This window comes from Pseudonaja textilis, chromosome 1, assembly GCF_049901715.1.
Source record: "Pseudonaja textilis isolate UNSWEBS1 chromosome 1, rPseTex1.2, whole genome shotgun sequence".
Lineage (NCBI taxonomy): Eukaryota > Metazoa > Chordata > Lepidosauria > Squamata > Elapidae > Pseudonaja > Pseudonaja textilis.
Window position 1 is genome coordinate 295,488,213 of NC_141990.1, and position 72,089 is coordinate 295,560,301.

The window sequence follows — 72,089 nt, forward strand, 5'->3', positions numbered from 1 at the left end:
AATGAAACATAGGGTAATTACTTTAGTTACTGATAACGGGGCTGAGTTTATTAACAATAGATTCCAAACTATGTTAAAATTGGCTGGTGTCGAGCATAGACATTCTGCACCTTACAGGCCACAACATAACTCATTTGTAGAATGAAGAGGGCAAACACAAGCCCTGGCTCGCACTATGTTATCTGATTCAGGTTTGCCTGAAACACTATGGGGTGAGGACATAATGTGTAGCAAACAATGTTGTGAACACAACAACTGGTGAATTGCCATTCACTTGTTGGCATGGCAGAAAACCAAATTTAAGTTATCTACGCACTTTTTTAAAAAATAAAGTTTTATTTGGGTTTTTACACATACAAAATACAAGTAAAACATCTTCTTTGAAAATAGCATGGTCCCAGGTTGAACTTCTTTATACAGACACAAAACTCAATTTCATGCTCCTTTTTGTAATCTATTCCATATCTTATACTATTTTACATTTTCTATATAGTTTTTCCCCTCTTTTAATTTTCTCAATTTATTTTGATTATCTCATCTCAATTCAAATCATTATATTTATACTTTTGTCTGTTCTGTTTCAATTTCATATTATCTTTTCTCATTAAACAATTTTTTTCCTGTAGTTACTAATTGGAGTATGACACCTTTATATCTTTAAATTACATCCATTCAACTCTTATTTAAACTTCAATATATACCTTAAGTTTATGACCATCAATATAATACATAATATATAACTTCCAATCGAATTCTGCTTGGTACATTCTTATAATACACACTATATTCTTTTTTAAAAAAAGATTGTAAATATATGTAATTATAAACCCTCATTCCATTCCAGTTCAGTTCTATCATTAATAATCATTAAAATCTTAACATCTTTAACACTTCTTTTCAATTAAATATCATACTTCCTTAAAACACATATAATCTCCATAATTAATTTTTCCCTTATTTCTCTTCACATATGTTTTGTAAATCATTAAATATTCATTTTTTTACATTTATTTATTGACAAGCATTCCACTGAATTACAATAGCTATTTTATCAAACATTTTAATCATAAATTGTTTCATACGTTCTAAAATTATTTCTGTTTCTAATATAACAATACTATCTTATGTACCTTTGCAGAATCCCTTTTTCCATTAAATTTTCACCCATTATCTCTAAATAGACCCTGTTTCTCTATATTTTGTTTCTGTCCCTTATAACTTCTTTTCCTTTCTTTCTTCCCTCTCATCTTCTCCCTCCCCTTTTTACCCCCTTGTCTCTCTACTTCTAATTCTCTCTTCTGCATTTCCCTCTTCTGTTGCTTTCTGATTTTATACTTATTTTTCACTCTATTGTTTTGAGTTTTTTTCCCAATCTTAAATTTTCCATTCTCTTTCCCCCCTTTCCTTTTTTCCCCACCCACCAAAGATTACTTGTTCATTAAAGATGGCTTCTTCTTTGTTGCAATCTTCCTGTTCTGCAGGCATTTCTTGTTGTTTCTCATAATTCCAAATCTCCATTTCTAAAACCTGAAATATGAAGCCAAAAGAACCTCTCCCTTCTTGTGTATCTTCTTTGAACTTTTTAAGTTCCATTTTTAGTTCCTCTAAAAGTGGAGCCATTTTAAACAGTTTTAAACAACCACCCGATTGATTTTAGTCATTCAAAACAATAACCAAGAATCCAGAAATCATCAAGTAATCCAGATAGTCCCGAGATATATCTTCTTATTTCTTTTTTTGACTTTCTCTTCCTGGGGTTTTTGTTGTGATATTTCAGTTAGAATGTATCTTTTGGAAGTCTTGTTGAGATTTCGCTGTAAGTTCTTTTTTAATTCCAGGCAGTCTCCTCCCTTCCAGATCCTGCCCTTTTATTCCTTTTCTCTCCTTTCCTGTTTTCAAAAGCTTTTAATTATCCAGAAATCTTTATTATCCCTTTGACTTTTTATTTTCAGCATTAAATGCCTATTGATGTCAAAGTGAATTTTTTTCCAAATTTCTTGCTTAAGTCTCTTAGCTGTCAGTATAGGAAAAGGAGGGGTAAAAACCCAAATCTTTTCCCTTTTCTCTCTCCTTCGCAGCTTAAAAATCTTCTTAGGGAACAATGTTATTGTTTTTTAACAGTTTCAATTCCAGGGTACCTTATTTATTGCTTTTACTGTTTGACCGGTCAACCAAAACTTTCTCTTCTTATCTTCCTCCTGCACATTCTTTTCCAGTCGAGTGCTTCTTTGTGGTGGCCATTTCTGACCACCGCTGCAACTGCCTTCAGGAAAGGGAGTAATGGCCAGCTGGGGAGGAGAGATGCGGCTCTCCTCAACCCTGCTGACAGTCTGCCCCCTTTGCACCACCTCTAAGGGGTGGCTTAGCCCCAAAACCAGCCGGTTTGGGGTGCTCCAGCGGCGAGCACGGATCGAAGCCTTGCAAAGATGAGGTTTCGGTCTGTTGCTGGAGAAGCTCAAACCGGAAGTCCATTTATCTACACACTTTTGGAGCTCCAGCATGGGTGCATATTCCCTCACAAGTAAAACTGAAAGGGCAACATAGAGCTAGGAAATTATTTTCCGTAGGTTACGAAGCCAACCATAGATGGTTTAGATTTTGGGATCCAGGCACAGCTCATGTTTACTGTAGCGCTAGTGCAAAATTTCTTGAGCATGCTGGGTGGCATAAACTGGAACAGGAATACAACAATGATGTTGTAATTGACACCCAAGTAGTCCCTAAAGATGAAATAATTAAACCATCAATAGCCATTAAAGAGGAAGAACAGGCACAGGAGGAGGTAGAAGAACAGGACCAGGTGGAACAGGAGAATCCACCAGTTAGCCTAGACATTCAACCCGAGTAACACAACCACCTGATAGATATCAGGCTAGTGTTGTATGCCAAGTGAATACAGTTCCAAATAACTATAATGAAACTGTATCCTGCTAAGGATCAGGCTGCTTGGCAGGAAGCAATGCATAAGGAACTGAAATCCTTACAAAGGTTGGAGGTATATGAAAATGTCAGGTTACTACCAGGTGAACATACCATAAGGTGTAAATGGATTTATAAACTTAAGACATGTATGGATGGGACTGTTATCCATAAAGCCAGGTTAGTAGCACAACGGTTCAATCAGACAGCAAACAACTACGAGGAGGTGTTTGCGCCTAGTCTGACAGCTACTACATTATGAGCAGCATTAGCGTGGGCAGCTAAAGAAAAATACATTATAAATCATTTAGATGTAGAGACAGTATATCTGCATGCACCATTGCAACACACTATATATTTAAAGAAACCTTTAGATATCAAAAATGATAATACAACTGATTGTTGGAGATTAAAAAGGAGTCTTTATGGCTTGAAGCAATCAGGATATGAGTGGAAGCAGTGTATAGTTAAGGAATGAACTAAAATAGGGTTTGTAGCTGGCATAGTTGATCCATGTTTATTTAAAAAGGAAAATGATGTTGTAGCTTCATTGTTGCTATTGTTTACTGATGACATAGCATTAATCACCAAAACTGAACAAGAAGCTACTGAGATTATTTCACTGTTAGAAAAGAAATTTAAAATAAAACAGTTAGGTGAAATTAAAAAATACCTTGGTTTAAAGATAGATAAAACTAGGGGAGGATGCAAAATCTCGCAGGCAGATAAAATTAACCAGTTACTAAAGTCTTTTAAAATGGAACTTCGTAAACCGGCTAAAACACCAATGAGCCAGGAGTTTAGTCATGGTGACGTACAAAGTCCAGTTTTTGATAAAGATATTTATCAGTCCTTGATTGGTAGCTTATCTTATCTCAGTAATTGGTCGAGGCCAGATATAGCATACTCTGTTAACCAATTAGCTAGGTTTAATGCTGAATCAACTGAAAGACACTGGCAAGCTTCTAAGCGTGTGTTAAGATATCTGAAACAAACTATGCATTATGCATTATATTTGGAGCCTAAGGCTGAACTAAGTTTAACTGCATATGCTGATGCAAGTTTTGCTACAGATGTAAATACATGTAAATCAACGTCAGGTTATGTAGTGTTATTAGGAAAAGTGTTGATTGGATGGAGGTCTATTTGACAGAAACATCTAAGTTTATCAACAATGGGGGCTGAATTCTCATGTTTGTCTCTATTATGTACATATTTGGTTTATTATAAACAATTATTGATTGATATGGGAATTGATGTAACAGATTCTATTGTTGTTTATGAAGACAACCAATCAGCAATACAATTGGCTTCCAATCTTGCTGTAAAGACAAGATCAAAACACACAGATCTAAGATATCTTTTTTTTTTTTTTTGGCTTTTCTATTTTATTCATTTAATCTCAATTTAAATCATTATACTTATATCTTTTGTCTGTTTATCTTTCTCTTTAACACAAACTTTTTCCTGTAATCACTGGTTGAAGTATGACACCTTTCTATTTTCCCCCCGAATTTAACACATAAAATAATACATAGTTTCTATTCTGATTCTGCTTAGTACATTCTACATAACATTTTAAAATATAAAACATAAAGATCTTATAGTATATTAAAAATAATGTTCCATAACAAATTAGTTAATTAAACTAATTACACATTAATTACACATTCCCTACAATATTCTATTAACACATATTTCAAATACAAATACTAAAATACAATCTTGTGTACTTTTGCAGAATCTCTTTTTAGATTATGTTTTAAGACATAAGACATAAGAATTTATTTGTCATTACACTCGCAAGCGGGTGCAACGAAATGAGGTGCTCTTCCACAAGTAAAACTGGACAACACCATTGAAAGAAAATAAAATTAAACACAACAGACCATACAATAATCTCTATACAATTTAAAAATGTAAATACCCCATTACTCTCAGCCATTAAATTCCACAAAATCTTATGACCCTGCATTCAAACTCAAAACTGCACTTGGATAAAAACTGTTCTTAAATCTAGTCGTCCTTGTTCTTAATACCCTGAATCTCCTTCTCGATGGTAATAGTTCAAAGAGCTGATGTCCCGGATGAGAGGAGTCATTCAATATATTAAATATCTTCCTCTTACATCTATTCCTATACCGTTCTTTCAAAGAGGGGAGTGAGCAGCCAATGAGGTTTTGGGCCATCTTAATCACCCTCTGAATTGCCTTTTTCTCTGCCACTGTGCAGCTCGAGAACCATACACAGAGACAGTAGGATAATATACTCTCAATTGAACTCCGATAGAAGGTAGTCAGTAGACTCTCAGCCAGTTGTTGTTTCCTAAGAATCCTTAGTAAATACAACCGTTGTTGTGCCTTCTTAATTAAAGCAGTGGTGTTTGCACTCCAGGTCAGGTCATTTGTAATGATGGTCCCGAGATACTTACATTCAACCACCTGTTCCACACGAACTCCTCTATATACAGTGGCTGAATGTCTGCTCTTTTTTTCCTATAGTCCACTATAACCTCCTTGGTCTTCTTAATGTTAAATAGAAGGTTATTATTTTTGCACCAGTGGGATAGCTGTAATACCTCATCCCGATATGCAGACTCATCATCCCCAGAAATAAGTCCTACAAGCGTAGTATCGTCTGCAAATTTTATTATCTTATTGTTGGGATGTTTATTTGTGCAATCAGATGAATAAATGGAGAACAGTAGTGGACTAAGGACACAACCTTGGAGTGCCAATGCTAAGTGTCTTGACAGTAGAAATATAATCATTCAGTTTAACTCTTTGTGGACGATTTGTTAAAAAATCCAATATCCATAAACAAATAGAATCTGGAAAATCTAGATCTTTGAGCTTGGCTATTAATCTGTGCGGTATGATGGTATTGAAAGCAGAACTAAAATCTGCGAACAACATTCTTACATAATTCCCCGGTGTTTCCAAATGGGATAAGGCCATGTGAAGCACAGTAATAATTGCATCCTCGGTTGATCTATTTTCTTTGTAAGCAAACTGAAGCCCATCAAAGGAATCAGGAAGGCAGGAGATAATATAATTTCGAACTAGCTTCTCAAAGCACTTCATTAAGATAGAAGTTAGTGCCACCGGCCTATAGTCGCTAGGACCATTTGTGGGCAACTTTTTAGGCAGTGGAATGATGGTGGAAGCCTTGAGACACACAGGAACCACACTTTGTGTCAAGGATCGATTAAAAATTTCAGTCCACACCCCAGCTAGCTGATCAGCACAATCTTTTACCACACGACCAGGAATTGAGTCGGGCCCAGCTGACTTTCTGGAATTAACCGCCTTCATTGTCTGCCTCATATCCTGCTCATTCACAATGAAGGGGAGGTTCTGCTGAGTAAATGATGGCAAAGGGACAGTTTCAGTTTGATGGATCTCAAATCGAGCAAAAAATTGTTCAACTCCTCAACCACCACCGCACTACCGTCCAAAGAGACCTTTTTTGCTTTATAGTTCGTTAGTTGTTGAACCCCTGCCAAACCTGCCTCATGTTATTACTGAGAAAGCAGTCTTCAATTCTCCTCTTATATTCGGCCTTAGCTTGCTTAATACCTCTCTTCAAGTTTGTTCTTGCAGCACTATAATCTAGATCATTCCCAGACTTAAAAGCCTTATTTCTTGCGTACAACAAGCGTCTAACCTTCCCGGTCATCCAAGGTTTTTCATTAGGATACACCTGGATTCGTTTATCCACCGTGACAGTATCAATACAGTGTGCCATATACCCTAGCACTGCAGCCGTGTGTTCGTTGAGATCAGGATGATCAAAAACTTCCCAGTTTGTGCGTCAAGCAGTCCTTTAGCTGCTCCATTGCTCCCTCTGGCCAGCTTTTCACCGTCTTGACTACCAACCCCGCCTGTTTTCTCAGAGGAATATACTCCGGGGCTAAAAGCAGGGACAAGTGATCTGACTGGCCCAGATGTGGTAGTTGTAATACCCTGTATCCATTTACAATATTCGTGTAGACCTTATCCAAGGTGTTCGATCCCCTAGTTGCACACCTTATATGTTGATAGAATTTAGGGAGGACCACACGAAGATCTACATGATTAAAATCTCCTGCAATAATGAATACAGCATCTGGAAATTTGCTTTGCAAGTTGCCAATTTCATCACCCAGGTAGTCCAGAGCCAAATCTGCATTTGCGTCTGGCGGAATGTAAACAGCAAGAATAATAACAATGCTGAATTCCCATGGAAGGTAGAAGGGTCTTTACCCTTTATCTCTGAAAAAAAACTGTTTATTAGCATCTTGTTTTAAGCCTTTATAACTTCCGTTCACTTTTTCCCTTCCTTCCTTGTCAAATCTAACCTTTTTACGCCCCCTTCTCTCAATCTCCAGCCTTTTAGTCTCCCCTCTCTGTTGTATTCCTCTTTTCTGTTGCTTTCTGACATTATATCGATTTTTCACCTTACTTTTCCCTTTCTTGGTTGTTTTTTTAGAGCTTAAATTCTTAATTTTCTTCTCCTTTTTATCCTTTTCTTTCTGATTTAAAATCATATGTCCATGAAAGATGGCTTCTTCTTCATCATCCCAGCCTTTTTCTTGTTGCATTTCTTGATAAGTAGAAATCGCCATTTCTAAAAAGCAAAGGATAGATCCAAAGGAACCCTTGCCTTCTTCTTCCTCTTCTCTCAATTTTTCAAATAGCATTTTCAGTTCTTCAACAGATACCATTGTGAAAAAATTTTTTTTAAACAATCCAAATGTTTTCTTAGTTTTTCAAAAGATAGTTAAAGTCCCAAAGTCATCAAGCAATCAAAGTCAGCACAATCAGCACAGTCTGTTTCACTTTCTTCTACTTTCTCTTCCTGGGGTAGAATTCAATTACACAATTCCAAGGTATTTTTTGGAAGTTTTATTGTGATTTAATCTCTAATCTTATAAAACTCCAAGCAGTCTCCTTCAACAAATGTTAATATAAATCATTTACCTCTCTTCCTTCCCACTTAAAGCAAAAATATTTTAATGTTTAAATGTCAGTGTTTAGAAATCTAATGTCCCCTTGGCTTTAATTTTGAAAGTTAGTACCTTCTGCTGCCAAAGCGGGTATTTCCGATTTCCATCTGCTGTCTCCATGGGAAGGAAAGTGAGGAGAAGAAAAAAAAAAGCTTTCCCTTTACTTTCCACCACAGCTTAATGATCTTCTGGGAAACAATATATCACTTAAAGAGTCAAAGTTCCAGGGTATTCAGATGTTAATTGTTGTCCCGGTTCACCCAAAAGCCTTCTCTTTCTTCACTTCCTCCTGCACACAACTTGTCCGGCTGAGAGGTTCTTTGTGACGGCCATTACTGACCGTCGCTCCACCACCTTTGGAAAAGGGAGTTAAGCCAGCTGGGAAAGGGTGGGTGCGATATCCCCCGACCCCTGCCCGGATCTCCCCTCTCTTCAGTTATCCCTACAGGATAATTATAGCCTCCTAATCCAGTTGGATTGAAGGCACTCCAGCAGCGAGTGCAGCAGGGATCACTCACAAACGTGAATTCCTGCTGCCTCCGAAGCCTGACAAACTGGAACTACTGATCTAAGATATCTTAATGTGAGACAATGCGTGTAAGGTAAAATGATTAAACTGGAGTAGTGCATCTCAGAGAATAACATTGCAGATCATTTTATGAAAGCCCAAGGCACTGTAAAATGTAAGGCTTGTTGTGAGGAACATGGACTTAAACTGTAAGGTTTTATATATTGTCCTACCCAAAGGGGAGAATGTTAGGAATGATCGTCACCTAACATTTGGGTTGGAAATATATAAACCAGGATAGACATTTAATACTGTCTCTTTAAGGGAATGCTAATTGGGTGTGGTTCCTCAAACAGCCATAAGATGGAGCCAGAAACCTGGTTTCCTAGTTGCTGTTCTGTTGTTGTTAGTTGCTAGTTGTTCTGATGTTCGATGTTCTTGGTTCCTGCATTTTTCCTTATTGACTGTTGATGATCATCGTTCTTCTTGGATTGCTATAAGTCTGTTACTGATCTGTTTATGATACTGGAATTTGATTTTTGGATTATCCCTGGACTGAATACTGACTGCTTTAACCGTGTATGACTTGGACTGTTTGTTGGACTTTGTTTAACCGTTTACTGGAAGTAAAACCTACATTTTACTATTCAGTGTATCTGTGTGCTGGTCATGTGTTATTCAACATCACTCTCACTATGTCTCCCTGTGTGCACTCATTCTCCTAATGGGGAATTACCTCAACAGAAATTACTGGCCTAATCCTGTAAGGAAGGCAGGAAGGAAACATTCTGGTGTTGCTTATAGAAACTGCCTCTCCGTTAACCCTTATTACATTCTTGGCAGGACTAGACTTCCTGTCTCTGGAACTTCTCTGGAGTTTTTTTCCCCTCCTTTGAATGGTCACTCCACACAAGCAAAGTACAAGCTTTGCTTGTGTGGAGTGACCATTCAAAGTTACAATGGCACCGAAAAAAGTGACTTATGACCATTTTTCACACTTACGACTGTTGCAGCATCCCCACAGTCATGAGAGGCCAGGCAAGGAGATGGTGCCTCGATGTGAGTGATATTGAGTTGGCCATGCCCAGCCAATAACATGAGCACCAAGCCATGTCCACCCGGTCACATGACCACCAAACCATGCCTGCCAACTAAGACAGGCCTATAGAAATGGTTGTTAAAAAAATTGAATCCCACCCCTGATTCAGAAGGCTATGTCACAGAGCTTTAGAGAATTGTTTCCAATATATATATTTATGACCCATCCCATAAAATTTCTGGATTTATAAAGCATCTCAGAATAGTTTTGAGCCATGGTGAATGCAGGAAGATCCATACAATTTTGGAACATACATTCACACCCAGACTTATGCACACAGTTCTGATGTTTCTGCTGATTAAATATACATACAAATGCAAGAGGCAATCACTCATACAAATCGTATTTGTTCTGCTGGCTGGGTAATAAACCAAAATTATCACAGAAAAAAATGGAGAGAGAAAAATATTTTCATGTTCAGGAGCATTGTTTTAAAGTCCTTAAAAAAACACTCTATAAGAACCACCAAATAAAGAGATTTGAACCTATTTTTTTCCTGCATATTCATAACACATGTACAATATGGTATTTACCATTCTCTGTAATAAAAAATATATATGCAGGGCTGCTGAATTTATCACCATTTTTGAATGGGAAAGAATCACTCTTGATATTTGCCTTCTGCTCACAATTTTTTAATGTGTTAACTAACTCCATATAGGTACTGGGCTCATCCTACACACATATATCTAAACTTGGAAAATACAGTTCCTCACTTCCAAGCTAAACTATTCATTTATTTATAGTCTTGGTGATATCTCCCTTTTAACATTCTTGATGAAGAAGGTAGGCTTTTTATTATTTATAGATTTTTGTTTTAACTATTATTTTCTTGTTTTTATTAAAGTAAGTCACATTGAGATTCTGATGAAGTGGCATACAAATGTAAATGATGACTAATCAATCATCAGGAATCAGGCTACCAAGATCAATGAAGAAACATTGTTCTTGATTGGGATTATGAGTGACAAATCCTTCAGCAGTCTGATGTAGCCAAAGAAGCTGTAATAAGGTAATGGTTTCCCCTGTACAGTCATGTCCGACTGGGGGCAGCAGTGCTCATCTCCATCTTTTTAGCTAAGGGAGCCTGGGTTCCCAAAAACATTTCTGTAATAGAGAATAGATACAAACAAATACAGCAGCTGCTTTTTCCAAAACAAAAAACAAAAATTATATTTAAGATCATAATATAATGTTACAAAGAACAGTGAACGCTTCAGTTGGTCAAAAATGCAGTAGCATGTGCATTTCTTGACCAGTCTCAAGATTAGTGTATTGTCACAGAAGCTGTATAGCAGGGGTGTCAAACTCAAGGCCCACAGGCCGGATCCAGCCCATGGGGTGCTTAAATCTGGCCCACGGGCTATCCTGGAAACAATGAAGGACCAGTCTGTAGTGCCTCTGCTAGCAAAAATGGAAGTTGGGAAGGCTGCACATGGCCCTCCCAGGCTCCATTTTCAGCTGCAACAGTCTCCTGCAACCCTCTGCTAGTGAAAATGGAGCTTGGGGAGGCCACACGCAGCCTTCCCTGGCTCTGCTTTTGACCACAACGGCCTCCTGCAGCCCTCTGCCAGTGAAAACAGAGCCAAACTCCACTACTTCAAGCTTCAACCACAATAACACACGAGTAAACGATAGATACAAACTCAAAGTAAACCGCTCCAAACTCGATTGTAGAAAATATGACTTCAGCAACAGAGTGGTGACTCTGCTGTTACATCGTCAAACCCCAAAAGTTTAACCTTAAACTGCCTACACTGGACCTCATCCATTACTAAGAGGTCTGTAAGGGGGTGTGCATAAGCGTGCCAGAGTGCCTACCGTCTCTGTCCTACTGTTCCAATTTATTCATACTCATTTATTATGTACATACTTATACCTGTTTATATTTATTTGTTTATATGTTATGTTCATACTTATACTTGTTTTCTCATACATACTTGACAAACTAAACTAAACTAAACTAAAAATAAACAAAATAAAAATATTATTTTTGCTGGCAGAGGGCTGCTGGAGGCCGTTACAGCTAAAAGCAGAGCCTCAATAAGCGATGCCAAGCTGGCCATGCCCCTGTCCACCCACCCCTGCCAAGATCAAACACAACCCTAATGCGGCTCTCAATCAAATCGAGTTTGACACCCCTCTGTATAGGGTGCTGCTGAGCGCAATGCAAGGAACTGTATCCGAATTTTCAACCAAGAATCTCCCACTCCAGGAGGTTGTGAGAGAAGAGACCTGAAGTTAGGCACTCCTCACTGACATGTCTTTCCAGAAGCTGGGAAAAAAATATGTCTCTTCTGATAGTCTTTTGGGTTGGAGTCATAAGTGCCAATATTAGTTTTCATGTATTAATATATTATTTTGCATTATTTATTAGTAATACCTGTGAACTGCACTAAGTAAAGAGGGAGAGGGAGAGGCAAAGAGGCAAAGATAGGGGAAGGAGGGGGAGAGAGAGAGAGAAATAGAGAGAGAAAAGAAAGAACAAAAGGAAGAACAAAAGAAAGGAAGGAAAGAAATAGAGAAAGGAAGGCGGGCAGGAAGGAAGGAAGGAAGGAAGGAAGGAAGGAAGGAAGGAAGGAAGGAAGGAAGGAAGAATGGATGGATATTCTGGTATAAAGCACTTCCTATGCCCTAAAACACCAAATGCTATTTTGTAGAATCTCTTGTGTCATTTATACACAAAGAATGTATTTAAAAAAACATGTCTGACAGCCTGAAATTAGCTTTCTGTATTTTTATATTAAGTCTCTTCTTTTCAAATCCAAGTGGGGAGTAGAGAACAGTACCAAAACCTTGAACATTCAAGCACCACTGAAGCACCACAAAGCTTTGACTTTTAATTAAACATATTGTTTATTTTTTTTTAAAATCTCCACTTTGAAAAGAAAGCTTTGACCTCCATAACATTCTGGCCATATTGAAATGAAGTGTAGAGTACATTTTCATCTCCCAGAAAAAGAGCCTGCAGTAAATTTTTTTTTTCTGGGGATAACGGCTGGCAATAAAAAATATTGTGATTTTCATTACACCACGCTCATTTATCACAGAGGGAGAAAAAAAAATGCAAGGATGAGATCTTCCATGCAAGTTCAGACACATGCCCTTGAGAGCTGAAGAATGACTTTACTATGCAATTCCAAATGCTAATATCCCCACAGGAGCACAGTTCCAACAGAGGAACCAACCACACTATACAGCCATCATATTCATGTCAGTGAGTGAACACCATGCATCAAGGTAGCTTGATAGCATGATTTTTGGAGTTAACACTGCGTAATCGGCAAGAAGCTGGTGACAAAGAAATCGCAACATTAAGCTTTGGGAGATTTTATACACATCGTGTGTGTGTGTGTGTGTGTGTGTGTAGTAAAAGAAGAGGAATCCATTTTTCTGGGGGGGGAAAAGAATTAAACGATGTATTACTTATACATTAACATATGCATCTTGGATCTTAACTAGAATTCCAACATAACTTCCTCTCTTGTTAACCTCTGTTCTTTTCTTTTGTTGCCAAATATAATCAGGGCTCCATGCATTTGAAAAAAAAAAAAGGATCAGGCTTATGAGCAGTACTGTATTAGGAGATTAAAAATAAAATAAGGTGAAAGATCTGAATTTTAAAAAATATACGTAGGCATTATGTAAAGGTTCTGGATATATTATATATAATGGGTTATATATAATTTTTTGTTCATTTGTTGTTGTTTTTAACCACTGACAGGTATATAAGACTCAGAAATGTAAGAAAGCTGATTATTATAGCAGTTGTATGTGATTAGTTAGAAAAAGAGCAGACTAAAAGATCATTAAGGAATATATTAATATGTATATTAGGAAGATTGAAACTTAGGAGGTACATATAGTTGTTATAAGTGATTTTGTTCTGGTATCTTCTATGATTGTGTAACATACAAATATTACTGGTCTTTGTTTCCAACATGCCTGGCAAAGTTTCTATTTTATTTTAGCCATCTGATATTTCTTTCAGGCATCAGACAGACATTTATAATTAAGTAAGGATAATACAGAATGTTAGATATATATTTACAACTGACTAATGTACATACATACTGACTAACATTTTTTTTAATTAAATCAGGTAGGGCAGCTAGTTTAATTGGCCCAAGAAAAGCATGGATTTGTGTCACTCCCAGGTACTATATTGGAGGTACAGAATGTTAGGATTTCAACCTAAGCCATATAAAATAGTTAAAATATTTAATTAATTCTCTTTTTATTGCATAATAACTGTCAAAACACATTTATAGCAGGTTTAAAACAACGATTCCATCAAAGCTGCAAATACACCAATTTCCTTCCTTTCTTTTGTTGTCACCCATGGTATTTATTTTTAAATATAAAAATATTTCATTCACAGAAATATTTTTTGAACTAAAAAATATTGGAAAAAAAACATTTCAAAGGTAAACACTGTAATTGTTGGAGGTTATGTCCATTTTTAACTATTCTGTTTTCTCTTGGCTAAAGGAGGTATCATATAGGCAAAATGCATGTCCAATGCAGTCTTGAATAATATAATCTTAGTATCACATTTTTTTCTACAAAGTGCTCCTGGTAAAGGGTAATTCATAATGCAGAAATGTCTATATAACTTTCAACTGTTCCAAATTCCTTGACATAATCATCACCTTCATTTGGACAAATTTTGCCCAGCTACAGCTTTCTACCATAGTTATGATGTGCTGATTACACAGCTTCATTAAAATAGAATAAAAATTACCTCCAATAAACACCCAGTTTATTTGGAAAATTTCTGAATGGATTGTGGAATGATTTTGCTCGTAAGACTTGACAAACAGGTATGTTCTGTTAAGATGAGGTGAGATCATTAATTCCAATTTTTTTCTGGCTTTTTTTCATCCTTTTCTTTGTAGATAGGTATCAATTTTAACAACATTATAATTATATCAAATAATATCCATCCAAACAATAACTATACATAGGAAAAAAAATAGCATTTGACAAGGGCCTGTCCAAGTACTGAGAAAACAGTCAGGCTTCCAAAGCCTTCAAGAATATCATCAGATAGATAGATAGATAGATAGATAGATAGATAGATAGATAGATAGATAGATAGATAGACAGACAGACAGACAGATAGATAGATTTGGCCTTTTACAACTGTGAGAGGATGGGAGGAAAAGGGAAAAAGGAGGGAAAGCAATCAGCATTTGGCAGACATGGTTGTATATTTATCCCAAGTCCTGACAATGGGAGAAGAACAAAACTTGGCTGGTTGGGCTCCCCAGTTACTAAGCAAAGGATATGAGGATGTTTGCGGATTGTGAGGAATAACAAAAGTCTTACTATTCATTTCTCTGAAACTTTTTTCTCTCTAAGTTTATGAATGGCAATGGAAATATTCCTGATTACTACATGTTCATATTTCTAAACAAACATAATTAACAGAGAATATATAATAGTGCTATAATATAAAATACTATCTATGCAGATCCAAGAAAGCTTTGTTATTATTATTTTCTCTCTTTCTGAAGTACAAACACAAAACACAGTTATTCAGATCTGTGGAGAGTTTTTTTGAAAATATTTCTAGGGTCTGAGGAAATTTGTTTGGCTTTTTTTGAATGAGATACAATTTTTACTTTAATCCAGTCTTGATGAACTATGTCCTATTTAAGGATTCATTTGCTGAAAATAAATATCTACACTTGTGCTCAAATTTCAGAAAAGCAATTTAGTGGTCACAGCTGGAGCCCAAAGTCATCTGTAATTAAAAATCTATCAACTAAGGATTGTGAAACCAGCCCACTTTGTATTATTTTGGATTAACTGAGCAATTTGTATTTTATGATTTTTTTTGTCTGAAAAAAAATTTCCATAAGAAGATGAAATATTCACATATATACATGGACCATGGAAAGGAGTATGTATCTTCGTGAATGAAAAGTAAAAAAAAAAATCATGATAGCAGACATGACCACGTAAAGTCCTGCCTCCCTTTTAACTTGAATCACATGTATAACACTCTTAAACGTGGGGTTTCAATAGTGCAATTATGGCCACCATCATGATATTTTGACACACACATATAAACTTCCCTGGATAGAATGGAAGCTACTCGTTAATTTCTAAGGCTGCAGCCTTATGTGGTTTTGTCATGTTTCATTTTTTCCTTAATTTTTCCTCTTATCTGAGAGGAAACTTTAATTTTATGGGACTTATTTCTGTGAAGGTATGTGTAATATTGTTAGAATTAATTTGGTGGTTAAAAAAGGAAAAAAATTCTATGCCTTAAAGTGAATATGATGTTGCTGTTCTATTTCTTAAAAAATTAAACCTTAAGTGTTCTCAAATGTTCAAAATATAAAATGAGGTTGAAGTTTCTGGAGTAAGTCAGGACATGTTGCAGATTACACCAGTATTAGAAACAGTCTTTGCATAGTGATGGCATCCAAAATCAATAAGTTCAAGCAATACAACTATATTGAATGGTCATCAACTATTGATTTAATTCACAAAATAAGGTTTGCTACACAGATAAATGTGCAGCAAGGCAAAGAAGTTCATTTGAGTATGAGTGGGAAAACTATTTCAACTTGAACAGCTTTTATACTTTACTGAAGTATATTTCCCTAGTCTGGATCTTGGGGAAAAGAGTGTTCTAATGTCATTCATTTGATTGATGTTTTGATTTTGAAGCCACCCACCTCCAAAAAAAGACTCTGGAAGGCTTACAATTTTTGTTTTAAAAAATGACAAAACCACATAAAAACACCCAAAAAGGTAAAAGACAGTAACTCCACAATCACGCTAACTTCAGCCCTGAGATGACAGCCAGATCTTCAGAACATTTAAAGAAAATTTGAAGAGTGGGAACTATGTATGTATGTATGTATGTATGTATGTATGTATGTATGTATGTATTGCTATTCCAAAGACTAGAGCCTGTGACAGAGAAGCTACACTTCCTCTGTCTTGCAAGATGGCAGCATTTAAATGAAGGAACCCACTCTTCCCAATCATGCAGGATGGGCAAAAACAACTGGAGATAGGTAGTCCAAAAAATTGCCACCAGAAGTCAATAGAAGCCAATGCAGCTCAGGAAATAACACCTATTATTGCCTATGCTGTTGCATTCTGGATGAACTATAACTTCCAGATGGTTTTTGGGGTAGACCCATACAGAGCACATTGCAATAGTACAAAAGTAAGGTTCCTATGGAATAAGAGACTATCTGAAGGGCATCCCAGAAGAGAATAGGGTGGTGGGTCTTCAAGTAGTAACTGCAAATGTACAAGATCAGCTAGAGCAAATCCAAATAACTTTATCCACCAACACTCCTTACTGCAGACTTGTAGATGCATGTGGCAACTAGGAACCCCAGCAGTGAATGGATCACCCTAAATAGGGCCAGAAGGCAGCTATTGACCTTGTTTTTTTGTGGCTGTCTCTTTATTGCTTGACAGTTGGCATACATACTGGAAGGGGAGTAAGAAAAGTAATAGAATATGCGTGGTATATTGGAATAATGTTGACAGGCAGTGGTGGGTTGCTGCTGGTTCGGACTGGTTCGATCAGCTGGCCCCGCCCACCCGCTCCCGCCCTGTCCTATATTTCCATCTTTTTTGGCTCAGCTGATTTGCACGGCACAGTGGATTTCATACTCTTCAGCTGTTCTACTTACCGGAGCTGCCCTGTAGAGGTTCAAATTGGTGTGTTTTTTTAATGCTGCACGCAAATTCAAAGAACCAGTTGTTAAACTGGTTGCAGCCCACCATTGCTGACAGACAAGTATCTAGGTTAGGAATGAATGCTTATTAACCCTTCTACCAACCACCATTTACACTAATATTTTCTCTAGACCATTTGGAGTTAAACTACTGTGGGGGGAAATGGCTTTTGGAAAAATATTCATTGGGAAAAGGAAAGGAAATTTTTAAATAGTTATGAGCTCTTTGCAAGGCTGATTTTTTCTCAAATTCATTCTAACCCCTCTACAATCCTTTACAATTCTTTTCACATGTGTTTGCAGCTACATATTGTGCACTTTTCACATGATGTATGTTTTTTTGCAAGGAAAATTTTCTTATAACTTTGTTCACATCCTCTCTGCATATTTCTAGTTTCTCTTTCCCTAGTAGGAGAAATACAAAATCTGAATCTCTGTTCTGGTCTCCATAAAAATTCAAAAATTTTGAGCAGAGATTCTGGTGTGTGTGTGTGTGTGTGTATTTACTGTATATGTGTTCATATAAACGTAGAATAAGCCAAAGTAGCAAGTGAAAGCCAGATATTACCTTGGGCTCAGTATTCAGCTTTAGAGCCAACTATGAAATGACAAAAGACTCTTTGGACAAGTTACTTTGACTTGCATGAAGAAAAGTCTCAATATCTTCTTCTGGATGCATAGAGAACATAATCTTGAGATTATGCACTGACTTTGGGGATTGAAGTACCAGTGCATTTCTTGGCACCTGTTAAAATCCTTGCTTCACATGATTTTAAGATTTTTAAAAATTAAAATAATTAAATACATATATGGAAAGTTGTTACATTTCCAAACAAAATATGGTTCTAGTGGAAACTTTCAAACCCTTCCATGCCAGCCATCCAATTCCAAATGGGTCCAGGAGACCAAATAATTACCTATTCAGTATTTGGCCTGAAGATATCCTTCTTCTCTATCCAGTTGTTCCAAAATACTGCTGCTTGTGCTAGTCTTGACCTCCATTTCACAACTTCAGCATCTATGCTGCCCTTCATGAAGCAGCTCTGTGCTGTTCTGTGCTGGCCGATAAAGCTTTTCATTACTGCTTTGATCCATAAGTTAGACAAGCAGAAATATTTGGCTTCGAGGAGAATTTTGTTCCATCAAGATCAATGTTTTAAATGCTTGGGCCTAACTAGGTTGTGAATTGCATCATGAGACTTTTGTTGCCTTCCCATATATGTGGAGAGCTTGGGTGTTCCCCAGGTCTCTTTCATCTAAATGAGGTTGCAAGATAATCTGCTGAAATAAAGAAATAAAAAGAGTGGTGAATGGAAACTAATAAAGCAGAATGTATGAAAGTAGTCATTTGTTTCTTGCCAAATTGAGGAAAGCAGCCTGAGATTATTGGGTTAATTTCTAGGCATCTTATTACCAGAATAATATTAAGAGATTGGAGAGACTTTAAAGTCATGGTAAAAGAACTAAAGAGATTGATTTATAATAAAGGTTAACAGGAATAGCACAGCACTCCACTGAGGTGGGGTTGTAATAACCAGCTACTGATGTGATAATAACTGACTGCTTAGTTAAAAACAGAAATAAGAGTGTTTGAAAGGGCCAGAAAAGGACAGAATATTTTACAGGGTCGTGTTGGGCAGGTTCCCAGCTGTTTGACTGCAATAATCATTTACTGCTCTATTTCTTGAGTTTCTAGGGCAAGCCTGGACTGGGACAGAACTGCAAATGGCACCTCCTTCTCTCAAACCAAACTATATGGATAAATTATGAGTCAAAACACAGTACTAATTAAATAACTAGCTGCATTGTGGAAAACTTCCACTCAAGGCTTCAAATCAAAGTTAATTTGGTTGAATCACTACTTCATATCAATCTTTAGAGTGATTGAGCACTTTGAATAAACAATTCTGAGGGAATTGATGAATCAGGTTTTGTCCCTGGTTTGAATTAGGTTGCATTCTCTTAGTAACTGGCAATTCCCTAGCCTTTCTAACCCAATTATTTGACTCTTTCTCAAAAAAGAGGTCACTTCTGCAGAGGGTGACAATCAAAATCAAAGTATTATTGTTATTAGAGTTTTATTTCCACCTTTTTATATATAACTCAATGCAGTGAGTTATACCCAATGTTCCCGCCTCCTGTTTTCCCCACAACCATAACCCTCTGAGGTGAATTGGGCTGCGAGAGTATGACTGGCCAAATTCACCCAACTCGTTTTCATGCCAAGGACAGGACTAGAGCTCATACTCCTGTTTTCTAACCACTACATCAATAACTATGATGCTCATTGAAAGTTATTTGTACTTGAATGTAAATCTGTTTTTTTAACCATTATGCACTATTTACAAATTAAGCTTATATGTACCTGTGATCTCATGCTTAATTAGTTAGAACATTAAGACATTTTTGAGAAAAATGTAAGCAAGGCTCTTCTATATAAATATATGAATAAATTTCTAAGGCTACCAATTTATCTGATAAAATTTTGGGCAGCAAGATGATGGAGCTGTGAGCTGAACTGTGCCCACATTTTTGTCCTTTAGATATACACATTTATACATCACGTTGTATTGCTTATTTCATTTACAAATCACCCAATGTTTCAGGTTCTGACTAGTTAATGACTGCATTTAGTTTAGATCTGAGTTCTGGGCTGCAACTTACAAGGTGTATTAACAGTGGTATAAATTCCAGGGAGTAGAGACTATTTTGCAGAGATGGGATTAATTCACTAAGTGGGAAAATTACCATATATCTATGGACAAGAGTTGGCTAATCTAGTCAAGAAGTTTTTCATACTAGAATGCAAGGGAACAACAATCAAAAGACCATTGGTGAGTAACAAAATGGCAAGTAATGGAGAGAATGCAGAGGCAAAGTAAAGTGTTTAGGAAATCACTAGTTTAACATCAAAAGAAACAAAATTAGTCATAATGGAAAAAGGAAGACAGTTAATTTAACCCATTATTTTAAATATCCCTACACTAATACACAAAATATGGTTAGTAGCAAGAGGAGCTGGAAGTCATGAGGCAGAAATGTAAATATAGTGTAATAAGAACTACAGAAACACTGTGGGTAGAATGCTAAGCTTGATAGCCTTGTTTCAGAAGAAACTAAAGAAGGGAAGTAATATAGCATTGAATAACAGGAATTAATTTACTTGTACAGAGACCCATTGGACAGATGGATGTCAACTTTCCACCTATGGAAGTTTTTAAGAAAGGGATGGACAGCTACCTCTTGAGAATGCAATAGTTGAATTGGTTTTCCTACACATTGCAGAGGGTTTGACTAAAAGACCCTTGGGGTCCTTTCCGTCTCCACAAATTTTCTAAGTGCAAGTTGCTTTTGGGAATTCTTCATAAAAGTGGAAAAAGTGAAAAAACAATATCTTTAAATTTCTCCAGAGGAAGGAGACATGATCCAAAAGTTTATCCAAGGCAGGACTCTTCCTTAATGGTGACAGACTCTTAAAATGTATTTCATTGGAATCTAACTGAAAGGTAGGAAAGCATTACAGGCTACCAGATGGATGATTGTCTAATTAATTACACAGTCGTGACACATCCTTTGACTTTTGATAACTAAATAAGTACAAAAATGCCACCATATTTCATCCACATTTTTCTCTGAAGGAAATTTTTAAGGCACATTTCCTTCCTCAAATTGAATTGATAGAGGGGGGAAAAAGCAGGACAATTTCTCAGCCTGGCATTAGCTCAAAATAGGCATTTGCAGAAATCAGCAATTCTCTAGGAGCAATCCTTTTTAATCTAATACATGGAGAAGGGAACAGATTGAGGTGACCTCCTGTAGGTTCAAGTCTTTGCTGAAGTGAAAAGGTTACTTTGCCTTACTTACTTTCACAGATCACTGCAAGGCCATTTAAGAGAAACTGAGTACTCAGCCCCACAAACATGGGTGGGCAACTCTGTTTATGCTGAAACAGATTTGTGGACTGAAAATATTCTTTTCTTCTTTCTGCAAATTACAGAACATAGTTAATGCTGAAATAAAGTTGGGATGAAAATGAAGAGACTTAATTGCCTCAAAGTAGACACAAAGAACAGTGAAAAGTCATGCTTTTATTGTATATAAAGGATTTGGCACAGGAATCAGAAGGACAGCTGGGTAAATATATGCTAGTATCATTGATTTACAGATTTTTGGGGGAGACCAAAACCAGCAGTAATTTATTTAGTTTTCTCTCTGATTGTTAATCCATCTTTCCCTTTTGGCATTGACCACACTGAAAAGAATGAAAGTTCTCTCTCATCCTGAAGAATAAGAAAATGACTCAATAAGAAAAGTGTATTCATAACAGTCTTCCTACTCTCTGTAATCCCCTTTTTACACACAGAATTAGCCACATAAATTTCTATCTATCTATCTATCTATCTATCTATCTATCTATCTATCTATCTATCTATCTATCTATCTATCTATTTATCTATCACTATCTAGTCCATTTATTCCAGAGTCAACCTCTTCTTTCCAAATCTCCAGAAGGAAATACAATGAGTGGAATCTTATAGAATAACATAAGCCACCCAGACTTGTTCCAATATGAGATGGGTTGCAATTAATCTAAATTAAATTTAAAAAATATGGAATACTCCAGTAGAAAAATTCTAACCATGGAAGACTATAAAATGTAAGATGCTTCGAACATCTTAAAAACAGCTTTGCTCCAATTAGGTGGAGCAAGGCAGCCCTTTCAGCACCAGGTTTGGCCAAGCAGGAGCAACAACATCCAAATTCTTGTCAACTTCTGGCTGTTCCCTACTATTCAAATAGAACCCTATTTGGCATCTTGTTTGGCATACTGTATGGCATTTTGTTTGTTTAAATGATTGTTGCCCGTAGGTCTAGAGAAGAATGCTGCCTCCAAGTCACTTGTGTTGTAGAATTCGGTTGGTAATCCAGTCATCTTGTGTGTGAAGAATGGGTATCATCTGGTCTTGCTTCAGTCAATATGGTTTCATCTCGTTCTGAGCACACTCCTTTCTGGTGTGTGTGGGGGAATGATTTGTCTATGGAGTAAACCAAAGGAAAATATGCGGCTGGCATTTTTCCTGAATTATATATCTTTCCATTCTATGACTGGATTCAAGTCACTTTTCTCTCTACCAGAGAAGTATAGGACAGAATCTTAGTGTTAGCACACGTAGCAAATTGTAAAATGTGTTTGACTGATATGTATTGAACATGAAACACACAGACATGGGAGACAAAGAGAATCAACGTCTACAGTGAGGATGTGGTAATTGATATTTTACTAAGCACTGGGATACATCTGAACTATGCTAGAGATGAATGCAGCAACAGGATTTATTTTCTATTTTTTAAAGAATCCTTTCACTATGACAGTATACTTTTCTATACATTACAACTAAAACGTTGCATTAGGAAAAAAAATAAGAAATTTATTGATGATAATGACCTCAAAGAGCCATTTATGATTAAAATTGCTTTCCAAAGGATCACAAAGTGCTTAGTTCAGGTCAAAAGCATTCTAATTCTTATTTTAATTAAGTATCAGTGAAATATTCCAGCTGTTTAAGGTCTTTCTTTCTAGACCCCAGCATGTCATATCTGAAACATCTGACCATAGTTACCAAATTATTATAATTTTATCATTTTTCACAGTAAATCTGATTGGTGTCATAGTGAAGCATTATCTTTTATATGTACACAATTTTATTAAAACTTTTAAATGTGGATACAAATGAGCATAAGCAAATACAACGAAGAAGAAAAAGATCAAAGAAAAAGAAAAGGGTTTTAATATTGTTCACAGTAATTAAGAATGCAAATACATTTTATCCTCTCTCTCTAAAGTTGCATCATATGACTCTTCTTCCTATACTCTATCCTGCCTAATCATAAAACTATAAATCACTTTGTTTTCAATTTTGCATAAAAAGTCCACAAGAACCTTCCAGTCCCCAATAAATGTAGGTAATGTCTTTTGTCAAATCAAAGAAGGCAATCTATTTTATATTATCTATTTCACCAAAATCTGTCAAATTCACAACCATTCCTCCATAGTGGGAAATGTTGAATCTGTCCATCTTTGTATAAAGGTGAAACTCAAAAAATTAGAATATCATGCAAAAGTTTATTTATTTCAGTAATGCAACTTAAAAGGTGAAACTAATATATGAGATAGACTCATTACATGCAAAACAAGATAGTTCAAGCCGTGATTTGTCATAATTGAGATGATTATGGTTTACAGCTCATGAAAACCCCAAATCCACAATCTCAGAAAATTAGAATATTACATGCAATCAATAAAACAAGGATTGTACATAGAACAATATCAGACCTCTGAAAAGTATAAGCATGCATATATACTCACTCCTTGGTTTGGGCCCCTTTTGCAGCAATTACCGCCTCAATGTGGCATGGCATGAAAGCTATCATGTGGCACTGCTGAGGTGTTATGGAAGGCCAGGATGCTTCAATAGCGGCCTTCAGCTCTTCTGAATTGTTCAGTCTCATGTCTCTCATCTTTCTCTTGGCAATGCCCCATAGATTCTCTATGAGGTTCAGGTCAGGCGAGTTTGCTGGCCAGTCAAGCACAGTAATCCCACGGTCATTGAACCAGGTTTTGATGCTTTTGACAGTGTGGGCAGGTGCCAAGTCCTGCTGGAAAATGACGTCAGCATCCCCATACAGCTTGTCTGTGGAAGGAAGCATGAAGTGCTCCAAAATCTCCTGGTAAATGGCTGCGTTGACCCTGGACTTAATGAAGCACAGTGGACCAACACCAGCAGATGACATGGCTCCCCAAATCAACACAGACTGTGGAAACTTCACACTGAACTTCAAGCATCTTGCAGTGTGTGCCACTCCATTCTTCCTCCAGACTCTGGGTCCTTGGTTTCCAAATGAGATGCAAAGGTTGCTCTCATCAGAAAAGAGGACTTCGGACCACTAAGCAACAGACCAGGTCTGTTTTTCTTTAGCCCAGGTAAGATGCTTCTGACATTGTTTGTTGTTCGGGAGCAGCTTGACAAGAGGAATATGACATTTGAAGCCCATATCCAAGATCCAACTTTGTGTGGTGGCTCTTAATGCACTGACTCCAGCCTCAGTCCACTCCTTGTGAAAGTCCCCATCACTTTTTTGAATGGCCTTTTCCTGACAATCTTCTCCAGGCTGAGGTCATCCCTGCCACTTGTGCACGTTTTTCTTCCACACTTTTCCCTTCCACATCACTTTCTATTCATGTGCTTTGATACAGCACTTTGGGAACATCCAATTTTTTTTGCAATTACCTTTTGAGGCTTTCCCTCCTTATGGAGGGTGTCAATGATGGTTTTCTGCATAACTGTCAGGTCAGCAGTCTTTCCCATGATTGTGCTTCCTACTGAACCAGACTGAGAGACCATTTAAAGGCTCAGGAACCTTTTGCAGGTGTTATGGCTTAATTAGCTGATTAAAGTGGGACACTTTGAGCCTAGAATATTGAACCTTTTCACAGTATTCTAATTTTCTGAGATTGTGGATTTGGGGTTTTTCATGAGCTGTAAGCCATAATCATCTCACATCACAGCTTGAACTATCTTGTTTCGCATGTAATGAGTCTATCTCATATATTAGTTTCACCTTTTAAGTTGCATTACTGAAATAAATGAACTTTTGCATGATATTCTAATTTTTCGAGTTTCACCTGTATTTAAAGAGGAAAAATTCTGGTTTCAATTGAATATGGATATTTAAAACCTCTGTATCAAAATATATATTTGATGCTTTAAAAAGTTTTAGCTTTTTTACATGTCCACCAAACATGATAAAATGTTCATATTGGTCACATTTTGAGCACACTTTTAAAATTCCTTTATGCATTCTATATCATCTGTACAGCATCATACATCAACAATACATCATTTTGTTTTTGAAGTCATAACAAAATGTCAATTTCAACCATTTAACTCTATTCCAATTCATCCATCAGTATAACCAACCTTCTTAGCCCACTTTATTGCCTATTCTTTAATTTGTTCTGTTTTAAATTTCAACAAAAGTTTAGACACTTTAGCAATAATATATTCACCAATTTATACTTCAGCTTCAACTGTAACAATAGAAGAGCACACAATAGATACAAACTCAAGGTAAACTGCACCAAACTTGATTGCAGGAAATATGACTTCAGCAACAGAATGGTCAATGTCTGGAATACTCTACCTGATTCTGTGGTTTCTTCCCCAAACCCCAAAAACTTTAACCTTAGACTGTCTACTATTGACCTCACCCCTTTCTTAAGAGGTCTGTAGGGGGCGTGCATAAGCGCACCAACGTGCCTACCATCCCTGTCCTATTGTTTCTTTTTATTTTTCTTATAGGCATCCATTTCATGTATTCATAACTATGTTTATACTTATACCTGTTATCTTATAATCGCTTGACAAATAAATAAAATTGCTTTTCTTGCCATGTACATCTGTACATTCACACTAGACTGTGTTGTTTCTCTATGTCATATATGCATAATATTTATTTATTTATTTGTCATATTTATGTAGTGTATGTTGGAGGTGGTGACCCTTTGAGAGCTGTATGCAACAAATTATCGTTTTAATGTATGGCGATTAGTGTACAGTTAAAGTGACAATAAAGTTATTCTAAGTCTATTTGAAATTGTATTTTAATTCTATTTTAAATTTTGACTTTGCTCTATACCATAAGACTTTTTATCCATTTGAAATATTTCAGATAACTGTAAATGGGAGAACTATTGACAACTATATTCTTCTGGTGTTAATTGTTCTCTGGATTTAGCTTTAAATTCCCCTTGATAGTTTTCCAATGAATATTGATATGACAATCATTAAACATTATCTGCAGTTTCTCTTTGACAATATGCTTCTTGAGGTAAGTCCCAATAGTGTAGCATCCTCTGTTTAAAAGTATGGGTCTGATTTCTATAATGCCAATCTAAATTATTGCAAAGCACGGCATCCACTTTTTTTTCTTTTCTTTTCTGCAAATCTAAACTTTCTATTTGGAAACCCATAACTCATTCAAGATACCCCGTTTTAATTGGGATCAGAAAACAAGAAAGCTTAATAGCAAGTGACCCCACTTTAAAAAGAACCAAAGGTAAAACTAAGTTGATTTTAAAAGAGCAGAATTTATAGTGGAGGAGTGCTTCAAACTGGTTTGTGCAAGTATGTGTGTTTGCTTTGGTGCACAGATGGCTTTAGGGTAGTATTCCTATCCATTAATTTGTTCAAAGCTACAAGTTTCATCAGCTGCACAGGACTTAATTCTGTGAAGCCTTCTGTATCCTTTTCAAATGAAAGAGGCTAATTCACATGGAAATACCTTTCAAATTAATGGAGATCTTGTGTGTGCATGATATATTGGTTCACATCAAAGCACTTGTAGCTGGCTGTGGATTATTGGATAGGTCTCCTTAGAAGATACTACCAAAGCTGCCTGAGGCAGTTAAGGAACTTTATACTCTGAATACAACATTTGTATTATGGAAGGAGTCATTAGATAACTGATCTGTGAATGAAAGGGAAATTTTGAATTATCAGAATCTCTACCTTACTGAGGGCCAAAAAAAAGGGGGAGGTGAGGGAATAATTTCACAGAATTTTTCTAGAAGGAAACATCTTCTATAAGTTCTTCATACTTCTTTTTTCTGTATTTTTTAATCTGCTGCCACTGTTGGTCCCCTATAGTGATAATTTGATTCCCTATTTCATTGTTCCAGTGTCTCTGTTCTAGGCTATTTATCCAAAACATTATTTGGGAGTAAAGGGAGAAGAGAAATGGCATTTCACACAAAAACACATAGACACTCTACACAGAATATTCTAAAAGAATTTTGTAAAGTGAGGGACATTAAAAAAAACTAAACATCTCAGATATATTCTCATAGCCTCTTCATAATCAGCATTAGTGCCAAAGTAGAATAGAGGCCATGACTATGGATTCCCATGGCATCATTGGAGTTCCAAAACAGTTTCCCAGCTGAGTAATGAATGAAAGTCGCCGTGGGTGAATAGGCAGCAATATAAATCAATCAATCAAACAAACAAATAATAAATAAATAAATAATAAATAAATAGTTGCAAGAATAGTTCTGCAGTGTGCATGCTGGAAATTTGGGGATTCCTGTTGGTTGGAAGTCCTGCCTCATCCTCCTTCCTGTTTTCACAGCCCCCCCCCGAAATGAAATTGACTGTCATACCTTGCCACTGATATCCTTCTCGTCATTTTTAAAAATTTGGGATTAAAAATGGAGGCTATGGAGAAGTGTTCTGAGTAAAGTTAAATCTTGGCTCAATTCTATTTCACAATATGTCAGACTATCTGTATTGAATCCTCTTTTCCTACTGAATGACCCGGACTTCAGCCTTGGGTGCAAGGCAGGTGCAAGCAAAGCAGCCTATTAAAAGTTAGGTAAAACTAAAGTCTATGGAAGGAATAAACGGAGAAAAGTCATCATTTTCTTACCTTACTCTCGACTTGCAGAGAATTTTGGATTAGGCTGTTTAGAACTTGCTCTAATCAAACAAGGCATTCTATGTATAGGGAACAGTTCAAAATGTTAGGTTATTTTTCTTCGTAGCTTCTCAAAAACTTTACAGGCTCAGAATTCCCAAATCGTAATAGTTAATTCTGTGCACGTGAAATAAGGAAAATATAAAGTCACCCTATGAAATGCCTGTGGTTAGTAGCTGCTTGAGTAGAGACAAAGGAAGAAACTCATTTTTAATCAATATGATAATGAATGACATATGGGATCTTGGCTGTGGATGAAGAGACCCTGCTCTTTCTCCAATGCACATTTACAACCAAGATGATTGGCAACTTTGGAAACTAGCAATGCTGTCCCCTCCCCTTATTTTGGGAGATATCTTTTTTTTCCCCTTTATAGACAAATTCTACAGAAGAGGAAGCACAACTGTAGAAGAAAACAGAAAACAATATTCTCCAACTGTAGGCAGTCCTGATTTAACCAACTTTAGTTAATACTAATGCAATGACTTTTAAATTATATATTTCTTTGTTTCCACCTCATACTGACTCCAAGAAAGATTTAGGAATACATTTAATACATTTAATCAGCTTTAAGTCCCACAAATTCAAGGAAATTTACTCAGAGGTAACCGGACCAAATTGCAACTTTAATCAATCATACCAATTGTTTATTAATTAGTATTACTATATTGCTGGTTTTCTTAAGTCTCAAGTAGTTTACAAAAGTTACCCACAAAAGTGTTAAACAAAATACAGAGAAGAATCAAAATAAACCTAAAAGATTGAAAGCATAACAACAAAAACAAAAAGCAACTATAAAAAATTTCTCCACCTCTGGAGTGGAGTGGAGGAAAAAAAAGAGCTAATTATCTCAAATACTAACTTTATTTTACAAAGAAATGAAGATCAATGTATGGCACCATGACAACCATGAGTTGTCCTGAAATAATTCACATAAAAAGAGAATGTTCACTCAGATCATGATTCCCTAGCCAAATTGTTTAATGGGGAAGAAGTAGTACAAAGAGTTCATCGTGTCAAGAGGCTCTGCATGAGGGATTTAAGAAAACCCAAGATGGAGGTATGATCACGCAAAGACCCACCCCTTTCAATATGTGTTTGATGTATGGAAGAAACGGATGGAGTTTCAGTCAAATGCCTGCACATGCTGTCTTGAAATTGGTGCATGTGAAAAAGGTTCTAATTTCATTCCACTGCAGGGCTGCCAAACTCTCAGGCCACAGTCTGGATGCATCACACACTGATCACACTCATGCCTGGTTTAGCAAAGAGAAAAAAAGCTGCACTACATCATGTGATGCTGCCATGATGCCATGAATTTGACACCCCTGTTCCACAGGATCTGGTGTTTTTAATTAGATCTTAGTTTGAAACTATTGACAGCTTTGCTAATCTCTATGGCCTATCCATAGTTAGAGGAACAAATGGTCTCACATAGAAAAGGTAGCTTAGCAACTTTATACATTCTTGCTGCCAACTGCTTGCAACAATTTATAGTATTTTGCTGATATATTTATCTTATCTGATTCTCCACCATCAGATTTATACCATGGATAAAAACATGGCTAACCAATAAATATGACACTTTAAGAATTACAAATACAGTTATAATTAACCAGTAAAACACCAAGAGATTATGCCATTCTTACAAACAAAATGTTTGAAAAGTTTTTCATACCTTCAAAACTCATTAATAAGTTATTAGAGGAGTACAATGATGTTCAAACACATTATTTGATGTTCCTTTTTAGAAGAAAATACTGCATTGTTTAATTCTTACAATAACATATAATACTGATAAAGTGCAATAATTCTTTTTAAATATTTAGGGTTCTACAAGTGGCCCTGTAACTGAGGGCACATTTATTACAGTGGTGGGATTCAAATATTTTTACTATTGGTTCTGTGGATGTGGCTTGGTGGGTGTGGTGTGCTGTGGTGGGCATGGCAGGGGATGGATACTGCAAAATCTCTATTCCCACCCCACTCAGAAGAAGGATACTGCAAAATCTCCATTCCCTCCTCACTCCTGGGGAAAAGTTACTGCAAAATCCTATTCCCTCCCCACCCCATGAACCTGCTTTCCAGCTCTATTCTCCTGTGCAGGGCAACAAAAAGACCCAGCCGATCAGCTGGAACTCTGATCAGCTGGGACTTGGGAGGCAGAGAATAGATGGGGGTGAGGCCAGTTAGAGGTGGTTCTCCGAACTACTCAAAATTTCCACTACCAGTTCTCCGGAACGGGTCAGAACCTGCTGAATATCGCCTCTGATTTATTGACACATATAAAGTTCAATCCATAAAAATGGGAATGGCAAAATTGTTTTCATTAAATGTGTGCATGCTTCTGTTATATATCTGCTCTATGCATAAATAGTTCAACTGTCCTTCATTTACTTTCCAGTAAGAAAAAGAAAATGTCAGGCAGTAAGCAATGCCATTGTATATCATTAATACAAATAATTTCCATTAGAGAAAAAAAATGGATCGTAAGTTATAAAAAGGAAAAATCTCAAGTGAGTCATGAAGGCAATTCCCCCTTACTTATGAGGCTCATTTTGCTCAATAGGCCTCTGATATATGGAGCCCTTCAGGTTATTTAATTAGATAACCGCTAAACTGAAGCATGATACACATGACACTTATTTCCAAGAGCAGCACATCAAGGGTTAATTCGATTTTCTGTAAATTATGATTTAAACAAAGGTTGTCTCAGATTTTACATTTTGGCTAAACAAGAGAGTTTCCAAAATTTTGATCATGCCTAGAGAAGTGTTTAACCTTCCATAATTTAATGTTGTTAAAGAGTGAACAAAGTAAGAGATCATGTTTTATAATTGTGGAACCACTTGTTTCTTCTTAATGGGAATCTTCTCTTAATGAGCTTTCAACATTTTTGGACTTAAGACCACAGTAAGAGTTGTGTTGGTTCAGTCCAAATTGATCTAGTTTAACACACTAAGTATCACAACTAGATAAACAGTTAATAAACAGTAGATAAACAGTTGCATGCAAGAAGCTCATAAGGAGTGCTTAAGGACAATTTTGTTCATTTCATAGCATTTTTTCTGCCACATAATATCTCACTTAGCAACAGAAAATTTGATCTCAATTGGGGTTGTAAGCTGAGGACTACCTGTATACTTTTAAAAACAATGTAATGCTCAATAAAACATGAGCAAGTAAATCAAGCAATTAATATCCTTAGTTATGTTATTCTATCTGAAATGGTATAGGGTTAGTTATGTTAGCTATGTCTGAAATAGTATCGGGTTTCCTGCTTGAGCAGCGGGTTGGGCTAGAAGACCTCCAAGGTCCCTTCCAACTGTGTTATTCTGTTAGCTAAGGTAGCTAATTTCCGAGGTATCTTTAGTGCAGTCATCATCCTGTAACCTGAAATGATGAAATTGTCTGATATTCTTCCATCCTGTGTTCCTTATCAGGCTTGTATCAGTAACTTTTTTTTTCATTTGAGTCAGTAACCATGTGCTGCCTATTCAGCTAGCAAAGTTCCATTCTTCTCTTATTTTTTTTGAAGTGAAAGACAAGATAATGCATTTCCTTCCTCTGGATCGTAGCTACGCTAACTTAGAAGGCTTATTCACTATGTGAGAAAGTTGCTATATAGGAAAGTTGCAAAAGAAAGATACCATGTACCCCAGTGCCTTTTTTAAACATTTAAGTGAAAACATATTTTTTTAAGGGGGAGCCTTGTGTTTACAGTGCGGGGAAGTCGAGAAAAGGACCTAAGGAAGAGGTTGTCCACCCCTTATTAATCCAGAGGGGTTGTGATGAGCAAGTGGTTGTTTTAATGCCTGGTTGTCTATAACAAAAGCAGGATTCCTGTATCACGCAACAGTGTGAATCTTAGATCAGGCCTACACTAAGGGAAACAACTTAATTCTCCTTACTGAATTTGAGCTGTTGTTCTGTGGCCTTATTTTTGGAATAGAATAGAATAAGAATTGGAAGGGACCTTGGAGGTCTTCTAGTCTAACCCCCTGCTCAGGCAGGAAATCCCATACCATTTAAGACAAATGGTTATCCTATCTCTTCTTAAACAATTCCAGTGTTGCAGCATTTATAACTTCTGGAGGCAAGTTGTTCCACTGATTAATTGTTCTAACTGTCAGGAAATTTCTCCTTAGTTCTAAGTTGCTTCTCTCCTTGATTAATTTCCACCCATTGCTTCTTGTCCTGCCCTCAGGTGCTTTGGGGAATAGCTTGACTCCCTCTTCTTTGTGGCAACCCCTGAACACTGCCATCATGCCAATTCCCTTTTAGGGATAAGATAAAATATATAAATATCAAATATCCAATTCTTCTTTTAATTGCAGCAGCCAATTGTATTTTGTCAATAAAGCCACTCATATTCTTCATGTGCAGAACATAGTGTAGTGCCTGGGGTAGAATCTGGCTGTGTTATTTGAGACATGTTTTGTTCTGAGAGCTGCAATGGATAGAGTGCTATACAGAATGTCCTCTAATCATCAACAGTCTTGACCCATGCCTTTCCTCAATCCTTCTTGTCACTGCTCTTCTAGGCAGATCCAACCAGGAAATCAACTACATAGGAAGGCTTAAACTACTTTATTGGGATTAGTTTTATTAACAGATGCCTGCTTTATTACTTTAAACAAAAAACTTCATCTCCCTTTTGCCTAGGTAGTGTTATTTGGTCATCTTTTCTTTCTAAAACTTCTTTATGGAGTTTGATGCCAGCTTCCTTGAAAGAGGCTATAGAGACCACTACTACCGTGTTTCTCATATAATAAGGCCGGGTCTTATTTTTTTTTGAGCCCCGAAAAAATGGCTAGGCTGTCTTTTTGGGGGTGACTTAATTTCCTCCCCCCCTTGCATCTTTGGGTGGGCGGGCAGCGATGGCTTGGATGTTGAACTCGGCGTTGGTGGGGGACTTCATATTGGGGTTAATGCAGGCAGCACTATATCTGGGTGTGCAACAAAAGTACTTCCTAATGGCAAGCCCCCCCCATCATTCCCCCCATTTCTCATGTTTTAATATAGGCCTTAATTTGGGGGGAGGGGCTTAATTTCATTTCATGCCTATAAAACATGCTGGGACTTCCTATTGGGGGAGGCCATATTGTTGGAGAAACAGGATATAGTATTATCAGCAAACTCAACTTTTTAGTTCATGATTGATAAATTCCTTAGCATACAATTTGAATATGTTCTTTATCTTTTGGCAAGGGTATGGTGTGGAGTAAGTACCATTGTATATTTTATGAGTTCAGAAATCAGGTACCTCAGGTATCTTTGAGGTGAAAAGTAGTTGCTGTTGTACACCAAAACTCTTTGTTTGTACCAGTATTGTTCCTTGAGAGAAAGTGTATTCCTTGAAGGAGTGTGATGGCAACCTGAAGCACCTCCTAAACTCATGGTTATTTCTAGTTGAGAAGGTGGATACTGGGACTAAGAGGAACCTTTGCTCAGTTTTGTCTGGTGTGCTAGCTGCAACCCTACTAAAAGCAACATAATTTTGCCATAGTAACTCATGCTGTCTACACCACTCATCCAGATTACTACAGCATGTTCTATGTCAGGGGTGTCAAACTGTTGGCCCGTGGGCCTGATGCATCATGCACAGTCCATACCCACCCCAGCTCCATGAAGGGGGGGGGGAATTGTGATGTGTCACACAAGTTTGACACCTGTGTGTGTTCCATGTGAACTTTGAACACCAGTTAGAAACCTCAGTTAATGCTTTTGTTAATTGGACCTGTATGTGAAGGGCATATTTCAACTTTACTTCAGGCCCTGCTGACTTGATAAGTTTCTGGGAACAATGTTAGTATTGACCTATCAATCCCTGTTTAGCTTGGCATCTGGACACTTGCAAATATTATCCTGCCACAATCAATCTGACTTATATGGTTAACCAGGGGAAGGAAGCTGTGTGGTATCCCCTGTTTTCAATTAAAGCCTGATATGTGAATATTATCTGGATAGTAGATATTGCAATACCTGGAGATAGCAGAATAGAAGAGAAAGGACTGGATAACAAAAATAAAATGACCAGCAAACAGAAGTAGAACAGCTGTGGCAAAAGAAAGCAAAGATAGTATCAATAATAATAGTCACCTTGGGTGCAATTTCAAAATATCTGGAGCTTGAACACCTTTGGCATTGACAAAAACATCATCAGTCAGTTGCAAAAGACAAAGGTTATACCTGGAATAGCTTGTATCCTGAATTGATAACTTTAATATATTTAAATAACATCTGCCTATCTCAGGTTGTCAGGAAGGACTTGATAGGTGGTTAACAATGCCAAATCTAGTCTAAATATGTGGCTGACTGTTCAACCAACCCTAAAATAAGAATTTGCTAAATGTATATGCCATGTAGCTCCCAAATGAATACTCCTTGGCATAGCCTTCCAGTGGAAATCAGCATTGTTTGCCCTGTTTTATTTTGATTAAGAAGATATTCAAAACTGAGCTCTTCCACACATTTACTGATTAATCAGTTGTCATCTGCACTGAATGTGTTGTTTGGGATATGGTTTTGTTACAGCTGGCCGTTCTTTAATTTGAACTGATCAGTTCAGCATGGTTATTTTTATCTTACTATGGATATTTTATGTAGATTTATTTAATTCCTAATCTGGATGTTTTATCATCTAATTGCCATGGACGTTTTCATTGTACAGCATTGCTAACCGCTGGGAATCCTACTGGATTCAGCAGTATACAAGTTGAATAAATAAATAAGTAAATAAATAATCTATTGCTTAATGGAACCAGAATCTGCAGACTAAAACTGTGGCACAGTTCCCAAAGCAATCACAGGGTAAGCTGTTGTTGAGTTCAGGGAGAATTGCATTAGGCTCCCGGATGTGAATTTCTCATCCTATTAAGATGAATGGAAGATAATCAAAGCCTCAATGATGTTGTTGTTTCACTCTGTTTAAACACAGGCTCAGCAAGAAAGCATCAAATTGTTTTAATAGGGTGCAGGACATGTTTGTACTTGTAAATAGGGTTTGAGTAGTTATTTTGTCTTCAAAAATCATGTGGTCTGCAGAGAAACAATAGCTGTAGACATTGCTTTTGGTGTTTCAGTCCTAGGTTTAAACTATTGCAGACGCTTTAAATTAATAATAGCTCATATTTGTTTCTGTGTAAACTAATCTTAAATTGACAGAAGATAATACCAAATGGCAAGGTGTATTTTTATTAGGTCTCTTGGTCCATCATCACAGCCCTAGATTGAAAGGGATATGGTGAGTATTGGGGTAGGCAAGCTTCCTGCATTGTGAGTTTGGCATTTCAATTATTTTTGACTCAATAGAACGTTAAGAAATTGTGTAATGCTAATAAATTGTGTAAGAATTCCTATCTGTGCATATGCTTGCCCATAGTGGGAGAAGAAAGATTACACTAAAAAAGGAGCCAGTGTACAAACAAAATACACACACACACATATCAGCATGAATTTCAGTGCAGCAACTGGACTGCAGCTTGGAAAACTGCTGACTATTCCATTTTTTCCTCCATCTCTTCTTCCTTGTCTTTTATTCAGAATAGAACTATTATTAGGGATTGAGAAAGAATTTTAGAAGCAATGCCTCTGTATGCTTTTTCTACTTTGTCCTCAACTCCCAATAAATTATTACCCTCAGGGCAATAATATAGTCAAATTGGTTGTTTGCCACTAAGGGCAATTCCACACTGCTGCCTCTAACCTGATTTTTGAGGTCTTGTGCACCCATTGCCACTATAACTGAGTCTTTTTGTTAGTTCTCCTCTTCTTCTTCTCTTTCCTTTCACCTTTCCCAACATTACAGCCTAGTCTGTTGCGCCTTTGCATGATGTGACTGAAGTAGGATAATTTCATCCTGGACATTGTGTCTTGAGTGAAAACTCTGGGTTACTTGGTTTCATGATCTATTGATTTGTTTCCCTGGCTGTCCATGGCATTCTCAAGAACTTTTCCCCACACCAAATTTCAAATCATTAATATCTTCCTCTCCTGCTTCTTTGAAATCCAACATTCTCTTCCATAGATCTTTATAGTATCATCCTAGCACTGATGTTAAGCTGCAAATATTAGGGGACAAAGTGAATCAGGATTGGGGTGAGAACAACTTATGCCAATGAGCCAGAGTAACTATCACATTGTCTACAGAAAGCATCCCATCTTAACAAAAGTTTTCAAGTGTTTGCCTTCATAGATAGAAAGATGTTTGGTGATATATGATGTCAGGTAAAACTTCAGCACCTTTTGAGTTTGTTAGAGTTCCTTGGCATTTCTCAATGTTTCAAAGTTAATTTTGATTTGATTTTGACCACATTAAAATAAGAAGTTTGGATATGTTCCCCCTAATCCTTGAGAGAATTGGAGAAACCAACTCATGTCTTTCCCTGCTTGAAATTCTCATTATCCTTCTGATTTAGAAGCCTACCAGCCTGCCATCCATCCAGCCCATCTACACATCTGAATGAAGAATCAGCCTCCCTAGTGCCAACAACAGCCAAATCTCCAGTTCTGTCAGCTTTTTCTAATGATGAACTTTTTAGCATTCAAAAAAGGCAGCAACTGCCACTGTCAGAAACGTATTTTAAAAACCTGTTCTACATTGCACTCTCAGCTACGCTGCATAATTTTGTGGCCTGGCTTAGAACAAGGAACTTTCAAAAGAGCTTGCCTGTTGTGATATTTTTCCTTTCTCTCCCTCTGCAATATCAGATACATAATATTGTTAGATTAACTCCCCAACTCTTAACTCCCGTGTAATATTTAATTATAATTGCCACCCTTGCTATCAGTAATAAATTTAAGATATTATACAACATAAAGTTTAATATAAGTTAGGAGGATGAAAAGGACACTGCTCAGTAAAACTGTTTATAAAGATTTGTGCATACACCATATGCCACTGGGAAAGACAAAAATAAAGTATTTTTCCATGAACAATGCATCCACTATGAAGACCGCAGGTTTCATATTTTCAGAGCACTATCAAATTTCACTCTTTGTATATGTCTATAAATGTATGTCTGAATTTTTCATAAGTTAACTTCTAGGCATATATATGAAGAAACAGTAAAGTGACTAATATAAGAAAACCAGCTGGCCATTCCAATATAATCAAGTATTCAATTTAAAAACTATGAGAGACATTATCCCAAGCCTGTAAGTTAGTTCTCCTACTAAATTTTTCAGTATCCATAAAGAAGGTGGTTTCTTGCAGCTTCTTAATTTCCCATCTTGTTTCTGTTGTGCTGGATTTTTCCCACCCAAATTTAGGAAGCCTAATTTCTCATTTCAAACAAATAATACATGATATCTAAGAATAGGTATTGTCAATATTTCTGTACATTTTCAGGAAAAGCAGATTTCATGTTTGGCATAGAATTGTGGACTTCAAACTCTTTTCAAACATAAAAATAAATGAGCTCTCTTGACTTTAGAGTTAATAAACTGCACTTAAAAACAGCAGTTGCCTTGTGGGAGAGATGGGTGACAAATACATATAATAATAACAACAACAACAATGATGATGATGATGATGATGATGATGCACATTATGCAGGATCCCATTGGGTCACTCACTGGGACCAGAAGTTTTATTTTCTGAGCTTTCAGATTCATGCCGTAGCCCAGGGAATTTCTCTGCAGCCTAGGAAGGAACTGGAGAGAAATTCCCAGAAGTTTGGCTCCAGCATGAGTCTGAACGTTTTGAAGACAAAACTTCTGGTCCCAGGAATCAACTTAGATTGGATCTTGCAACATTATCCTGGGTTATATTAAATAACAACCACAACAACATGATTGAGTTGCTAAGCTAATCCACTGGTCATTATGTAAAAATATGCCCTACTTGTATCCCAAAAGTCATGGGAGCATAAAGTGGAAAAAGTTTTCAAAAATGAGACAGTGAAGAGCTTGTGGGACTTTTGAATACAGATGGATCACCATTTGGAACACAATACGTCAGATGTTATGGTTGTCAAGGGCTGAAGTGTACAGTTTATTAATATTGCTATGCCAGGAGATGCCAGAGTTGAAGAAAAAGAACTGGAAAAAAAATCACAAAATATCTCGACTTGGCCATCGAAAATTCATGGTTATGGATGAAACATGTTTAACAGTGATACCCATTGTCATTGGGGCACTTGATACCATGTCCAAGAATTTTACAAAACACATCAAGAAATTGCAGCTTCCTGCAATAACTTCAGTGGAACTGCAAAAAACTGTCCTTCTCAGAACATCGTATATTTTAAAAAGATATTTGGTTGACACCTAGGACTCTGGCAGCAAACCATGTCAATCATTAGCACCAGTCGCTGGTATTTGTGATACACTTTTAAATGTTCAGTTGACTGAGTTTCATATTTAATGAAATAATAATAATAATAATAATAACAACAACAACAACAACAACAACTACAACAGACAAATTTGTCATCAGTCGATTGCAAAAGGAAGGTTTACTGGGGACAGCTTCCATCCTGCAATGATATCTGTGACACCGTCAAACATCCAGATTTGCCTATCCCAGGTCCTTGGTAAGGACTCGATAGGTAAACAAAAATACCAAACCCATAATATATAATAATTTTTTACTATTTTTTTGTTTTAGAATTCCCAATAGAATTATTTCTGGTTTCCATTCAATTTTAACTTTAGTGATTTCTTCAAGCCAATTACTAATTTTCCTCCAATACTTTTTTTTGCTTTTGGGCAGGACCACCACATATGATAGTAGGTGCATATTTGATAGTAGATAGTAGATTTGTAATATATAACTAGGTGAAACTTTGTATTATATGTTTAAAGTAACAACCATGAATGAATATTTTACACAATGTGAGAGATGTCACATTGAGTGAACACTGTTTTGCTTAAGTTGCGATAAGTGGAAAGTTTGATTTTACTGTATTTATATAAATTTGTTTAATAAAGTATTTTTATAATTAAAAAAATGCCAAATCCAGTCTGAACATCTGGCTGACTGTGTGATGATTGATGATGATGATGATGATAATCAGTGGTGGTATTCGACCAGTTCTGCCCGGTTCTGAAGAACCAGTAGGAGCGATGAGCAGCTTGCAGGAGGAGAGTTAGAATGCCTCTGCGCCTGTGGAAATGCCTCTGCGCCTGCGCAAAGTGTGTGTTTGGTATGTGTATGCACACAAAGTGTGTGCACACATGCAAAGCGCACCCACCAAGCCATGCCCACCGAACTGGTGGCAACAATATTTGAATCCCATCACTGATGATGATGCAAAAGGGTGATTCACTAGTTAAGATCATTGACATCAGTGTGTGGCAATATGAGAGGGAGGTATCCTTCCAATATGAAAAACATGGTTGCAAGAGAAATGGACTAAGTGCTTTGAATGTCAAAGTAACTGTTCGCTTGCCCTTTCTTCCCAATTATTGTTCTTTCTTCAGGTACACAAAGTACAGACAACCTTTCAAAATCTCTATCAAATTTGCTCCCAAAGAATTTGAATGATAATTCTTCCAGACATTCTAACAATGCTTCAGGGACAGAACTTTCCTTTAGTGGTGATAGTAGTACAATCATTTAAAAGGTCAATGGGAGTAACTCTTCATGATGGTTTTTATGGAAGGGAGGCTGCAACTAAATGGACAGAGTAAGTAGAGTGAACATTAGCAGCTTGCATTATCGTTTCAATGATTAAACCTCCAGCTTTCCCTGCAATCTTCTTTAAATAAGTTAAAGTATGAGCCAGAACCCTCACCCCTATATGGCAATCTAGCATTAGTGTTTCATCTGCCATGCAATGACACAAAAGAAGGCACATCTCTAAGTGTGATTTCTTTTCTGCTCGGGTTCTTAGTTGGCTTGATTGTTCTGACTTTTCATGTCATTCAATATTTTTATGATCCACATTCAGGATCATTATTTATCTCTGTACATGTCTTGTTGCAATATACTAACCTGGAGTGTAGCCAGTATCTGGTGGAAGGGTAAAAGCTTAACAAATACGGCTAGTTTCTATGGAAGAATTATTGGCTTATTCATTCCATTGCATTAAGTAATTCAGATCTGTAGAGGAGATATGATGAATAAAAATATGCAGATCTGATTCCCTTTGGGTTTGCTTCCTCTCCTTAACCATAATCTGGCCATTTCTATAGCCCCTCTAACTTATATAAACTATTCAGTTTAACTTGCTTTTTAAATTACCAATTTAGTGCAATTGCTCAACGTATTTCTATAAATTAAGAATTAAAGTTTTATTCCAAACTTTGTGCTAGTGGGATTCTCAGTCAACCCTTAAATATTTTTTAAAAGTAGAACAACAAATGAAGGAAGCAATTCCCTAGTTATTTTAAGTACTACTGCCTCCCCCTGCTGCCACACACACAAACTTTCACTTGATCTTTGCACCTTTCCTGAACTTGTCCCTTTCCCCCCATTATGTCAGATAGAATAAACAAAACACCCTAGTCACCCTAGTCATAGTTTTATATTGGAATTTAGCAGCCAAGCTGTTCTCTTCTGAAAGGAGATATGGACTTCAAGGATCAGGAACCTCAATGAGTATTTTCTCATTCTCCATAAGAGAGAAGAAGAGAGTTTTTCAAAACTGCTGTGGACATTTTATGTTTATTTTTAAGGACTTTGAAATGAGTTTTTCAATTATCCAGTAATAATTCAAAGCATTGAATAATTCTGCCATTTAGCATAATTTAAGAGTTAAAATAGTTGACAGAACTTGTTTTGATCCATCCTAACAAGCCGAATATCTGTTGCCAGTATGTGGGGTTTCCAAAATATCCAACTAGAATATGCTGAAACTGTAGAATAAAAAATTACAGACACTGAACTACAGTCACTAGAAATATCTTTATGCATTAACCAGTATGTGGGGTTTCCCCAACATATTGATCAATGCATAAATATATTTCTAATAACAGTAGTTCAATGGCTGTAATTTTTTATCCTGCAGTTTCAGCATACTCTAGTTGGATATTCAGATTAGAACAAATGCTTTAAAAGTCTGTGCCTGACATCTGTGTTGAAAATCAAAAGCCGGATGCCTCCGTTCTGTTTACTTTTTTAAGTCCTGTCTTTAAACAGAAAAAAAGATGGCCATTTATCATTGCTCATCTCATAGTAAATGTTCATGCAATTCCAAAAGCTCAGATGGCCCTTCTGGATTGCCTTTAGCACACAGACATTGTTCTCATGTGATAGAGTCCTGGTGGCACAGAGGTTAGAATCAGTGGTGGAATTCAATTTTTTTTATTACTGGTTCTGTGGACGTGGCTTGGTGAGTGTGGCAGGGGAAGGATACTGTAAAATCTCCAGTCAGAGGTGGTATTTGCTGGTTCTCTGAACTACTCAAAATTTCCACTACCAGTTCTCCAGAACTGGTCAGAACCTGATGAATACCACCTCTGGTTAGAATGCAGTATTGTTCGATCCTGACTGACTCAAGCTTGACTCAGCCTTCTATCCTTACAAGGTTGGTAAAATGAGAAGCCAGATTGTTAGGAGCAATATGCTGTCATACTATATACACACACTTATAGTGTGTTGTAAAGCACTGTAGAGCCATATATAAGTCTAAGTGCTATTGTTAGAGGCAGGGCTAAGTTGGGATATAAAGTCTGCTTATTTTAACTTTCAACCACACACTACAAATAAGTGAATAGAATAGAATAACAGAGTTGGAAGGGACCTTGGAGGTCTTCTAGTCCAAGCCTTTACTTAGGCAGGAAACCCTACACCACTTCAGACAAATGGTTATCCAACATCTTTTTAAAACTTCGAGTGTTGGAGCATTCACAACTTCTGGAGGCAACTGTTTAATTGTCCTAACTGTCAGGAAATTTCTCCTTAGTTCTATGGTTGCTTCTCTCCTTGATTAGTTTCCACCCATTGCTTCTTGATTTGCCCTCAGGAGCTTTGGAGAATAGCTTGACTCCCTCATGTTTGTGGCAGCCCCTGAGATATTGGAACACTGCTATCATGTCTCCCCTAGTCCTTCTTCAGAGAGAGAAGATAAATGAGCATCTTTGACTGAGGAACTGGGAAACCAAACAAAGCCATTGTGAGCCAATCTGTACATTGTTGTTTTTTTTCAAAAAACCACGGAACTATCCCTTATGTGGCTGTGTATTTCCACTGAGACTGTAACATCTGAAGTTACCAACATTGCACCAGCAGTTCCCAAAGAATCTTCAGGTGTCACTTGTTAGAGTTTATGGCTATTGCTTTGAAACTTTCCAAGTAATGGGAAATTGATGGCACACAACAAACATGTTAGATATTCATTAGTTATGGGAAGACACTTTCCAATAAGTATGTGACAATTAAATGGATCCTGAGACATCAAGGTCATTGATCCAGATGTGATGACAAACTCCTGTGGCGGATGTGAGCTCATTCACTGTAGGGGACACCAACATCTTCCAACCAAAACTTCAGGAAGACCCAGGAGTCTGCCTATCACATGTCATTCAAATGCAAGAGTCTCCACAATTATTGACCCAATCTTTTGCCCAGCATGAGACTGGGGACTTCATCTCATAGGTATTCTGAGACTTCCTATGAAAATAGACCTTACAAAAGAGATTGAAAAGTAAAGTTAGCTCAAGAAGCGGCTGAACACTGTAAGTCTCAGGGTCTCCCACTGGGTAAGTTGATGACATCAACATCACAACACAATGGCAAAGAGCCCTTGTCATTAATTACAGGCAAAATAATAGATCTGCTTTCTCTGTGAGAAGAAAAGGCATAATATGCAATCAATAATTATTTTGATCTACCTTTTAATTAACCAAAAGTAACATCTTGACAACCTTAATGGGCTAATTATACACTGATGGTCATCTACAAATGTGCTCATATTGAGGCCTTTATGTCCAGACTGTTGAAAAAAGTTCTCAGCTGGAAAATTGATACGTGATCACATAATGTAAATCACTGAACCCCAGCACAACTTAAGATATTGCCACTGGAGAGAGATTCAGTCTGAGGAACAAAGAGAAAATGGAAGCTTCTATACACTATAGGCTTTAGATATACTCAGCATCCTGATGCTAAGACTACTTCACACAGTAACTCCACACCCGAGACAGGAGCATAGGCGGTGCCATAAAAAGTCAGATTGTGTAACTGTTTTATTCCATATTATTTATACCAGCTTTCTCCAAACTGGTGTCTTCCAGATCCAGTGGTTTAATAGTGGATAGTATATATTGATGTACACAAATTTCATCACACTGTAGTCCAGGTTTTAAAATAGCTCTAAGAATGGGGGAGATTTGAGAGAATCCAGTGTTCTGCATGACACTGTAGTTGGATTTAATTTCCTAAAATTACAATTTGTCATAAAACTAGGGAAGGAAGGAAGGAAGGAAGGAAGGAAGGAAGGAAGGAAGGAAGGAAGGAAGGAAAGAAGGAAGGAAGGAAGGAAGGAGTCATCATTTGGTGATCATTGTGTGCCAATACTGGCCAGCCTGCCTGAAAATTGTAGCAAATAGAAAAAAAACCCAGAAGTTCTATTTGAGACAAGAGACCATTGGCAAATCATCTGAGAAAGGGAAGAATAAAGCTTTCAGTCAAAGATTCTTGGCTGATGCCTATGTTTCATTTTTAAAAGCATGCAGATTCACCCAAGAATGTGGAAAGGAAAAAAGAAAGACAGGTAAAACAGGCTGATCATCTTTTTCATGTTACATTATCCCTCTAGCCATTACTGAGACTAATTCCTTGAATGAATTTGCTCTACCTCCACTTCTCCCTTCCTTTTCTTGCATATCACTGGCTAAAGATGGCTCTGGTTTGCTCTTGTTCTATCTTACACACTCACACGCTCCTGTAAGAGTTTCCATGCTTTCACTTTGCAATATTCCCTTACACCATCATGAAATTAGCAGATTAGCAATTGTTCTCCAAGAGTTTAAGGAGATATATCTAGTACCTCTACATTTTTTTATCCACAACAACAATTCTGTGGGGTAGGATGGGAACTAAGGACAATGCCTTCTCCAATGAGCTTTCATGGAATCTGTGCCTCCCTGGCCTGTACCCAAATTACTACACTATATTAGCTCAATTCATTATTTATACACAACTATATTAATAAGATAGACCATTCCATCAGCAATTGTGACATACTCTTAAAATAACCCTCCCACTAATCCATACCTACACACATGGAAATGGCTGAATCTCAAGTAAAAATGTCTTTTAAGAGATGACATTTTGAGTTTTTCTAAATGATAGCTTCATGTTTGGCCTACTGCTGAGGTTAAACATCAGTGAGATGATAGGAAATGAAAGGAAAACTGTGTAAGAACAAGACCCTGTGTATCTTTCCTTTTCTAGGTCTTTGCCCACCAACAGATCTTCAGATCAGCTAAACTGGGATATAAGCAATGTTTGAAACATATGTCACAAATAAAATCAGTGGATTCAAAAAAGTAAAGGGAAAAAAAACTTCCCCCCCAAATAATGAAAGTAATGAAGGAAAAATGTAGAGTTGAAATCTGTGTGCATTGATATATTGCTATGTGCATGTACACAGCATTTTGTGAATGCTCTGGGAAGTCCAGAGCAGTGATGTTGAGAGTTTTTGTCAGAGATTCTAACTTTCACTGTTTCTCACTTTCACTATTTCAGAATTTTAGAAGAGGGGATAACAGATTAAACTACTTCCAATTGACTTCAATTTGTTGTGGTGAGTGGCCTCTTGTAAACTCTGTTACATTACAGCAAACTGGAAGACAAAATTAAATCCAAATATTGGTTCTATTCCCTTAAGCCAGGGGTGTCAAACTCCAAGGTCCAGATGTGTCATGCACAGGACATGCCTACCCCAGCTCCGCAAAGGCAAAAATAATGTCATGATATGTCACGTGACAATAAATGTGAGGTGGAGAGTTTGACACCCATGCTTTAAGCAATTCACATCATCAGGTTTCTTTTATTCAAAACCTGAAAATATCTACCTGGATCAAGTTGACCAAAAGTCACTACTATTTTCTTCTCCAATCTTTTAAATGTAATTTGAAATCACCCAGCAATTATTTTCACTGCCACTAGATTTAAAATGCTGAGAACAATATGATTGCTTCTGCCAATTAACCAAAAGATGAGCACAAATATATCAAGAAGGACCCTTATAGCCTTGGTAGGCTGAAAGTGAGCTATTACTAATGGTCATATTAAGGTTTTGGATTTTCTTTGTTTTTGTATTTTTTACCAATATTGTTCTATGTGTCTTTTCAGTCCTTCAGATCCTCAGTAATTATATAACAAATAATCAAGGGTGTCTCTGAAGAAATCTCATCCAGTGCTCTGACCAAGAAAATAAGATTAGGAGGCCTAGTTTATTGCTTCCTTGCATCACTATTTGATCTACTTTTTCTGACTTTGTTTGCAGTGAGTATGTGTATTATCTATCATCTGCCAGATTAAAATATGGCAGTCCTGCACAAGGTAGTGCCCTGTGAATTGTAAAAAATAATAATGTTGATTTGGTGAAATCAAAGGATGGTATGAACATGTAGCTCTCTGTACATAATTGTAGTGTAGAATAACTGAATGTTTTGTGATCTAGTCATTTAAATTAGAGACTGAAGATACTTTATAAGCAAAGAATGTTTAAGATTTAGTCCAGTGAACCCTGTGTTGGCATAATGACATTAGTGAGAAGTAAAGTCAACAACAGGATGCTTTCAGAAAAGAATATTTCTTAACAACCCTTAGGAAATGTATCTAATTTTGTTTAAACTCTTTTACCTGCCTTGATATTCCTCAGCCAACTCATGCAAGCACAAACCTCTTAATTGAGTTCAAATATGTTGTTGAGACTCAGCAGCAAATTGCCATATTAGGAATGTGTGGATACTCTCCCTCAACAAAATGAAAGACTGGAACAAATTTGTTTTCTGTTGATCCAACGGGTAGGACATGAACCCGTGATTGCAAATTATAAAGGTAAAGTTTTCCTCAAGTCAAGCTTGACTCTTCATGTCTTCATGTTTACTCTGGCATCAGTACAGAAGTGTTTTCCTATTACTTTCTACCAGAAAAGGTTTTGGAAAGAAAAAACTGTAATCTAGTCTGCAGCCCAGAAACTCCCTGATGACTATTCATCTAAGTACTAATCAGATCTGATGGTGCTTAGCTATATAAAACAAGCAGACATCATGAACTCTTGTATCATGAAATCTGAAATCTGATATGAGTCATAAATCAGAATACTACAAGGAGGGCAGAGCTGGCGTCACGGCGGTACGACCTGAGATCTTGATTCTCCAAGATTGCCTTCGATATCTCAGCTGCTGGATGGTCCTGACAGACCTAAACCATCCCGTAGAGATGGTGATCAATAAGGGCACACATGTCCTGTTGATCCCAGGGACATTGCAAAATCCCTGGTTGATCCAGAAAAAGCCCTTTTTTCCAGTAGTGGAGAGGCAGCCATTCAAGCTGCTGAAGCTGGGACAGCTCCGGAATGGAAGAGATTGAAAGAAAGCATCTCAATTTGGTGAGATGAACTTTTACTTATTATTTCTTGAAGAGAACACCCTGAAAGAATTAAAGTGGAATTAAACGTGAAAAGAGTTTAAGTGGCGAGATTAAGCTAGTTAAAGTGAAAGTTTTTTTTTCTATTCCCTTTTTATTGGAATTTTGAACTTGGTGAAGCTTCCTAATTCTAAACTGGACTGGTCCTTTTAAAATTTCTTATTCCTGTTTGTATTTCTTTTTTTAATAATCCTCTTGAAAGTTTGTTTTTTATTAAGACTCTTCTTTCTGATTTGAGATTTATTTCTTTTTAAAAGAAAAGATTTTACTTTTTCTTTATGTTCCTGGTTTTGGATATAAGAGGGGGAAGTGAAAGTGAAGGAAAATAAATAGCACTGCCGCCTACAGGCTTGGATACATTGTTTTCTTTTTTACTTTACTTGTTTATGTATTCGTGTTATACTCAAGGACACTGAGCTTTGCACTGGAAAAGATAGTGGGACGAGCATGGCAGTTTGCTTACACAGGTACCCATCTGTGAGTTATAGGTAGCTGAAGTCTGGAGTTGAAGTTGAAAGAAAGAAGATTGAAGTGACCTTGAAGATACTGAACTGGAAACTTTGCTGATTTATTAAAGAACCTTGAATATTTAGTGGCAGAACCTTGAATATTTAGTGGCATTAGAATTCTTTGTTACTTTTTGCCTTCTTTTCTACTTCCCCTCTAGTTGGGGTTTTTTAAAATTTGGATTTCAATTTTCAAACCAGGAACTAGAATGTGAACTTTTTATTTTTGCCTTTTTGTTTCTTTTTATTAAGAGAAATACATAGACTATTTTTTTTCTTTTTTTTCTTTTTGATTTTTCTTTTTCCTTCCCCTATCCTCTTTTTCTTTAAAAGAAAAATCCTTTTTATCCCTTTTTCCATATTTTCTCTTGCTTTTTTTTGGGGGGGGGTATATACTATTGCAACTAATTGGATTAAGGTATACAAGTGCCTGAAGATTTTTCTCCCCTTTTCTTTTTGGAGTGGCAACTGTTTGCCTTTGTTCTTTTTTTTTCTTTCTTCTTTTTTCTCTCTCTTTCTTCACAGATAAGCATTATAAGATGAGTAGAAAGATAACAGCCCCAGCTTCCTCGATACCAACCTCCTCACTATCTGGAGGACAATGATACAGACAATGTTACAACAGGAGAAAGAGAAGAAAGTGACATTGCAGATAATCATGCAAGGAATCCAGAAGATTGAGCAAAAAATTGAAAAGACAGATGAGAAAGTGGAAAATATTCAACATATGATGATGAAATATGAAGACAGATTTTAAAAAATTGAAGAAGATATACAAAGAGATAAGAAAATTGGAGATATTGATACTCAATTGAGCAATGTCGAGAAGGGCAGGAGTGATGGGAAATCGATAGATCAGAATTTTATTTGAGATTTCAAAATGTGGAAGAAGGAAAAGGTGAAAATCTTGCTGAAATAATGACAGAAATACTGGCAGAAGCATTAGAGATAACCAAAAAGAAGATGATGGATGGGATGGATGAAGTGTTCCATGTCTATACAAGATATGCAATGAGAAACAAATTACCAAGAGAAGTACATATTAGATTTACCAAGAAGATAATCAAAACACAGATACTACAGGTGGCAAGAGAGAAAACATTAAAGTATAAAGACAAAGAAATTGTGGTGCTGAAACAAGTACTAAGAAGAGTAAAAGAGATGAGAGGAGAATATACGTTTTTGACTAAAGAGGTACTTAAAAGAGGAATAAACTATAGTTGGTTGATGCCAGAAGGCCTCTTGTTCACTTTGTAGGAACAAAGACACAGAATTGATACAGTTGGAAAAGCAGAGTTATTCTACTTAGAATTTTTTAGAGGAAAGGAGGAAGAAGAAAGAAAAGAAGAGTCACTAATTGAATTTCAAGAAGAGTGTATAGCAATAATTGAAAAAGAAGAAGGTGCGGTAGGTGGTGTACCCAGAGAGCAACGAGAATTAAGATCTACTAGAACAATAAAATGCTCTTAGAAAGCTTAACATGGATGAAAGGAAATTGATTACAATTAACATAAATGGACTTAATTTGGCTGCTAAAAGAAGTAAAGTATTTCATAAATTAGAGAAATTAAAATTTGATATAATTTGTTTACAAGAAGTACATATTAAAAAACAACATGAATATATATTGAAACAAAAAAAAATAGAGAAATTATTCACATCGCTGACACAATCCAAAAAAAGAGGTGTGGTCTTATATATTAGAGATACAATTGCTCTAGAATTAATTTATACAGATGACGACAGAAGGCTTTTGATGGTGGAAATAATGGACAATCATGTTAAAACACATTTAATTGCAATTTATGCCCCAAATGATAATCAAGAAGAATTCTACAGGAAATTACATATGAAAATAATTGGATCGGACTACTGTAGAGTTGTAATTGCAGGAATGTTCCAATCTCAGATGGCAAACCTCAGATAAAGAATGTTTCCAAGCAAATACAACTCATGCAAACAAAGTCACTAATCTATGGATAAAGGAGGATTAGAGAGGGGAAGTAAAAATATGTTAGACTTTAACTAGAGATAATTAATTGTATGGATTACTGTACTAAACAGTAACGAAAGTTAAACAGTAACCAAAGTTAAACAATGATGGAGGATAACTAAAAATGTATATAAATGCAAGATTATACTCCAATAAAGATCATCATAATTCAGTTGTTCATGATCAAACAACTTGACTGCCTCATCATTACAACAGACTACATTAATATTTGTATGATGGGAGACCTTAATGGAATAATTAATGATCGGTTGGACTATAAAACGCAGAAATCAACAAAGAAAGCTAGAAAGGTATTACCAAAATCTTTCTTTTGAATGATAGAAGAATTAAACTTAAAAGATGCATGGAGAGAGAGAAATGTGGAAAATAAGTAATATACTTTTTACTCAAACAGACATACATCATGGTCTAGAATAGATATGATATAGATGTCAGCAGAAGTACTTATCAATATACGAGAAATTGAAATAGAACCAAGCACTTGGGCAGACCACAATCCAATGACAGTTATTTGGAAAGGATATAAGAGGAGATCTAGGTGGACTTTAAATAACACAATATTAAAGGAAAAAGAGTTTAAACAGAAAATAGAGAAAGAATTGGTTTTCTTTTTTAAAGAAAATAGAAAAGAGGATACTTCTTTACAGAATCTCTGGGACACGATGAAGGCCTACACAAGAGGTTTGATAATTGACAATATAAGGAAAAGAAATATAAAACAGAAAAAGACTTTTAAAACTTTGAAGGATGACTATAAAAGAATGGAAAAAGTGTTACAGAAGTTCCCGCAAAAAAAAGACATTAAGAATAAAATGGATATAATTAAACATAAAATGCGATTAATGGAAAAAGAGGAACTAGCACAAAAAATTAAAAATGGTAAACAGAATTACTTTGAAGATGCAAACAAACCAGGCAAATGGCTAGCCGATAAACTGAGAAAGGAAAGAGAATCAAGAAGGATTAATCAATTAATAAATGAAGGACATGTTTGCTATGGAAATGAGGAGAAGAAAAAAAATACAAGATTACTATGAAAAATTGTATTTTCAAGAAAATATTCAAGAAGAAAAAGTTAAGCAACACTTACAGAAAGCGAATTTACCTCAGATACCTAAAGATATTGAAATAATGCTAGAAGGGAACATAACGGTGATGGAACTTACAGAAGACTTAAAAAAAACAGAATGTTGGAAAAGCATCTGGTCCAGATGGACTGCCAGAGGAATTTTGCAAGACTTTCCAGGAAATACTGAACCTCCATCTGTTAGAAGTTGTGAATAAAGTTATGTTGAAGAAAATAATACCCAAAACATGGTCAGAAGCATATATTACACTTATACCGAAGGAAGATACAGACTTGCAACAAGTTAAAAATTATAGACCTATATCCCTATTAAATTCAGATTATAAAATCTTTGCTTCAATTTTGGTAGAAAGACTGAAAAGATACTTAAATAACTTTATACATGTTGACCAAAATGGATTTCTGACAAACAGACAAATTAAAAACAATGTGAGAATAATTCTGGACACTTTGGAATATTATGAAGCACATCCAGAAAAGCAAATGGCTTTGATGTTTCTAGATGCACAAAAAGCCTTTGACAACGTGAGTAGGCGAGTTATGTTATTGCAATTGGAACAAATGGGCTTTGGTAAAAAATTCATTCAAGCCATTGAAATGATATATTATGAACAAACTGCAAAGATCATGGTAAATGGAGAATTAACAGAATCCATAGATATAAGAAAAGGGACAAGACAAGGTTGTCCACTGTCGCCACTGCTGTTTGTATTAACTTTGGAAGTGTTGAACAGGAATATTAGAGAAGATAAAGAAATAAAAGGAATGAAAATTAAAAAGGAAGAGTATAAATTGCAAGCTTTTGCAGATGATCTGGTATTTATACAAGAGGATCCATTGGAAACAGCACCTGAATTAATAGAAAAGATAGAAGAATATGGAAAAGTAGCAGGTTTGAAAATAAATAAAGATAAAACAAAGATATTAACAAAAATATGTTAGCAAGATGAAAGAAAGAGTTGGAAGAAATTTTAGAAATACAGGTCACAAATAAGGTTAAATATTTAGGGATACACATTACACCAAGACGTAGTACACTGAAGGAAGACAATTATGTTAAACTCAAACAGCAGATTGCAACAGATTTGACAAAATGGGAAAATTTACAAACATCATTGATTGGGAGAATATCTACAGTTAAGATGAATGTATTGCCTAGAATTCTGTATTTATTCCAGACAATTCCAGTCTGACTAGGAACAGAGTTTTTTGAAGATTTAAACAGAATTGTGTTGAAATATATTTGGCAGGGAAAGAAAGCAAGAATAAAACTTAAATTGCTACAAGATGCAAGAATAAGAGGAGGGTTTGCCTTGCCCAACTGGGAGCTATATTACCAGGCAACAAGTTTGATGTGGGTAAAGGAATGGATAACATTAAGAAACACTAGACTATTGACTTTAGAAGGGCATGACTTGCTGCTAGGATGGCACACTTTCCTTTGGTATAAGGGAACTAAAACACAGGGGTACTTTAGAAGACATTATATTCAAGAGGCAGTGGGAGAAGACGAAGAGACAATATTATTTAAAAATTCCGTTATGGATATCTACTATTGAAGCTTTTTCCTATCCAATAATATATAAAAAAGAACAGTTAGATATGGTGAGATATTGAATAAAAGAGTGAACTTAAATCTATGCAAGCGTTGGAAGAACAAGGTGTAAAAATGAATTGGTTTTCATATTTGCAAGTACAATCTAGATTTGATAAAGATTTTAAAACAGAAGGTACTTATGATAAGTTGACTGATTTAGATAAAATTTTGATGGGTACTGATGAAAAGGTAATTAAAAAACTTTATGGACATTTATTAGAATTTAAACTGGAAGAAGAACAAGTTAAAGAAACGATGATTGCTTGGGGAAAATTTTTGGATATGGGATTGATTTAGAGAAGTGGTAAAAATTGTGGTCTCAAAATGATAAAATGACAACATCAACTGCATATAAAGAAAATTTGTATAAGATGTTTTACAGGTGGCATCTACCCCTGCCGAGAATTGCGAGAATGTTTAAGAATAAATTGGATAAATGTTGGAAATGTCATGAGATATCTGGCTCATATTACCATATATGGTGGATGTGCTCGGATGCGAAAAAATATTGGACTAAAATCCACACATGGTTGGAAAAAATGATGAAACAACACATAAACTTTAAACCAGATATTTTTTTATTGGGAATTATACTGGAAATATATTGTAAAGAATTGAAATATTTGATTGTAAATGTTTTAACAGCAGCTAGACTTGTGTTTGCTAAGAATTGGAAAAACAATAAAACACCTATGCAGGAGGAAGTTATTAAGAAAATTATGGGCTGTGCTGAAATGAGTAAATTGACATTTGAAATTAGAGAACAAGAAGATAAACAATTTTATATGATATGGGATTTGTTTTATCAATGGTTGGACAAAAAGACATGGTAATGTAATAGATTTGTTGATTTTGTAGTAGGTTTAATAGATAGATATAAAATATAATATCGACATACATAACCATTGGATGAAAGTATAACATAAATTTTAAAATAAAATTTGAAATATCTCATATAAATTGATAGAATAAATAGTTTGGTCATGGATGATTAATAATTGATAAGCATATAAGCATATGTTAGCTTCATAATGTGCACATTTATATAAATTGAGAAATGACTATAAAAAGAAAGCACAAAAGATTTGTAACCGACTGACATACTGTATGTATATAAGATGGAAGATGGTTTTTATGTTTTTATGTTTTGTTTGTTTATGTTTGTCTTAAAAAAATTAAAACTTTTTTCAAAAGAAAAAGAAAAAAAGAAAAAACACCTTTGGCACAACCATGACCTGGATGACTGAAAATCTCCATAGACAAGAAGCATGGAAAGATTTATTTCTGGATGATGACTGACCACTTTGCAGATAGCCAAAAGCCAAAAGGATATCTATATTGCCTGGGTTCCAAATATACATATTTAATATATAGTTTGGGAAAGCAATTCCCGTAGTAAAATGGATGAATCATGATATGAGCATGGATCTTGATAGGTTTGTTTTGTTTTTGATCATTAAATTCTAACAGCAACTATTTGAATAATATAAAGAATTAATCTCTAACTTATGTCTTTGATCAACTTAGTATTTTTACTGTACAGTTGCATATGCACTGTTCACATACATTCTGAAACTAATTGAATTATAGAATTGGGGTTACTGCAGAGTCATCTAGACCAATCACCACCTGAGTGCATTATCCCCTATAATATCTCTGACAGATAACCATCCAACCCCTTTCAATTTATTTATTTATTTATTTTGTCAAGCATGCTTTTGATAATATATATAAGAATGAATATGATTATTAATATATGAAATAGACCTAATAAAAGGGAACATTAAGACAGGGACGGTAGGCATGTTGGTGCACTTATGCACACCCCTTACAGACCTCTTAGGAAAGGGGCAAGGTCAAACCCTCTTTGAAAACTTCTCATAAGAAAGAACTTCTAACTTACAACTAATTCAGCTAGGGTTCCACCAAATACTGTGATCATCAGCATCACAATGGAGATGTAATCCATAAAGATGTCCCATCAGGGCTTCAGGATACAATACAGCCTGTTCCACTGGCTGACAACTTCCTCAGTCAGGAAGTCTCTCATGAACATACTTGTTGATATGTTTGAACCCATTAATTGAAACTGAACCATTAGAGAATAAGTCAATTCTCTCTTCTAAGTAGCAACTCTTCAGATATTTGAAAACTGCTGTCATATCTCATCTCAGTAATTTCTTCTGTAGGCTAAGCACAACCAGTTTCTTCAATCATACTTTACAGGAGTTCATTTCCAGAGCTTTCAGAATCTTGATAACCTCTTCTGATCTTGATCCAAATCTAGTTATAAATCTACTCCTGGTTGTACATATATCAAAAGCCAGACATGCACATTATTTGAAACATATGGTTGTTATTAAAAAGTTGTTAAAATCTATGTGTCTCATTTTCCATTTTTCTTTGGAATATTTAACACAATTTTATTTCATGACATCATAATACAATGTGATCATTTGTTCCTCAGATTGACTTGCTACAGGGAAGGATGGTTTCTGAAGGCAATTTTTTTAAAAAGACCCACATTCTATGCTTAGAATAACAAGGATCTCATAAATCAGAAGATTGATAGAAAATGCACATTATTTTTTTATATCTATTTTACACCATATATATGATATATCTTAATCAGGGGTCTTCAAACTTGACAGCTTTAAGACTTGTGGACTTCAACTCCTAGAATTCCTCCTCCAGTCATTTTAGTTCAGGAATTCTGGGAGATGAAGTCCACAAGTCTTAAACTTACCAAGTTTGAAGGCCCTTGCCTTAAATTGTGGTAGTGTAGAGAAGTTAATCTAATGAATCCTGAAAGGAATCAAGCAACTGATGCTGGTTAAGTCACTCACAACACCTGTATCAAGTACAAATGGTCTGATGAAAGGTAGAGCATTAGGTAGTTATAACTCAACATGTGAAAATAATAACCTCAATCAAGATCATCTTGCTGCCACCTGAACATGGTTGCCTTTTAGTGACTTTAGAAAGATTCACCATAGGGCATGTGGTTGCTCAAATTAAGAAGAATGATGGAAACTGAACCATCTTTCCTCCCATATTTTTATCCAAAGTAGTATTCTATTAATTTCAATAGAAGAGAATATACATAACTCTGGGTTGGTGCTTTCTGAGTTTGATAGTTTCGTCACCCAACTAGGTAACTTTGTCAATGCAAGTAAATGTATGTTTTCTCCCTTTTCTATTGTCCAATGTCTAGTACAATGTTGATATTCTCATTTATTTGTCATGTCTCTAATTGTACTATTGAACCAGTCTGGATTTCTCTGTTATTTTGATAGTCATTGTCCTGGGAAATTTTCAAAGAAACTAACAAAGGAAATGATAAAATAGAATATGGAAATGCCTCTCTATTTAAAGCAGCTGTTTGGGTGCCAGCTGCTTAGTTAACAAATACATCTTTAATGAAATAAAACAATCAGGCAGGATTTATTGATTGCTAACAATTGTTTTAAATACAGTCTGCTAGACGGAGCTGTTAACATCCTTTTTGGACCAATTAGTTGAGTTGTTTTGAATTAGGGATACTTTGCCATTATCTGAAAAGAAGGAGAAAAGCTCTCCTTGTAAGCTTATTTCTCTTGCTTACAGAATAGAATGTGGATGAACTGCATGAGCAGTTGAACAAAAGATTTGGATGCAATTCCAGCTGTTTGGGGGGGGGGGAACAGAAGCTGCATGTTACCAAGTCTTTCACCTCTCTTACCGCACTTCAAATGCATTCTAGGATCATGAATGAAGGCACAGTGGTGTTTTTATATATCTTGGCCCAACAAATGGCAAAAATGACAAGAATCCCCCAAGTGTCTGTGGTATTTCACAGCCAATTTCTGCAATGCAAGAATAACAAAGTTCTGTGTAAACTTACATCTAAACCTGACCTCTATCACCTTGTGTTGCAGGGGGGAATTAGTATTATTGTAATGGGAGACCAGAAGGCACTACAGAGCCTTCCTGTTCTGCTTTCAATGAATCAACCCCCCCTACCCAAAAAATCAAACTTCAAGTATAAAATTCCACAGATCCCTTTCCTAACCAAGCCCTCAGATTTGCACAGAATCTGTTCTTAATTTATAAACTTAATTTATTTTTCCTATCTATTGAAAACTATCTGGACTCTTGTAATACTATGCTGTTTTCCAGAAATCTAGATTGACATAAATAGGGCTTTTTAAAATGTTTTCTGCAAAAATATTTTCCACAGCAACTATTGCAACTGATAGCTTAACAAAGTCCCCTTTGGAGGGCATGAGCAACTAAATACATTTGATTCATAAATAAAAATAAATAAATAAACTGTGGTCTCATAGATCCTGGAATTATACAGATCATAATATTAATTTAATATTACTGTGACCAGCTTCTACTCCATCAATAACTTGTCTTTGGTTTAAGTTGTAATTTGAATTAAATAGAAACCCCTTCTCCTTCTCTTTCCTACTCATCATTTTCTGAATTACAACGGTTGACTGCAGCAGGGCAAGAGGGAGAGATTTTCTTCTCCCACTTTACTCCTGTTTGGAGAGCTGCTAATAATAGAACCATCTGTATTTGGGAAACTTGGGAATATCATTTGTACATTTCGCAGGTTGTCTGGTTTTGAAATACTAGTACATGCCCTAAGGAGAAGAGAAAGAGAGAGAGAAGGAACCAGAAAGAGTTATCTTTTTAGAAGCCACTGTGTTTCTTTTTCATCTTTTTCTTGTTCCCACAGCTGCAACAACCAGCTTCAAGCTGACAGGAATGCACCTGACATGACCTAAGATTTTGCCAAAGTTCGATTCTTTCCCTAATTGTGGCAGTAGGATACTGACTGAAAAAGCTCTCAAACAGAATTTTTATCATGATGTATTTCTGCTTGGGTTTAACTGAAGTAGGAAAAGCCAAACAGGGTGATGACCATTGGAAAAAAAACATGTTATAATGAAATATGGAATACCCTTATACAGTTTTTGGTCTGTTCTGTATTTTATGGAGAGAATACCAAATGTCAGACATGAATATTCTCTGGTCCTTTGAAAGAATTCCAAAGATAAAGTCTCCCTTTTAAAATGAATAAGAGCTAGTAGAATGAATATAGAATCCCTCTGCCTTTCATTAAGAAAAAAGGCAAAATAGAACATGCTAGACTGCTTTATGTAAACCAAGGAGGATCAAATCACCCAAAAGTGCATGCTAGTGTGTAATTTCATTTAGAACCAGCTAGAATCCAACCCTGGATTTAAATCTCTGCTAGAAGTTTCATCCACAGTTTGAAAAGAAACCCCCACTGGGTTACAATCACTGTCTGGAATAGAATAGCACCTATATTCATTCCTAATTATTTCTATTTTATTGATTGATTATACACCATCAAGTCAGTACTAATTCAGTACTAACCACATAGATAGAGTATCTCTGTCACAGTCTGTTCTAATTTAGTCCAAAGGTTTTTCCAATGGATCTCACTACTGTAACTGAGTCCATCTATCTTGTTTGTGGTTGTTTTCTTCTCTTTCTTTCCACTTTTTTCAGTATTAGTGTCTTCTCCAGAGAGTGTTATTTGTCTGAAGTATAATTTGATTATTCTACAGATACAATTGGAAAAGGATGAAAGTGTTTTTTTCTTTTACTTGTTTAAATTATTTTAATTTGTTCCTCAAGAGATATTCCTAAAACTGACATGTAAAAACACATTAGAAATTATACCTCCAAGTAAGGTCTTTACTAGGTGGATTACTATCTTAATGAAAAAAAAGGTTGGGTATTTTAACATATACATAGTATTATGTACATTCAAATACCAATTATAAACAGTAGCAGTTTAAGAGCCTGATAATCAATAAAAATTACATTATTTAATAAACTCACCCAAATTCTGGAATATCCCTTCTGTCAAAAATATTACATGAAAACTCAGTTCTCTTGAGGTATAAACTTCTGAGAAAAGAGGAAGAAAAGAGAAGATGGACAGCAGCTAAGTTAATGGACTTAATTACAATGGGTATGGATGCATCAATGAAAGACTTGAAGGATGAGATTGGGGACAGATCGTCAAAAGGAAGATCAATCAGTCTGGTTGTTAAGAGTCAATACTGACTTGATATATAATCAATCAATCAAAAGTGAAATAAGTAGGAATAAATATAGATATTGCCTATTTCAGACAATGATTACAACCCAATGGGGTTTCCTGCTCAGGTGAGAAGAAAAACTGCAATAGAAAAGTTAATACCAATTTGATGAGATGTAATGAATCCATAAAATTCCACCGAAATTAAAATAATATGGTTAGCTTCAAGCAACAGATATCTCGGTCTTTGAAACACCCAGTCATGTTAATATTACAATATGACATTTATCTCAAATACACCCCCCTCAATACACACACCTATTTTTAGCCAGGTTTGCTGATGACAATTAACTAATTTCTCCTCCCAAGCAGAAGTAAACACAATGAAAGTTTTAAAATATATTATTTCTGCACTTTTAAAAAGAATATACACAGCATGGTTTCCATCATTTAACTTGTCTTCATTTGCTGAATTATAAATTTTGTAAATCAAATAATAAATCTTATAAATTAAATGTCTTATTTTAACTCAACAGTTGTTTTCCTTTTATTAGGGTGTTTTTTAAATGATATTCCCTAAGGAATGAATGTCTGATCTTACATTTGAGGGTGTTGTTCTAAAATGGGATCAAGAAATTCTTTAGTTTGAGCAGCTGATAAATATTTATACAGTTTGCATCAAACATTCATAAAACCAAACTGAAATGCTATTGTTCTAGAACCTAGGCCTCAGATTTGATTGGGAAAGAGATGCTATCCTCCACATTATGCACAGAGCTTCATTTTCTGGGCAACCAGAAGTGTATTAATAACCTCCATAATTACAGATATAATAATGCTAATATTGACAAGTCTTGAACTCTCAAATAATCTCATTAGAATGGTTATTTCTCTACTAAAGTTGGGAGGTCTAGTCCAGAATCAGATTCAATTCCCAATCCAGAAGCCTCCCTCATCACAGCTGCTGCTGATATAAAAGACAGGTTCTTTTTTCATAACTAGCCCTTTCTGAAAACAGGAATTTCTTAAAATAGGGACAGTCTTGAAGCCTGCTATCTGCTTATACCAAAGATAATGTATTGCAGCAAAGTCCATAAATTAGTATCTCTGTTCATTTCAGTCTTTTTCTCAAATCTAATCATGAGGCCATTAAGGCGGCCCAGTCTATCATCTTCTAAACATTTAGCATTACAGCTATGCAAAGCTAGCAATCAGTCTGCCATCAAAATATTATAACATAATTAATTGAGGCTCTACATAACCCCCTCTCCCAGCATAATTGGCAAAGCATTGCATTATTAACATATTAATACATTGACCCTTGCTACATGAGGCTCATAAATTGAGATGTGTTAACACTGCTGGAAGATGCTGCAGGAGAAGGTGGGAAAGCAGAATGTAGAAAGTTAATGGAGCTCACACCAATCAAAAGATGGCTTTGTTCAAAGTGAAGGATTTGTGTTAATAATTTGTCCCTCAAAAAGGAGAAAAAATAGATCAAGATTCCATTAAGAGTTTGGAGACATAAGGAAAGAGTAGCAGGGCACAAAAAATGCAAGTTATTTTGAAATGTGACCAAATAATTTTTCACCAAAGAGAAGAGAAACACAAGACTAAAGGAAGGTTAAAAAAGAAATATTTCAATTGTTTTGAAGTATGAACTATGCCAAAAACTAGGGCTGACCTGGCTTTTTCTCCCGGATCTCTTGGCAGTTTTAGAAACCACTATTCATTATTTCTTCCTGGACCACCTGGTCAGCTTAGATTTTGGTGACACTTTTTTTTTTAGTAATTATGGTTCTTCCTGATTCAGGTCCTTCTATATACTCTTCAAAGGTAGCCCCATGTAGAGTGTATTATATAGTCCATATGATAGTTGACCAGAGTGAGAAAAAGAAGGGTCAATTGAACGGGTTCTATCTCCCTGTGGAGGTGATTATAAGAGAACCTCAAAGTCACCAGGGTATAATCTGACCAAGACAAAGAGAGAGGTAGTTCCTCCCTCAGATCACGCTGCCAATGCTCTGACAAGAAAACCATGTCTAGTGTGTGACCATTAGTTTGAGTTGGATTATGTTAACAACTAGTTCTGTGGGCATGGTCTAATTTGTGGGTGTGGCTTGGTGGTCATGTGACTGGCTGGGCATGGCTTGTGTGTAAATATTATAAATATTTATGTAAATATTCATTTTTTTTATTTAAAAAGAGCAACTTTTACCCAAAATCAGACAAAACAGGCATATTGAGTTGCTCACAGAATCACAGATTCACTCACAGATCTACCTTTCTGCAATCTGCTGCCTGAGTCTGCACTAAAAAATAGAAGCTTAAGTCCTAAGCAGGTTCAGCTCTGCTTTTAGATTAGCTAGATGCAATGGGGGGGTGGGGCAGGGAAAAACTTACCAAATGCAGACAAGTTTGATGGCATGCATGCCAGGTAAGGAGTGGGCAGGAGGGGCAGGACAGCCAGTGGCGCGATTTGCCAGTTTTCCGAACTGGGCAGAATCATAACAACCGGTTCTATAGAACTGGTCTGACCAGGTAGAATCCCACCGCTGCATGCCCAGATTTTATCACATCCTGAGCAGTGCAATGCATTTCATTTGGGGCTGCCTTTGTAAATCACAATTAGTACAAAAGGCAGGATCTTGACAGCGAATAAGATACAAAAATCATATCTGTATTAAGGACCTGTACTTGCTGCCAGTGGCTTGTTGGACATGATTAAAGAGATTGGTGTTTCCCTTTAAATGGCTTTAGGTCTAACTATATCTGGGATTAAGATAGCATATACATTTAATAAATTATTATTATGTGAGGGATTGCCTTTCCTGTTACAAACCTGTCCAGTTATTTAACTCTGCAGGAGAAGTTCTTTCAAAAGTATCCAACAGGCAGGAACCCATCTGTTACAGTTTTACACAGGAAAGTATCTTTTCTTGTGTGGCCCTCCCATCTATTGAATACATTCCCAAATGAAACAGATTGGTTCCCACTCTCTTCTACCAGGCTTTTGTTGGTTGAAATTGAGCTTAATTTAAAGTCAGTTAATTTATTTTTTCCCTGCTTTATTTCTTAAAAGGAAAGCAGGCTGGCAAAGAACACAGTGGCTGTACACCATCAAAGCTGACACTTGCCAGAGCATAAAAAAACCCAAAGAAGAGTGCAAGATGGGACGATGTGGACAGGCCTCATAAAATCTCCAAGAAATGGCTTTGACTGAATTGGATAACATCATCATGATTTATTTCTATATTTTACCATTATTGTTTTTAATTAATATGTCAAAGTAATATAAATAAAAAGCAAGATATAAAGATAATAAAGATGGAACAAATGAACAAATAATATTGAGTAACATTTACAATATATAATTTTAAAGTTGGAGGAGGCCATGGAGGTAATCTAAATATGAGAAGGGAGAAAATAAAATTAAAAAATACCATATACTTCTCTGCTCCTAACAATATCAATCCATTTTCATGTTGCTTTTAATTTTTGTATTACTCTTTTTTTTTTCAAAAAAAAAAAAAAAAAACAGTTCATATACATACCAAATGAGATGGGGTAATCCCTGGGTTCTTCATCTCCATTTTTCTTGCAACTTCTGGATTTCCTAAGACTCTAAACTTAGTGGATCTCTACCAATAAAATTCCTACTTATTTTAAGGGAAAAAAGGAAAATAAATAAATAAACCTGAAATTATTCCTGGCAGAGTCATCATGTCCAAAGTGAGTGCCAGTTGCTGAAAAATTATGCCTCCCCATCCACAAAATCATTGCTTAGTCATGGATTATCTTGTGAATGGTAGTTTCTTGGTTTGACAGAGGTGAAGGAAAGCATATTACTAATTTTAGAATATCACATGACTGGCATTTAAAAGGGGGTTAATAAAGAGATATTTGAGCAATGAAGTTTATCCCCTGTTTGTAAATTTTCATAAAACATCAATATTTTTTCATACATATCTATAAAGTTTTTCTTAAAATGACAATGGAAGGAAACTACTAGACCTCAATGCTTGCATTTATAATAGTAAAAGATGTCCTCATGGATTTAATTCTGTGAGTCATGACCAACTTTAGCAGTGGTGCTCATCTCCATTTCTTAAACCAAATTGCCAGTGTTGTACAAATACATTTCCATAGTCATGTGGATGTCATGACACCATGCTGCAACACATAACATATAGTGAAACACAAAACATTGTTACTTCCCATATGATTATACTGTATGTAGTACCTATTCATCAACTTGCATTTGAAAGCTTTTGAACTGCTAGGATAACAAGAGCAGGGACAAGTGAGGGGAGCTCATTCCATCTTGTGGCACTTGTGTCTCAAACTGCCAAGTTGTAAACCTTTAATGGTCTAAGACTCAGTGTCCTTACTGTCTTAGCCAGCCCATCTCCTTATACTGGACAGACCATTATTTAAAGATTTCTTAGAGAAAAGTACATTCAGGATAATTCCATACTGCATAAGCTTTGTGTCCTACCTGTTTTGTAAGTTAATTTTCAAAGTTCCAGTCCAGGTTGCAATAGGTTAGCATGAAGCTAGGACAATACTCAGCCCAGCCTATAAAACCTGATTGGTTAGTTCCCTTCTTCTATCTCTTTCCATTCAAGCAAAGAAAGCAAACCTTGTTGACTGGATTATGAACGGACCAGTCTGTCCATGCTGTCTTTTCCTTTTAAGTATTGTTTCCTCTGCTTGTTTTTCTTCTGCTTTCCTGGATGCCTCACTCTCCTATCCCTTGTTGTCTCCTTTAACTGTAAAGAAAACCCTTTTATATTTTCCTTTTACTATAGCATCATTACTCTGTAGCTGTAGTTTTCTTTCCTAAATTTCTCTATGGGTCCATGGAAACTGTATAGCAAAGAAATACTGGTAGTACAGTTTCATGGAAGCAAAATAGCATAGAAATTACTTTGCAAGTAAAGTTAGTTACAAAGTTAATTTACTTTGTAAGTGATTTAAGGAAGAGAGGTTCTGCAGTATTATAGGCAGGAAAATGAGAAAGCAAGGGTAACATGCTTCACACAGCCTGGGCAGAAACAGAAAGGATGTTACAGGGAGATGTAAAGTTTGAATGCAGTATGTACCTTTAGGGTTAAGGACAGTTCATTGACATAATGGGCTATTGTTGAATCAACTGTGAAATTATATTAAAGAAATTAAAATGTAAAAAGCCCAGCAGCTCAGAAATAGTTGTTCTGGGAAGTGGTCAGTTGTTGGAGGAGAGTGATGTAGCGGGCACTTCAGCCAATGAGAAGTGGGATTGCTACTGTAATGGAACAAAAGGCTGGAGATTAGCAAGTCACATTGAAGAGTCCCAAGTCTGAGGGGAAAAGTTAACCTTCACATTATGTACTGAGTAAGAAGAACGATACCACAGTTCACTTTCACAAATGAAATTTAGAGAGGCTTTACCATATCTGTACATTTCATCAATGCAGGGTTAATATATGAAACAATTGCAAATTCAGATTACCCCCTTAAGATGTTATTTCTTTTATAGCTTTTTTGGTTGTTTAAAATTATATTTCACAACAAATGTGTAACCATCCAAAGATTGATCAGTCAATCAACCTGTCAATACCTTAGTGCATTTCTATTGTAGGGAATGCATTTCTTGTGGTTTCATGAACATTCTTTGTCATTATTCCATCTTATCAACTTGTATTTTTTACTATAAGAGGAACAACTACTTCATAAACCTATTTGAAATTTTAAGGCCCTATGTGAATTTACCTGAAATGTCTGCACATCATAAGTTATTCACAAGCAGTACTTAAGAATTAATAATGTTGATAGTTTGGGGTGGTTTATAATATTGTGTTAATATGTGTACCATTGCTAATGGGAACATGAGCTGCCAACCTGCCTCCATGTTACTCAAGTGTTGGAGCACATCTCAGAGGAAAAGCCAACTGGATGCCCAAACCTATCCCTGTAAACTACACATTTTCATACTTAGGGCTTCAGCTACATTTGGCAATCTTCGCCTCTTTATTTATGCCTTCACTTCTTTATATTTTAAATGTCATCTGTTTAAATCTATATTTAACTTTTTTAAAAATGGCTCACATTTATTATTCCTTCTAAAATATGGTCATCAGCTGTAAAAGAAGTTTTGTAGCACACATGACCCCACAGCCTTTGTTATGCTACACTGACACTAAAGTGGAAAAAATTAAATTAATTAGATACAGCTGCAACCTCGAGGTTTCTGAAGCATGCTTTTGGTGGAAGAAAGGCATTGGCTGACCTTAGTTAGGTCATGGATACTGGCCTGATCTCAGCCCCAGGTCCTTTTGTTTGCTTGAAGAATTTAAAAAAAGTTGAACTTGCAGAGTGTTGTAATTATTGTGGTTGGGAAATATTTAATCTTAACAATTTAAATAAATGTATCTCTTTCATTATATTGATATAACAGCAATATATACAGCAGGCACAAATTAAAATGTACAGGTTGGATTGATTTGTATCAGTTTGCATGGCAGATAAGAGGAATCCCAATATTACATTCTGCTATATTAAACAAGGTAGGTACCTACAAACCTGGGGAGAGGATTTAAGTAAAGAATGGTTTATGCTCCTTCCAGTGATATCACCAAAAATCCTCCTTGGCCACAGCTCTTCAAAGATTTCCAAAACCCTGATGTTAGATAAAATAGGTTCAGTAATAGGAAAAGCATAGGTAGATGATAATAGATACCCCTCTGCTAAGCTGTGAGTATAACTAATAAAGGAAGAAACAAGGGAATGTAATAAAAGACTTGGAGACAGATGATAGATCGATAGATAATTGATACAAAGCTGATAGCTGATATAGATAAACAGATAGATATTTAGATAGGTAGATGATAAAAGAACAGAAAAATTGCATATATTTTTCAGATGTAAGGCTTTTACAGATATATGCATATAGAGTAACTTTGAAAGCAATAAGAAGATGCAACTACCTCCCAAACAAATAACTTTCTCCGCTGCCTATCATTTATTTACCCTTTGAAAGTAGTGTGAAATATAGTGCTATTTCCTTTTTCAATATATCATGTGAACATTATTCAGCTTCCAAGAAGTGCACTTTGACCCCTTCTGTGTCTTCCTTCAGTTTTTTTTTTTCTTTCTTGGTACTGTTATAGAAGCAGGAATGTATTTTTATTATATTCCTGCCAGAGGCGTTGAGTATGAAGGTAGAATGTCTGCTTTCCATGGCTCCCCAATATAAGAGCAATTGTTCCTGAGTAAAACTCCCATTTAAATCTTTGTAAATAGTGTAGGAGGTTGGAGTGAAATAGTGCAGGGAGGGGTTTACTCTCAATGGTAAAGCCATACGTAATACAAGTGGCCTTTAGCTGGCATGAAACTATAAATGGGAAGGCTCCCTGAGCAATAGCAGTATTTTCATCAAGATGTTTTCTCTCTTTCTGTCAGAATTTCTCTGTGTTGTTACTATTATTTATTATTAGCCTAAATAACGTACACCCACACACTCTTATAAAGAACATATTTGTGTGTGTGTGTGTTATATAAAAATTATTTACATTAAATGAATTAACAACAGGGGAACATTTTGCAAATACAATTTCAAACAGATTCATCTTCTGTCGCACAAAAGGTATGAGAATTTTAGATGCACATGCACAAATAGGATACGCCTGTAATCAGAGAATACTACCACACCATAGTTTTGAGATTTCCAAAAGCAGAGTGGAATACCTAGTCCTTCCTTGCACAGCTTGAACTGGTACATCAGTTGTTTCTGCCTCTGATGCAATTCAAGGAAGACAAGATAACAATATTTTTAAGCTGAGGGTAGGTGACTGAAATGGAGGCCTAAAAAATGAAGATGGAAGAAGATGAATAAGTGCAGATAGGGGCTGACAGAAAAGCCTTTGGGGGTCACTATATAAACAGGAAGTCCTTTTCTACTGCCTCCGGTGAATAAGAATATCCATTTTCTTTCCAGAGAGTAACAAACTCAAACTGAGCAGCTGGAAAGTGCTTTAAATTTAACTTTAATGAGCACTTTACTATTGTTTTATGATGCTTAAACTAATAAACACATTATATATATAAAGCAATAATGTCCTTCAAATTTATGTGGCTGTGCCTGCTTGGATTCTGATCACTTATCTGGATAATTAAGCAATATCAATAAGGAGGCAGATAGCAGAAATCTGATATTAATCCATCCTTCTTAATAGTAACACAAAACCAGTGGGGTGGAAAGCTGTTCTCACCTCTTTAATCCCCCTTTTACTGATACTTTTGGCATCATCACATCTCATTTATTTTCAAAAACTAGGCTGACACATACTATTGCCAGCTTATGCTTAATTTAGGCTTTAAAAATAAATATATATTGTCTGGCTAAGGGATTGACAGAAAAGGGTGTGGGGTTGAAGATTATGGAAATTACTTCTGAGAATAATTCATAGTTGGTTCAAAGCTTTCTAGCACAAAAAGTTAAAAAGTACGTGAATACGACTTGTTTGCATTTCTTTCTGCCACAATATTCCAATTAGAATTCAGCAGTAGAAGGAGGAATGACATTTGTTTCACACACAGAGACATAACATACATGATGCACACCATGTAGACACATACACACAAAGCTATTGGGGTAAACCATGTTTTGTCTGAATATCATTCTGATTGAAGAGACAAAAATCTTCAAAAGTACTTGACGGAAGATTGGCCTGTTGTAAAGTAGGTAGACTGTTCTGGATAACATCTTCATCATCATTACTATGCCATCCATGAATCTCACTCTTCTCTAAAAGTAAGTAGTACTCCAAAGGGCTTACAGTTTGCATGTTAATACATGAGAGACAGTGAAGACAGAGATGGATGAGGAAAGAATATATATAATGGTGTCAATTACATGCGCTTTGAGTTAGTTGCTTTGTGCCTGAGATTTAAAAGGTTTTGACAAAAAAACATATTATTTAATCTTTGTTGCTGCTGGTTTATATCCTTTCTTCCTTATTTCTCAAACTATCATTTAGTTTCTTTCCTGGACTGATAACATGTATAATCTCTTGGGCAATGTACTTTATGTGTATATGGGCTATTGTTCTACATTTATTAGAGTGGTGATAGCATAAGTAGGCAGTTTTTGAAAGGGGACTTTGTTCTGATAAAGGTTGGTTCAAAGCGCCCCTTGAAAACAACTTCACAAAGTAACATGTCCTTCAGCTGCTAAACGCTAAACACTCTTGCTTTGCTGAAGGAAATGGCTTTTTCTAGATACAATCTGTGAAATCTGATTGTCAGTTAAGAAAACCATTGGAAATGGTGCTTCACATTGTGAAAAATACCTTAGCAAAAAAAACCCTGTTGACTCATGCCTTGATGAGACCCTTCATGGTATAAAGCACACATTTTGTGCCCAGTTTACAAAATTGTAACAAATGACAAAACAGGGCAATAAGAATTCAATCCAGCTTTGTAGGGAAACTAACTTGCCAGATATTTTTTTTTAAAAAATGCATTAATTAAAAGTGACCCAGCATGTACAGAAACAGCTCTGCCCAGTTTTGTCTGGGAAAAATAGACATTGCAATATCATTAAGTGTTTAACCTCTTTCCTGGGGGACAGAGAACACTTTCAGAGCAGAGTTGGGAGATAAGCAAAGAGCTATATCATATTTCTTACTCACAATCTTTGTTTCTCAGATTAATAGCTTGTTTTATCCTCCAGAAGATTCTCCAAGATATTTGGAAGATACTTTGCAAGGAAGTCTCTGGTCTTTAATAGTTCAATATACATAAATCAGCCTGTATTTAAATACAATATTAGAGGTATTGAACATAAAAAGATATTTAATAAGCTGCCGTGCTGATGAGGGAAACTATCACTTTATTTATAAAATAATTAGTCTTCTGTTTCTGTGACAGGGAGGAGCAGCAACATGTAAGGGGTGCCTTTATCTATCTACTCATTTTTATATTTGTACAAAAACAGTAAAATGTTTTTACAGAATAGGCCAATAGTGCTACAGGAATTGAATTAGAGCATCCTTAATTAATATGTCAGAATATAAGAAATGGAGGAAATACATATAATTAAATTCTTGCACTAAAAATGAGAACTAAAAAACTGACTAAAATAGAGTACTGCCTCTTTTTGTTCCTTAAAGGAAAGTGTCACTTTTGCTCTCTGTTGCTTTGCACTTCTCTGTGATGAATTACTGGTGGAGAAAACTGTTTGATTGGGATGTTCCAAACACTACATACTCATTGTCAAGATAACATCATCCATAAAGTATTAATAAAAATATGTAGAAAATTTGGCAAGTCCTTTAGGAGGCAGACAATTTCCACTTCTATGAGTTGGTTCTATTTTTTAAAACAGGTTCTCCCCATCTACCCACCCGACTTTCAAATGCTCAGGACAGTCCTGGACTTAGAAAAGATAGGATAGTAGACTAACCATTGAACTTCACACATGGCTAGCAGTGTGCATCCTTTATTGTGCAAAACCTCATATTAAAATGAGGATGCAGAATGTTTGTAAAAAGGAAATATGAAAGACCCTTTCTCTCTTTAGGTTCTGGTTAACTGAATAAAAAGTTCCATTCTCCATTTCTTCTTTTATACTTTTAAAGTGTGTGTGTATGTGTGTGTTGAATTGTAACTAGATTGTAACATTCATACTGCCATGGATTCAATGGGAGCTAAATATACAAATTTAATTCTATCAGACTAATGCATAATCCAAATGTAAAGCCATTTTTTGTTCATACCAGAAGGTTTTAGCAGATATTACTTCTAGGATGGATTACAGAGCCTGGATTATAATGATTGTATGTATCCTCTCTGTGGTCTCCTGCCAGAATTGGTCATTTTTAATTTTTCAGTTTTTCTTGTTCATAACAAAACTTAAAATTTTAGATTTTTGTTCACTCTTCTGTCCAATATGTTCATTTTTGTATATATACTTTCTTTAAATTTTGTATTACTTTAAGATTTTTGACTCATAAACAATATAACAAACTTGTGAAATTTGAATAGTTATTGAGCCTTGATTTGTACAAATTCCTCTCCCATTTTTAGTGGTAGTTAACAATATGGAATGAGGCTGGATAACACTACAAATATTATCCTTATGAAAACAGCTAAGTGATATTACAGGTCATAGGGAAGACTTTGGCAAACAGCAGTTCCATGTTATATTCAAAAATAACTGTACCAGGGACATCTCCAGAGGATTAGTGGGATTAATGATGTGAAAATGATGGGCATAACCAAGCAAACAAAGCAAGCTTCTTTTCACATCCATATAATATATAGATTGTGTGTTAAAAATGGACAGTGCTTCAATTGTCCAACAATGCTTGCCATTTGGATATTGTTGACCCTCTATCCCCAGATACAATGAAATGTACTAATGGCCTATAAATCTATGCCAGTAAATGGACAAATAAATATAACTGCTACAATTCCATACATTAAATATAACCTAAATGAGAAAGATTTATGATTTAATGTCCTCTCGTTTAGTAGGAAAGAAGCAATGAAAACTTCCCATTTTTTTTCTTCCCTGGCAACTTGAATTTTAACTGCCTATATCCTGCTTAAAGTAAGCAGGTCTATATTTGATGGATTGAAATATTATTTCTAAAACTTTTGGAACTTTGGGCTTCTATGCATCTTTTCTGTTGATGAAGCCCTATGATGCAGGTAACAAGTTAAAGAATGACTCATCTAAACATGTTGGTCACTAGACAGTCATACACAAATTCATATGCCCAAGAAGTATTGAGTTTATGGGGAATATTGCTATTGCTTGAATTTTCAACCAGCGTGACGAGTGGCCAAACATTCTGAGAATTACAGGTGTTCCAATCCCCAAGCAATTCCTAAGCTGAGAAAAACTAACAGCAATGGAGACTGAACATTTCTTGATTGTATTATCAAATGACAATTTTGATGAAAATAAGGGGAAGGAGGAAAAGGAGGAGACATTATCCAAGCCTAAAGACTGGTTTAAAAAAATGCAGTGAATTATGTGAAGTGAAGAAGAACAGATAAAAACCCCATATCCTGGTAATTTACCATTTAACCTATTGCATCTCATGTGCCCAAATACATTATAATATATTTTTCAATTAGTTTTCACACTTGCTTGCAATAATTATACAGAAACAATTCACATTGTGCTGAAGAATGATCTGAAGTGTTATGCCTGTGATAATTATCACACTTCTTCTGCTCCTTCCAGGTCATTAGGGCAGCAAAGAGGACACCAGGAGAGCATTAATGAGCTCTCATTGAAGATGTTAAAAAGGGCGTATTGATCTGTTTGTCCAAGGAGAAGATATTTAAGCCATTGTGCTGAGGGCATGAGAGACACAGATTGTATCACAAAACCTTTTATCCTAAACCTTTCTGTTTCTGGCTTCAATATTGTCCAGCCTCAGCATGTCTGGCTGCAGAGGTCATGCAATGTTTAAAAAAACCCCCCATATCTCTCTCTCTCTCTCTCTCTCTCTCTCTCTCTCTCTCTCTCTCTCTCTCTCTCTCTCTCCTCCCTCCCTCCCTCCCTCCCTCCCTCCCTCCTGCCCGTGTATTCATATTTTTCTTTCTAAGCATAGCTCAATCCAATAAATATCTGGTTTAGCCCTTCTTGTAATTTCTTTTACTCGAGATTCTGGTATGTTCTTGCATATGAAATGCAATTTTTGCAAAGACGCCACATTGATAATGAATCCCTACTCCATGTGTTTCATCCCTTTCCTTGTTTGTTTGTTTTTGTTTGTTTTTCATTAATAAAGCCTCAAGCAACTCAGGAAGATATGAGCATAAAGAATGGTTTCATTTATATCATACTTCTGAACAGCTGTGACCTTCATGGAAAAACTAGCTGCCCATCCTGCAAATTAAAAATTGCTATCCAGTAATAGTGCTCACACATGAACTTTTTTGTGGTGCCATTTGTCTTGGGGAAATTCTTTCCCCTGTGATTAAAAAGAAAAACCTTTGGGATGTCACCTGGTTGATCTGGTCTGATTCATGAAAATTGGCTGTTTACAAAGTCACTTAAAACATTAACAGCCAGAGTTGCAGAAGGAAGTAAGATGGGAAAGACATGTCTGGATTCTAAGAAGAGAGACAATATTCCTGATTTCCAGTCATTTGTGACAGACTGGCAAATGCCTGACAGGGAGGCAACTGGAGATACGGTATACCCTTGGGGATGAGGTTCCAGTTGGCATCTGGGTGGAAACTGGATCACTGGGTTGCCTGATGTTCCTATGTCTTGTCTATATGCATTTGAGAAGAATTGTATATCTTAGAGAGTCTTCTGCTTAATTTCTTAATTTCTTGAATCAGAATCAGAATTGCAGAGGCAGCTGTGGGAAAGGAGAAGGGATCATTTAGGCCTAGAGGAGCCATGTAGAAGAGAAAAATGTTGGAAGAGGGTCTTGGTGCCAAGGCATTCAATAGGAAAGGAACTACTTGTCCCTCTATTCTTGAGGAAAATCCACTCTCAATCTGCAATCTAATCAATATTTTCCTAGGAATAAGTCCCATTGCTTCACATTGGGCCTTCTTCTGAGGAAACCTTTACAGATTATAATTATCAGAGCCAATTGTCTAATTTAGGTAATACCCTTGGCCAACATGAATATGCTCTAGCTACACTTTAAAAATATTTTTATGGAGAGAGCCTTATGCAGGTAAATCTGTATACATGTATGTTTCATGCAGGTATCTCATTTTATTCAAATGCACATGCATTGTACATATTAAGAATGCAGTTATAATATTAGTCTTATGTAAAAAACACAAAATTCTACCTTGCCTGACCTCTAAGAAATAGAACCCTTGAAAGGGAAAGAAGAAGAAAATATCTTTTAATGTATTGGCTTTCTTTTTCTATTTCCATCATGTGTGAGTTTGTGGAAGGCTTAGAACACTGTACTTTCAGAATTGTTTTCAAAGACAATATAAATCAGAAAAAGTTAAACTAAACTATAAACTAAAAAGAAATCCCACTGTGCAGAGTAAAGCTGTGTCTGTGGAACAAGGAGAAGGAAGGTTAGACTATAAGAGTAAGAAAGAAAATTACCCTGAGCCAAGTCATGTGTATAGTTTAAACTGACAATGGTTGAAAACCTTCAACAGCGTTTGCTAAATTTTTATTTTTTTGCTCAAGGAATAAACTCTGGTTGGATGTTGAATATTTCCTTCAGAACTATAACTTTAGGCACGTCATTTTTATTATGATGCAAGTAGATCCTGTAACACAAATAAAAAGAAAACATTTAGACTTAGGTGACTATGTGAAAAGATGTGTACAATTCAAAACATTGAATTGAACATCCTCTTATCATTGATTGATTATGTGCCATCAAAGTGTTGGCTGTTAGCAATTGTATAGATATAGAAGTTATCCAGGATGATTTCAAGTCTTCCAATGATGCTTCCACTGCCTCTGTAACCAGGTGTGTCCATCTTGCTCATGGTCATCCTATTCTTTCCTTCCA